This window comes from Schistocerca serialis, chromosome 7 (assembly GCF_023864345.2).
Source record: "Schistocerca serialis cubense isolate TAMUIC-IGC-003099 chromosome 7, iqSchSeri2.2, whole genome shotgun sequence".
NCBI lineage: Eukaryota > Metazoa > Arthropoda > Insecta > Orthoptera > Acrididae > Schistocerca > Schistocerca serialis.
The window spans coordinates 198,242,507-198,314,595 of NC_064644.1; positions in this window are offsets into that span (position 1 = coordinate 198,242,507).

The window sequence follows — 72,089 nt, forward strand, 5'->3', positions numbered from 1 at the left end:
AATCCGACCGGCGGATCAACGAGGAGGGCCGGTATTCTGGCCAGTCTGGATGAGGTTTTTAGGCGGTTTTCCACATCCCGCTACATGAATACCGGGTTGGTCCCCACGTGTCGGCTCAGTTACACGACTCGCCGACATTTGTAAAACGTTCGCACTATTCCACGGCCTATGCTAGACACAGACAGCTGGGGTACACCAATTCCGTCCCACGGGGTTCAGGGTGGCGATAGGATGGCATCCGGCCACCCTCTGACACTCACACAGCCAAATCTATAGGAACAAGACCAACCTCGCGTAGAAGCAGGACAAAGGCCCAAAGAAAATGATGGTTATTATGATAACTCCTTTCTCCTATTCAGTGTCAGAAAATTTAATGATATTACAAGCAAATCGGCGTGGCTGATCTCATAGGCATGTTTCGTGATTAATTTCTGTGGTTTGACTGCAAGGGAAGAATGCACACTACTCTCAACCGGAATGTCGCTTACCCAGTCAAATGATTACATCAGTTTCTGTTACGTCCGGGTCCACGGATCGCTTTGTCGAGAATACAGTACGTACTGCCGTCGGACAAAGCTCTACCTGACACGGACATTTTGGCAAGACGCCTCAGCAGTAGATAAATTTGCCCTACGATGCACTTCGAATAACAGTTCGTACATCTTCTTTTTCGTCCGGAAATGATCGTTTCGCAGTACGAGCGTCATATGTTTCAGTCGAAATTAAAATAAGATATTTTATGTATCACTGTGTAGTTAATAAATCAATAAAGATTATCTGAGGTCTCTATTTTATATTGTCATCGGCTTTAGCTACAAATTGACTACTGTATAAGCATTGTGGATCGGCGACGACATCTGTAGCGTTTTCCTTCCTACTGGCGGGATACGTTATATGGCGGAATAAGAGCCCTGTCACTGCTGTTGACAAGTTTTGATCCGCGAAGCGCGAAAAGCTGCGTGTATTACCAACACTACAGGACAGAAACAATCGTCTTCTGTAGAGCTGTAGCAACACTGATGCGTTGCCATAGAGATGTACACAAAATCGCCTTATGTGGTTGGCTGTGGTTGCCACGTGAAACAGCCACGCAATGCCTTCTTAGGCACCGCTCCCACTGAGGCGATAAGATAAGCGATACGCCACGTGCGACGCAACGGTTATCCGTGCGACACTCGTGTTCCTACTGGTGCGATACGACGAAACAACAAGAAAGCACGAAGGAATCGGTGACAGCATTCATCAGAATTTCTTACAACGTGAACAAGGGTACTGCTCCACCGTTCGTTTCGTGAGCAAACGACAATAGTGGCATCGTTTCTTTTGCATCACATGAATTAAGGTACATTATAGCCTTGGACAGTTACGTTATTGGAAATAGTGATGCTTACATCAATAAAAATAGAACAGTCAGCAAACCACGTTAATTAAACACTGCTCTAAAACAAAATGCATGATAGGGTGAGGAAGAGTTATCAGCAACAGATTAGTTTGTTTCCTTTTGTTTCAGAAGAATTTACAAAAATAACAATAGGGAGAACAATGAAATTTACAAATTTGTACATGTAAAGCAAAATGCATATGACTACTCATGTTCTGCTTTATGTGAGACCTCGGATTTTGCTGTCCTGCCAAGGCACTTTGGCAGCCTCACAAAATATTAGCTGTTACATCTCTGTTCCTTATTGTTGGCACATTTCTTCTTCTTTCTTCCATTTCTGAGGCAGATTCAAATCGTTTCGTAGTAAATGTCTTCAGATTGGCGGTATTTGGAACACAGTATATTATAGTTATATCAACATCAAAATCCCATTTCACATTCACTACTTGCTAAGATACACGCTATTTTTCGACAATGTATGAACAAAACCAGTTATTGAATGTTTCGTGAATGAAACTATTAATTACGATAAGAAAAAGTGATGCATATATTATATGGCTAACTCTGGCACTGGATTTGCGATTGTCTCTAGGTTTAAAGTGAAAGTAACAACTGATACAATGATGACTTAAAATGTAGCTGTAACTGACTTCATAAACTACAGAGTCCGGCAGAAAAATGTATACACACTTCAAGAAACGAAAAGTATTACTTCTGTGTTTATTTTACATTTAATAATTGATCACACCTGTTGTACAACCTTCAGTATAACACATGGTTACTTAAAATGTTCAAAATGTTCACTGTTGGCGGCTATACACGTCAGTCAATGTTACTGTGGAAATCGCCGCACATGTCGCTGTAATCTCCTGGCGAAGTTCCTCCAACGAGCGCGGTTTACGTCGATAGATGTTATCTTTCACAGTTCCCGTCAAATTAAAGTCAATAGGCGACCGTGGAGGGAACTAAATGGGCCCTTTTCGTCAAATCCAACGCCCGGAAAATTGTCATCCAGGAAAGCTAGTACGGCTAGGTGGTAGTGTGGTGGCGACCCGTCCTGTTGGTAGAAGACCTCATCACCAGTTCCATAAAGCGCACGTATACCTGGCAAAATTGACGTACGTAGCATTTCCAGGTACACGTCTCCAGTGACAGTAGCATCAAAGAAAAAGGGACCTACTAAGCCCCTAGATAATACTCCACACCTCACATGAACCCCTGCTAGATTGACCGCTTTATCCACATAAACATGCAGATTTTCCAGTGCCCAGTACACGCTGTTATGCCGATTCACGGTTCCATTAGGTTTAAATTGTGCCTCGTCATTCCATACCACCTTCATCGCAAATTGTTCGTCATCAGTTACCATTTGCTGATATCATTCCCAAAATTGCATTCAGCGATCAGGATCGTCATCATTAATCACGTGCAGTAATCGTGGAATGTTAGCTTTCCACTTTGCAGCTTTCAGAATTCTTCGTACACTTGTTCTGCTGACCACCACTTCACGTGGACATTGCGTAGCAGACTTCTGTCAAGAATTAACAAACGTTTCCAACACAAGAGCCGACGAAGCAGGAGTTGTAGCTGTACGCTGTCTTCCTGATCTTCCTTTGTGAATATCACAAATCGTTCTATGTAATTCAAACTTGTCAGTGATGACTTTAATTGTTAGGCGGGTTTGCGGTTCGGTTTTAAATTCCCGCCTCCACTGACGTTGTAGTTCAACGGCATTATCAAACTAGAAAAACCACTTTACAATACATTTTCGTTGCTCGAAACTCAAGGGAGCTCCAGCCACCTTGTGTTGTCAATACTGAAAAGAAAGTACTAACATCTGTTGAGTTAAAGACCGTACTACAACACACTCGTAACTCAAATCGAACGACAATATCGATATCTCGATACAGCCTGACAAAAAGTGTATACATATTTCTGGTGGCCTCTGTATATATGAAATAGAAACACTAGCCATAACTCCACATAGCGTGTGGAATTGCATCGAGTGTGGCCCGTCAAAGCTCTTATTGGAACATCCAATACCTTTCCAAAGTAATCCATTCTCCTCTAAACTAAAATGTCATTGTGATAAGTTATTACAGTTATAATCTCGATGCAACCGGAGCAATCTTTGTGGGTGGTGTGACTCAGTAATGTAGAATAGTTCAGTTGAGATCTGCTCGTTCTCCCAGAGATCTTGCCGAAAACTAGATTTACATTTCAGGTATAATCAGCATGTAAAGTGAAAAAAGAAACAGGTCCACCTAAATACTTCTCGCCATACATTTATTGCACCCAGTGACATGGATGTTGCGTCACAAAACCTCCAAAACCAACATTGAGCCGCCAGTGAGCTAGCATGCATTCTTTTATATAATTCTTAACAATGTTCTCTTTGTTGTGACTGTAGGTTTTCGATATTACATAAAATCCTGTTGATTAGACATACGTACAATATCCTTTTTAGACTTACAGTTCCACCAGTGTTACTTCAGGAATTCACTTCATACATCTAAATCAAACAAGGCTTTTAACAGTTTCGTTAATTACAAAATAAATAAGTTAGGTACAGCATTCCTGTCATGTTTTTGACGTTTAAATGAACACATTTATATCAGTACTAACAGAAGTACTGACATTTAAATAGAAAATAAGTTTTAGTCGTTTGCTTATAGTTTCTGACTAACGATAATCCAGAAAAATTTCACAACTATTCCGAAAATTAGTTAATATCGTTACATACACAGATCATACGGATGAACAATAGTTGTACATAAGATAGGATAAACTTTGAAATATTGTGGCTGATAACTGAAAATGAGCAACTCGTTAAAACACGATTCCATTATCTGCTAATTACAACAGAATGTGACAATTTCACATGTTCCTACCAATGAATCAATTCCAAAAGGTTTCCCTGCACTGCTGTTTCAAAATCATACATTACACTGTACAGGGTTCCAAAAAATACTTTACAACTTTAAAAATTCATATAAATTTATTGAAAGACGATATAGAGCTGGGTTTAGTGTTATTTTGTAGGGGAAGATATCATGTTTTTTTAACCTTGAACTAAAGATGCTAGATGCTGTACGCAGCTTCCGTCACTTATCCTGTACACATCTCATCGGAAGTCAGTTTTATCGCAAACTCGCTGTAGCATTGCAGGGGTAACTTGCTCAATGGCGGCGTAAATTCTTGCTCTAAGTTCAGGTAGAGAAGCCGTCACAGGAGGTACAAACACAATATCTTTGATGAATTCGCATTAAAAAATCGAATGGTGTCAGGTCGAGGAACATGGGGGGGGGGGGGGGGGGGGTTGGGGGGGGGGGGCATGCAACTGGCGCATCACAGCCAATCCATTGATCTGGAAAGCGGTCACTGAGCAAATCTCGGATGTGAGCCAGGTAGTGGGGTGGTGCACCATCTTGCATGAAATAAACATTTCTTTCTTGGTCATCCTCACCGATCTGTGGCATCAAAAATTGCTGTAACATATCCTGGTACACTATCCATTGATGGTTCTCTCCCTGGTACACTATCCATTGATGGTTCTCTCACAAAAAAAAAGAGGCCGTACACTTCGTTCTTGCTCAATGCACAAAAAAAGTTCAGTTTAGGGCTATCACTAACATGTTTGATGTGGATTTTCACTGCCCCAAATCCTACAGTTATGTGTGTTAACCTTGCCACTTACGTGAAAATTCGACTCGTCAGAAAAGATGATGTTGTCCAAGAAATGTGCATCCTCATGTAATCGCTTTAACATATCCGCATAGAAGTTCCTGCGAGCAATTTTATCAGTGTCTTTTACCGCTCGTCCGATCGCCAATCTGTACAGTTTCAAATGCAAACAATTTCTCAACTCACGATAAATAGTCATACGTGGGATTTGCAGTTCGTGAGATGCACGCCGGATCGATTTCGTAGGGCTGTTGACAAAATGTTGTCTCAACGACAGCGTCAGATGTACTTGGAGGACTTGATGGTTTTCCATATCTTACCAAGCACCCTGTTTCTGAAAAACATGTATGCCACTCATAAATTGTGGCCCTACTACACTCCTGGAAATTGAAATAAGAACACCGTGAATTCATTGTCCCAGGAAGGGGAAACTTTATTGACACATTCCTGGGGTCAGATACATCACATGATCACACTGACAGAACCACAGGCACATAGACACAGGCAACAGAGCATGCACAATGTCGGCACTAGTACAGTGTATATCCACCTTTCGCAGCAATGCAGGCTGCTATTCTCCCATGGAGACGATCGTAGAGATGCTGGATGTAGTCCTGTGGAGCGGCTTGCCGTGCCATTTCCACCTGGCGCCTCAGTTGGACCAGCGTTCGTGCTGGACGTGCAGACCGCGTGAGACGACGCTTCATCCAGTCCCAAACATGCTCAATGGGGGACAGATCCGGAGATCTTGCTGGCCAGGGTAGTTGACTTACACCTTCTAGAGCACGTTGGGTGGCACGGGATACATGCGGACGTGCATTGTCCTGTTGGAACAGCAAGTTCCCTTGCCGGTCTAGGAATGGTAGAACGATGGGTTCGATGACGGTTTGGATGTACCGTGCACTATTCAGTGTCCCCTCGACGATCACCAGTGGTGTACGGCCAGTGTAGGAGATCGCTCCCCACACCATGATGCCGGGTGTTGGCCCTGTGTGCCTCGGTCGTATGCAGTCCTGATTGTGGCGCTCACCTGCACGGCGCCAAACACGCATACGACCATCATTGGCACCAAGGCAGAAGCGACTCTCATCGCTGAAGACGACACGTCTCCATTCGTCCCTCCATTCACGCCTGTCGCGACACCACTGGAGGCGGGCTGCACGATGTTGCGGCGTGAGCGGAAGACGGCCTAACGGTGTGCGGGACCGTAGCCCAGCTTCATGGAGACGGTTGCGAATGGTCCTCGCCGATACCCCAGGAGTAACAGTGTCCCAAATTTGCTGGGAAGTGGCGGTGCGGTCCCCTACGGCACTGCGTAGGATCCTACGGTCTTGGCGTGCATCCGTGCGTCGCTGCGGTCCGGTCCCAGGTCGACGGGCACGTGCACCTTGAAACACGTATGTAACGCAGCAGCGATGGCGAGGCATTGTAGCATCTGTGACCAGAGAGTATGCGCTTGACCGCGCGAGTGTTGCGAGCGGTTCTCAGTCAGTAGTAGTCTTTGCGAGTTAGTTGTCGCTATGCAGAGTAGCAGTCAGTCAGTCGTTGCGAGTCTGTAGCTCTGTCTAGTTGAGAGCAGTACTCAGTCTGTAGTCGTCATGCAGAGCGGTCGGTCAGTAGTAGCAGCCCAGTGCGGTTGTGTGATGTAGGCGGTCGGCAACAATGGTCAAGATGAGGAATAAGGTATACTGTTAATTAATATAATCATTAGATAATGAAAAATTTTATTTATTGTAATTATTCTCCAACAAGTCTCCCAATAATAATTTTTTATTTCAAAAGCATTTTCTCAAAAGTTTAATTTTTTTGAACTAAAGATCTCGTTGCACTTCCCATTTCATTCCACTTCTTTTTGAAGAAAAATTTCACTAGAATTACAAAAAAAAAGGAGAATATTATTATTTGCAATGTAGTTCCTCCAAGTGGTGCGCAACAACAAGAGCAGATATGTGACATCCATTTATTCTGAGGTAAGACTTTAATTCTGATTGTTTTTACACAGGGCCAAAGACCGATATTTCGGTTTAATTGAATTTTCTTGTCACTGAATGGACTTTAATTTTTTGAAGGATTTATAATTGAGTCAGATTGCGAATTTCACATTTGTTGCCATTGTCAGTACATTTGATTGTGGGCAGGTTACGCATAGAGCCATGTCCATCAGCATTTCTAATTAGTATCGTTATTTTCTTTTAAAATTTTTGTGTGGAGGTTACACTTGGCCCCCATTTCTATTAAGTATTGCTATATTTTCTTTTAAAAAAATTGCGGTGGGGAGGTTACACTTGGCGACACCCAGTCCAGGATCGTATTTCGTTGAGAGTCTTTTGAGCGACAGTCAGATATCTGCTCTTATTTGCTTAGATAATTAGGATTTGGCGCAACGCTTTTAATAATATTGTGACTTTCTTTCTACAGGTCAACGGCAATTTGCTGCTTTGTTGTATTTGTGTGTTGCTTTTGCATTGTGCTTATTTGCTTTGTGAAAAATTTTGACTATTGTAAAAATGCCGCGAAAGACTGTGAATAGTGTATCGCGAAGTATTGTGAATGAAATTACCGACTTAAACAACGTGACCGATAGTAATTGTGATACGCAACGTAATGATGACAATCCTGCGTTCACTAACAATCAGTGCATTCCAACCACTAATGATGACTTTCACCTTAATGATGAACAAACGAACTCAATTGTCTCGTCTGTTAACTTGACGACAATTGATGACGCAGAACGCTCTATTGTAATGAGCGCTGCAGAGCTTAACACACCCGATTTGGAAAACCCAAGTGACGAACAGACAAATTTGTCTAATGAAAATGAACAGGATACACAAAGTACGACGGATTTATTTAATTCCGAAATAGTGAGTGACAGTGTAGGTCCGACTGATAAACCTTTTTGTAAATCTCAAAATGACCAAAGGGTTACAGAAAGTGAAACAATTCCAGATCCACTATTGAACAGCACAGAGAATAGAAATGCTGACCTTGAGTCGAATCCAATTATGGCTTTGTTGCGACAAATGAGCAAACAACTTAGTGAACAGGGCGAAAAATTGAATAAAATTAATGAAAAACTTGATAAGCAGAACAAACGACTGGAAGAAGAGAACAAACAATTTAGAGAACGGAACAAACAATTTTCTGAATGTATTAAACAGCCGAGGGAAAAACACGATAACCTTAATGAACAGAACAAACAAGCTAGCGAACAGATTACAGCTGTTACCATACAATGTCAGGACACTAAGGTACAATTACGTGTGAATACTATGACTTGTGCTAATAACAGTAATGAAAAAGTTGGCACTGTTGCACAAGAATTAAGTAGCACACGTGTAGGCACGACAGAATCACATAAAGACGAAGTTAATGTAGTCACTGAACAATGTTCAGCAAACGCAACACTGATACACGAAATTAATGCAGTCACTGAAGAATGCCCTAAAAACGAAGTACAGATTCGCGACGAAATTAATTTAGAGTCAGTGGAAGTTTCACACACTCCGAATACGGAAGATGAAGAGAAATTTGCACGACAGATCAACCAAATTGACGAAAGTGTTACAGTAACAGAGTTGAAAACTATTTCAGTCACCAATACGTCACAGAATCCGCCACTTTGCGAGCATTTGCCAGAGTCACGCAGCGCGTATCATGTGAGCAATTTACAGCAACTACGCGACTTAAAATCCGAAAAGCCACGCTACTTAAAATCTGAAAAGCTACGCAACTTGAAATCCGAAATGACACAGACAAACGGATTCACACACAAACCCGAACGTGTTTTCAAATTCAATGACGAGAACGTAGATTACGAGCAAATTTTATCCGCCAGAAAATGTAAAGAAAGTAATAATGACAGCGTACAGGCACACGCTTTGCACTGTATACGACAATTTATCTTTGTACATTCACCGCTATTGCCTGTAATGCAGAAGCTAGCTTTGAAACAGATGCGACAATTTATTTTTGTATTTACAACAGCATTGCCTATAATGAAGAAACTAGAATTAGCATGCAGACAGCAACTTATTTCTGAATTTGTACCGCCATTGCCTATAACACAAAAGCTAAAAATTATTTGCAGTGCGTAATTGACCTCAGGGGATTCATTACGCTTTAATGAATATGTGCCGTAGCGAGCATAGGGCCCCGAGCTGTAGTAGTGCTGTTTCATCTTTAGTTTTCTGCACTGCTGCCTTTTCTTCTACTATCCTTTATATCTATCCAAACTGCTCTTTAACTATTGCTCTACCTAGTATGAAGAAACGTATGTAATGAAAACCCGATGTGACTAACTTTTACCGAATGTGACAATTTTCAGTAGGCACTCCCGTAATGACAACTACCGCCGTAATTTTAATTACAGATAAAATCGTAATCATCAGTATGTGTAAAATTTTTGAGCACTCGGAACCACATTTTTGTAACAATAGATGTTTTTCACCACAGCAGCATGAAAGTAAGCCGCTTAGCATACCTAACCAACAATGCAGTCTACAAGGTCAACCAAACTTAAATGTTTCGCCGCGTGCACGTATAGTCCCAGCTCCAACAAATAGTAACGCATGGCAGCAAAGAAATAACTACGTACAGACAACACACTATTTCAACTCGCATCGCTATGCGCCGTATAGAAATTACTATCATGACAGACGTAAAAATGATGAGCACAATTTTCAGCGTACATTTAATAACAGTCGATCTTTTCAGCAGCAAGAACATTAGCAACAACACATTATCATGAATGAACAGACAATAGGTGTCATCCATAGCGTAACACGTCAGTAAGAAATAACAGAACAGTTCATATAGTGGATATGCCACAGCATCCTCCCGTAAATAACAGGACGAACGATAGAATTTAACCAGATACAGCACAGATTGCATACTACAGTAACGCAAACATTACTTTTGACACGCAGAATTTTGTTCACGAGAATGTTATTTGAAACATGCTTTATTGAATGCTCTACTTTTATCGCACCCAGATCTCACCAGAAAATTTTCCATTGCCACTGACAGCTCTAACACCGCTTTAGGTGTACATATTTTTCAGGAAATTGAAGAAGATGGTTCTACAGTAATTAAAAACATCGCATTTGCAAGTCGCATTTTGTCACCTGCTGAACGAAATTATTCCGTCACAGAACTTGAAACATTATGTGTTGTATGGGCTTTCACGAGATTTAGGCACTTTCTTTACGGCAGACATACCACCGTCTACACAGACCATAGAGCGATACAATTTTTACTTTCAGCTAAATTCACTCACGACAGGTTAAGCAGATGGAAACTATATTTACAGGAATTTAATTTTACAATAGTTCACATTCCCGGTACGCAAAATGTTATAGCAGACGCACTATCGCGTTCTCTCAGTAACAATCAGCAAGACGTAGCAACCAACTTCTGCAAAGCAAATTTCAGTGTCATGTACATTCAGCAGGTTGCATTTGAAAATTTTATTTCATCGTCATTACAGGACATAGCACAAGAACAAAATAAGGACAATGTGTGGAAAGAAATTAAACACCTTTGGCAAGATAGGAAAAATGTTACGATTAGGAACCACTACACTGTACGCAATGACATTCTGTTTCGCCGCTCTCATCCTGACAGCAACATTTGGTTATTATGCATTCCTGACGAACTGGTTAACAAACTAATTTGGTACACTCATTTAAGTTACGCACATTACGGAGCACGAAAATGTTTTCTTATACTGAGACAGAACTGTTATTTTACCAACATGGAAAAACGTATACGACGAATTTTAGCGTCTTGTAAAATTTGCCAGAAAGCTAAATCAGACACCACTTCACATATTCCTCCTTTATATCCCATTATACCTGTGAAATTAAGACACATGGCCGCAGTAGATATTTTTGGTCCGATTCCGAGAACTAACAGAGGTTTTTGCTACATTTTTGTCGCTGTTGAGCTCACTTCAAAATTTGTTACTTTCACTCCATTACGCAAAGCTACTGCTAAAACTGTTTCGAAAGCATTTGTAAAACATTTTCTATTTCATGTAGGGCATGTAATGAAAGTAATTTCTGATAATGGATCTCAATTTCGTAGTAGTGTATGGACACGCATGTTACGAGCTAGAAACATTTCTCCGATCTATATATCCAAGTACCACGCTTCTTCGAACCCTTGTGAAAGATTAATGAAGGAAATTGGTAAGCTGTGCAGAATATACTGCCACAAAAGACATATTGATTGGGATACACACATACTCTCATTCCAAGATGTAATTAATTCCATTCCAAATGAATCCACTATGCTATCTCCGACTGTTATACTGAAAAATGTTGAACCACCGAACAAAATTAAAGAATTAATAGAATTCCCCAAAAATCGTCGCCTACGACACCACGAAATAATTGACATTGCGCTGAACAACATCAAACGTGCCGCAGAGCGCCGGAGAAGACAGCAAAAACTGGTTTGTACACGCCGCGACTTTCACGTTGGACAGAAGATATTAGTACGTACACACTATTTATCCAGCAAATTAAAAGGTAAGTGCAGTAAATTTGAACTTCTATACGCAGGTCCGTATCGGATTCGCAGTATCCCTCACCCCAATGTTGTACACGTCGAAACTTTGAGAACCAGAAAATCGAAAGGCAATCACCATATCTCAAACATTAAACCGTTTATTGAGTGAAACCACTGTATGATTCAACACACTATGATGCCATTTACTAATGCAATTAATTCACCTGACTAATTATTGATGATTATCGTATTTTTTTTCTTGGCAAGTGCCCGGCAAGGTAAGGTTAGCAGGTCGCTTTTCTTGTCGTTACACATCAGACCGTGCACATTTTCCATTTTTTTGTGTATATGACTGTACTCCAGTTTTGTTTGTATGCACTATGAAATAGTTAAGATATAACACACACCAGTCGACTTTGACATTTTTTTTTTGCCTTATGACATCTCAACATCGTGACTGTTTCACATTTTTTTTGCTACTGCATTGTATTATTCTGTGTACATTTTTTTGCATCCGAACACTGTCAATGTCTTGGACATATTACGTTTTCTGTCATGTTATGCTGTATGGTTAATTGTGTCACCATAAACCAGTCATTATTTAGTGGGTATAGGATTTAAATGCAAGACATCAATCTTTGTTCATCAATTTCAGAAAGGAATGATGGTTCTAAGAAATAAATTTAACATAAATGGGAATTTCACCTACGGAATAAACGAAAGGAGATGCAATAACTTTATGAGGAAGAGTAAAGGGATCAGGATTAACAAGCATTAACAAGACTATACTATACTCATCGAAGAATAGCAGTCTTAACTAATTTTTTCTTTCAGAATACAAGGTGATTGATGCAGGCTGTCAGAGAGAACTACACATCTTAGTTTTAGTGATGAAATATGCTAGAGATAAGGAATAGTTAGGTAATGAGTAATGAAGTGATTTTTTGCAGATGATAGTGAATACTGATGAATAATGATGAAGGAAATGGTATTATGAATAATGAAGTTTTTCTCTACAGGTGATGATAATGGTGAAGTTATGATGATATGGATAATGAAGTTTTTTTTTTCTTTATGCCACGTAGTTATTTAAGTATTTGTTGCGGTTTGCTTTGACAGCAGGTGTTACATTGCATAGTAGGATGACGGAAAGTTTTGGAAAGGACAGCTATGGAACACATTTTATACACATTTCACTACTTGTTAATTCGAAGTTCACTACTTTTCAGCATAGTGTGCGTTTCTTCTTTCAGGTCAATAATCCGTTTTTGTATTTTTTCCAGGAGAAGTTTTTCATGACACTTACTAAACCTGTTACTTATTATACCTGTTCTAGTACTTGCATTTTTATATATTTTACCCATTTGTGTTTATCATTTATAAATGTGATCACATGTACTGCCTTGTTACATAATCTTGCTACAGCTGACTCATGACGAATGACGTTACCTATCCTCATTTGCAGCAATAGGTCAAAAGCGAAAAGTATTATGCCTCAGCAATTAATTATCGATCCCAACGCAATGCATTGCTACCAAAAAAATGTATTACCAGTCCCACATAATGTCACTAGTTTATGATAATTCTGAATAATACTGATCAACTCTGAATAGCATGTCACTCGAGTAATGACCTCTTAATGAGACTATATTCAAAATAATGCTTTGTCACTAGCTAATAACTGCCACTGTTTAGTGTAATGCCTGTGATTACTAATGATTTGACTGTAATTAACTGATTTTTAATAATGACTTTGTAATGATCTGAATAATACTGAATGATGAACTATGTTTTCTTCTATTCAATACTTGATGGCCACTGAGTGCCAATAATTAATGTCACTCCACGAATTGTTATTAATTATGCCATTGATTAGCTCTTGTTTCCAATGTTGATACTTTGTAATTTGAAATGAATGTGACGGTTTAATAATGCTTTGTAATTAATTAAGGCTAATAATTCTTAATATATTGAAATGACAAATGATCAATTAATTAACTGTAATTATACAAATGATTAATTAACTGTAATTAGACAAATGATTAATTAACGACAAATGATTAATTAACTGTAATTATACAAATGATTAATTAACTGTAATTAGACAAATGATTAATTAATGACAAATGATTAATTAACTGTAATTAGGAGAAGGTTAATGATTCTTAATTATACTCTGTAACTGAAAAGAATGCGATTACTTCATAACATTTTGTAACCAGGAAAAGAAGGCTACTGATTCTATGTAAAACAATTAATGAACATTTTTCTGTAATACTACATACTTGGTACAGAAATGTTCAATAACTGGGCTATGAATGCCACGAACTATCAATGAAGACTGTAATTGTCAATATTATGTGACTTGATGTCCTTCACCTCATAAGCTGACTACCCTGAATTACTGCAATGTCCATTTGTCCTGTTTATTCCAGTGATCATGGAGCACTATATTTGGTTTTGCACTAATTCTACGTTGGTGTGCCTTGTAAGAGTGTGGTGTTGACACGACATGCTGTCCACCACCATGAGCGATGAAGACATTATTATGGTCCCACTGTTTGGTGTACCTAATGTACTGCCAAAATGAAAACATGGAACATTACTACGACAGTTCAGTGTCTTGGCTACACTGATAAATTCTGATGGGAAAAGAACTTCAAGTTGTGTCACTTGGTGTTGTACTACTGTGGAAAGATATGGACTTTCAGAGCAGCTGTGTGCAATCTAAAGTGCTACAACCATGATGCAATCCTTCCCTTTCCTATCCTGATTCTTGTCACATAAAGAAAAAATTTTTTTTGGTAACATCATTTATGTTCATAGGTTATACATTTTTCGATTCGCTAAACTCCAGTGTGAGTACACTTATGTCACTGGTCGACATGATGTTTGCCATTATGTTTATTTGTTGTGAAAATACTAAAGACATTTTTCAGTGCATGTGCACTTTGGACATGAATTTTTTTTTGCCATTATGTTTATTTGTTGTGAAAATGCTAAAGACATTTTTCAGTGCATGTACACTTGTCAACATAATATTTTTTGCCAGTCTGTTTATTTGTTCTGAATATGCTAAAGAATTTTTTCAGTGCCTGTGCACTTTGTTATCTGTCAAATAATTTGTATATACTTTTCTGATTTGCTACTATGTTTTGTACTCACATTTTGTCTTTGTCTGATATATTTTGTACTTAGTGCGTGTGCACAACATTTAAATATTCTGTAAGTTGTAGGATTTTGTTAATTAAAGAAAAATTTTGCCGCGCTTGGCAAGTCCAAATGACTCACCATCGCTGCCAAATTTTTGCCCCCCGAGTGGAGGGTTATGAAACACGTATGTAACGCAGCAGCGATGGCGAGGCATTGTAGCATCTGTGACCAGAGAGTATGCGCTTGACCGCGCGAGTGTTGCGAGCGGTTCTCAGTCAGTAGTAGTCTTTGCGAGTTAGTTGTCGCTATGCAGAGTAGCAGTCAGTCAGTCGTTGCGAGTCTGTAGCTCTGTCTAGTTGAGAGCAGTACTCAGTCTGTAGTCGTCATGCAGAGCGGTCGGTCAGTAGTAGCAGCCCAGTGCGGTTGTGTGATGTAGGCGGTCGGCAACAATGGTCAAGATGAGGAATAAGGTATACTGTTAATTAATATAATCATTAGATAATGAAAAATTTTATTTATTGTAATTATTCTCCAACAAGTCTCCCAATAATAATTTTTTATTTCAAAAGCATTTTCTCAAAAGTTTAATTTTTTTGAACTAAAGATCTCGTTGCACTTCCCATTTCATTCCACTTCTTTTTGAAGAAAAATTTCACTAGAATTACAAAAAAAAAGGAGAATATTATTATTTGCAATGTAGTTCCTCCAAGTGGTGCGCAACAACAAGAGCAGATATGTGACATCCATTTATTCTGAGGTAAGACTTTAATTCTGATTGTTTTTACACAGGGCCAAAGACCGATATTTCGGTTTAATTGAATTTTCTTGTCACTGAATGGACTTTAATTTTTTGAAGGATTTATAATTGAGTCAGATTGCGAATTTCACATTTGTTGCCATTGTCAGTACATTTGATTGTGGGCAGGTTACGCATAGAGCCATGTCCATCAGCATTTCTAATTAGTATCGTTATTTCCTTTTAAAATTTTTGTGGGGAGGTTACAACCTTCCGCCGACCACTGGCGACAACATCGATGTACTGTGGAGACCTCACGCCCCACGTGTTGGGCAATTCGGCGGTACGTCCACCCGGCCTCCCACATGCCCACTATACGCCCTCGCTCAAAGTCCGTCAACTGCACATACGGTTCACGTCCACGCTGTCGCGGCATGCTACCAGTGTTAAAGACTGCGATGGAGCTCCGTATGCCACGGCAAACTGGCTGACACTGACGGCGGCGGTGCACAAATGCTGCGCAGCTAGCGCCATTCGACGGCCAACACCGCGGTTCCTGGTGTGTCCGCTGTGCCGTGCGTGTGATCATTGCTTGTACAGCCCTCTCGCAGTGTCCGGAGCAAGTATGGTGGGTCTGACACACCGGTGTCAGTGTGTTCATTTTTCCATTTCCAGGAGTGTAGACGGATCTTTAGCGTACTTGGTACGGAAATAACGCTGAACTGTTGTCGGCGACTTCGATTCTTCAAACCAAAACACACAGCTACCACGCTCGGGCCCAGTGAAGGCAGCCATCTTTAAGGCATCTGCCGCTAGCCCTCCTTGCGGTGCGATTCGGCACTAGTGAATTACGCGAGACAAAACTTAATGTATTTTCCTACAAACTGACAGTACAATCACCTCAATAGGTGCTATGAATTAATTTATATGAATTTTCAACTCTGTAAAGTCTTTTTTGAAACAGCCTGCATAACATACACAAGATAGGGATTACTGACATCAACATAGTATTTTGTAAGCAATTGCAAGAGTAGCGAACACCGGAAAGAATAAACAATGATGTTGATCAAGAAGACTAACTTGTTACATATTCTCGACATATTGCCAGTGAAACAGTGCAATAATGAAAAAATATTTCAGTCTAGAGTCCCAGTTTATTTATTTTGCCTGCTGTCTACCGGTTTCTGTACACAGTACCGCCAACAGATCATCGACTGGCTCGCAGCTTCACAAGTAGGTGTGTCGTGATGGTAACCGATAGCCAATAGCCAAAATAAATAAATTGCGACTATTGACTAAAATATATATTTTCTCAGGATTAACTTGTTTTATTGTGTCATGCTTCAGGATTGTTATCAGAAGTGCAGTTATAAGACAAAATGTGAATAAAATACTAATAGCCTTACCTGAGATTGTAGTTCACCATTTTTACTGATTTTGTAATAAAATCAACATGTGTTTTAAAGAATAATTTTCATTTATTATAACGAATTTCATTGCATTGCAAAAAAAGTCATGAGTCAGCATTTTCAAAATTTAGTTTTATATTGAGCTATAAATTTCAATACAAAAATACACAATGCTACACAGTCGATGAAGACTCAACAACCTTTGACATCGAAATAGAGATAAATATACGTATCGGTTATGCTGTAGGAGGTTTTCGCCTTCTCAGTAAAATTTTTCTTTTGTAACTTGTGATCTTTTTGAAATGATAGATTTAGTTTTTGTTCTGCTCCCTTTCTAGAATACAAAACAATTGCCATTAAGTTGTACTATTTTCATTGTTATTGTAGCTAACTGCAATGGCATTTCATCACTGCTGCAATGCTTCATTATTCATAACCTGTAACAGAAGAAAAGCAGTTTGTCAGTGCTGACGTGTTCCCAGATAACGTATATTATCAAACAGTGACGTGGATTGCAAGTGACAGTAGCAAAGATCTTGAGCAACAAGAAAGCTACGTATCGTTAAGTATCTCTCCAATAGTACGCGTCCAGAGAGGTAGGTAGCAGGAACGACATTCGCGTTGGTTGCAGGTGAATTGTTACCACTGTTCATTTACAGAATTACAGAACAAATACAGAAGACATTCACGCTATCGAACAGCTAGGAACGAACTGATCTCCGATGCAACATTGCGAAGATACCGCTAAACTCAAAGAATGTCTGACAAATTGCGCACTAAGTTGTACATATTAAGTGGTCACTAGGAAGCAAAGGATCCACAGCTACATCTTTTAAACATTCGGCGTTTCAGTCAATTACTTGATTTAAAAGAACAATTTTTGTTCTACTTCATTCTAGAAGACAAAAAATTGTCATTAAATTGCGTTATTTTCATTGTTATTTCACCTAACTGCAGTGACGTTTCATCTCTACTGCAATACTTTATTATTCATAGCCCTTGACAAAGAGAAAACAGTTAGTCACTGCTGACGTGTCGCACAGATAACGTAAATTATCATCCAGTGACGCAACTTCCAGGTGACTGCAGCAAAGATGTACTTGAGCAACCAGAAAGCAATCTATTGTTTTATATCACTATGACACTTTACTGTGTCGTTTAATATATCCGCATTCCGGATACATAAGCTGGCTTTTCTTTTTCTAAGAAGACAAAAAAATCTGCCATTAGTAATTTTTTTAAGCCGCAGCTTCGTTTGTTCATTACATTTAAGTGCCATCCGTGTACGTTATAGGGTGTTTCTTCTGCATGAATGAAGACAAAAATACGGGGTGAATTTTAAGTTATGCGTAGGACCACGGAGCATCTACTTTCAAAAGAACCGTCCGAATTTTCATGCTCATATAACCTCCGAGTACTTTTTGCAAATACAATTAGGACTTATGTTTCACTTACTGCTCAGAAATGTTCGATGCGCCCTCTACCGGACGCATAACAAAGCTGCAGGCGGTAGTCAAACTCGTCCTGTACTTCTGCGACATGTAAGGAGTTAATTACTATATCCTCTGCTGCTGCTTTGCTGCGTCTTAGTTCAGACAAGTTGTGGATGGGTAAGGCACACAGCAAGAGTCTTTCACAAACATCCCCAAAATAAAATCCCTCTCTTCACGTTTATTTAATAGTGCAATGCCGCGCGGGGTAGCCGCGCGGTATGAGGGGTCTTGTCGAGGTTTGCGCGGCTGCCCCCGTCGAAGGTTCGAGTTCCCTTCGGGCATGGGTGTGTGTGTTGTCCTTAGCGTAAGTTAGGTTAAGTTAGATTAAGTAGTGTGTAAGCTTACAGATCGATGACCTCAGCAGTTTGGTCTCAAGAGACCTCACCACAAATTTCCAATAGTGCAATGCAAATCACGAAAAGCAGCATCAAAGTGATCAAAACTAAAGGCAAATAAATTTATCGTATTCATTTGCTGATGACATTGTAGTGTTAGCCGATTCTGATAAAGGCATAAACTAAATGTTTAAGAAAATTTGGCCGATGTCTTGAACTACCACGATTTGAAAATAAGCACAAACAAGACTAAAATAATTCTAACAGTCAAGTAAGGGCTAAATTAAGATAGAAAATACAGTACTAACCCAAGTATAGGAATTTTACTACTTGGGGAGTACGAATAAAATTTGGCAGCACAAGTGTAATGGATATTAAAAAAGTTATGCAATGACCAAACAAGCCTTCAGGAATAAGTGTAATTTATGAAAAAGAACCGCCTTAATAATGTAACAAGAAAGAAATTCATCGAGACATTTATTTTTAACGCTTTAAACAATGGTTGTGAATGGTGCGCTCTGAGGAAGCAATAAGAGAAAACACTGTGAGACAAAAAACGACGCATCTCGAATTATCCGAATGCGACGGAAGTCCGCAGATACGATGTACATGTTCAGAAAAACAAATGATTACATAAGTTCAGAAAAATTGGGCGATTTATTCAAGAGAAAGAACTTCACAAATAGATCAAGTCAACCACTCGTCGCTCCACCTCTGGCCCTTATGCAAACAGTTATTCGGCTTGGCATTGATACGCAGAGTTGTTAGATGACCTGCTGAGGGGTATCGTGTCAAATTCTGTCCAACTGACGCGTCAGACCTTCTAAATCCCGAAATGGCTTCATACGTTCTCGGGGGAGAAATCCGGTGATCTTGCGGACCAAGGTAGGGTTTAGCAGGCGCGAAGACAAGCAGTAGCGACTCTCGCCATGTGCGGGCGGGCATTATCTTGCTGAAATATAACATTAAAAAGGGTCCTGCTATCAAAACAAATTGTATACCGGACCTTCACTGTGGTTGTCGGGTCGTATTGCTGGCAACAGTCAGGTTGGCATCCCACTGCTGTCCGGGTGTCTCTAGACACGTCTTGCGCCTGGAATCTCATTTTCTGGAGCAGAATAGTGATGAGCTCCACTTCTAAATGAGCCCCGATGATCAGCGAAGAGATGTTTGGAGACTCCAAGGAAAGCGATGGGATACCAACCTAACTGTCGGCTGCCATTCGGCCCGGAAACCAGGAGTGATGGTCTAGGGTACCATTTTTTCATGGTAGCATCCCTTTAGTTATCATACGCGGCACTCTTACAGCACTGCGGTGAGTCGACGATATTTTATCCCCCGTTCTGTTGCTCTTCATGGCAAGCCACCCTGGGTTTGCATTTCAGCAAGATAATCTCCTCCCACACACGGTGAAAGTTCTACTGGTAGCCTTCGCGCTTGTCAAACAATACCTTGGCCAGCAAGGTCGTCGAATCTCTCGCCAGTTGAGAACGTCTGGAGCATTATGGGCAGGACCCTCCAACGAGCTCGGGATTTTGACGATCTAACGCGCCAGTTGGATAGAATTTAGCATTTTATCGCTGAGGAGTACGTCCTACAGCTCTGTCAATCAATGTTAAGCCGAATAGCGGCTTGCATAAAAACCAGAGGTGGACCAACGAATACTGACTGTCTCAATTTGTGAAGCTCCTTCCCTTGAACAAGCCATCTAATTTTTCTGAAATTGTAATCAGTCGCTTGTCTGTACATGAGCATAACATCCACCTATTTCTGCCCCATTCGGGTAATTCCGTCGTGGGGTGTCTTTTTTCGTCTTTCAGTGTATTTGAATCAATAGAGATGTGTATATGGAGAAGAATTTCAAGAGAAAGGGACATAGGTTCACATCCTACAGAGAAGAGAAACTAAATTAACTGGGTACCTAATTCAATATAACAATTTTATTAAAAAAACATTGTCAAAACATTCGTATTCGAAAGTGGTATCAGTAGAACGAACAGCATCTACTACAAGCAAGAGCAAAGGTGGCGAGAGACAGAGATGGATGGCTCTATCAGCAATTCATTGCATTGTTATGTCTGATGATGACCGTGGCATCAGGTGATCTTGGAGGGAAATGTTGTAATCGATATCCTTCGCAATGGTGGTATTCTCGATGAAAAATCATGTCGCACAACTGTAAATGAATTGCACCTGTTGAAACGGAAAGCGCATTTTGTTACTTTCTTATCGGTATTTCACCTCACATTAGGAAATGAATGAGGAAGCGAGCGGTCTATCTGCCCCGGGGAGACCCCCTCACCGGTAACAACTTGAACCGGCAACTTTCATCTGGCGTCATGGTAAACTTTCAGTTTCGGAAAGTAAAGTAAAATTTGTTACAGGTTTCTGCCTTCATTCACTGTAGAAGATACAGCCTCGTCAAATCAGTTGACACTGTCAAACGCTTTTTATAGATCGATAAATCGTATAAAAGTGTCTTGATTTTTCTTTAGTCTTGCTTCCATTATGAATCGCAACGTCAGAATTTGCCTCTCTTGGGCCTTTACCTGTCCTAGAGCGGAAATGATTGTCATCTAACATAGCCTCAATTCTCTTTTCCATTCATCTGTATATTATTCTTGTCAGAAACCTGGATGCAAGAGCTGTTAAGCTGATTGTGCGATAATTTTCGCACTTGACAGCTCCTGCAGTCTTCGGAATTATTAGGACGATATTTTTCCGAAAGTTAGTTGGTAATGTCGCCACAGTGATACATTCTGCACACCAAAGTGAATAGTTGATTCTTTGACACGGCAATGGTTTTGGAAATTCTATTGGTATGTTATCTAACCCCTCTGCCTTATTTGATCTTAAGGTCTCCAAAGCTCTCTTAAATTCTGATTCTAATACTGAATCCCCTATATCTTCTAAATCGACACCTGTTTTTTCTTCTATCATATCAGACAAATCTTCCCACTCATAGAGAACTTCAGTGTACTCTTTCCACCTATCCGCTCTCTCCTCTGCATTTGACAGTGGAATCCCCGTTACTCTCTTAATGTTACCAATGCAGTTTGATCTCGCATGCTTTTCCATGTAGTTAAAAATACTTCTAGGCATTTCGATTCACGCAATTGTTTCAATACATTTAACTATATATACATCCTTTTGGATTTTACCACAGATGAGGAGCTCTGAGCGGAGATAATTGAAGGACTTGAGATGGAAGAGGAGGAGGGGGAGATGGAGGTAGATGTATATGTACAACTGATGATGCACTGGATACTTCCAATACTTCCAACTAGCGCCGTCGGAAGTGATCCCAGTCCGTACGCTCTTGACCACTTCGCAAGCTGCTTAGGGAGTGTTCTGCGATGGTGTACCGACTGCAGTTCATTACAAGCGCTAGTTCTCGAGTGCCTTGACGCAGCTAAAGGTAGGTTAATGCGTTAGGCGATCTTCGTCAAAAACTAACGAGCCAGTAATGCTGAAAACGAGAAGACCATTATCTTATTATTCTCTGTCCAATGTCATTATCAGCATACACAGCACGAAGAGTTACCCAGCTGCTGTCAGCTCTCTATTGATTCGATTTACAGGGTGATTATAATTCAAGTTTAACGTTCAACACGCTGTAGTAATAACACCACTGGTCAGAATGACGTCAAATTGCAACGGAATATTGTCGGAAAAAGGGGAAAACGTATGGCAGAAGAAAAAAATAGTGTGAAAATTGGTCAATAAACGGCGCTCTATATGTCAGACTAGATGAAATACCTGTAATACGTACGACCGATTGAAGTTGGTACAAACACGCTGGGTAGACAGCTCTTCCTCCTTTCGCGTCTGCGACGTTCGCCAGGACTGTCTCAATGCAGGATCGGGCTCTGCTTGTAAAGCTGTATTACAAGAATGATGATTGTGCACACGTCGCTCTGCAGAAGTTGCGGACACTGAAGGGTTTGAAAAAAGGTGTTGGTGAAAAAAGGCGTTGGTCCGATAAATGTAAATGTGCGACTAGGGCCTCCCATAGGGTAGACAGTTCGTCGGGTGCAGGTCTTTCGATTTGACGCCACTTGGGCGACTTGCGCGTCGATGGGGATGAAATTATGATGATTAGGACAGCACAACATTCAGTCCCTGAGCGGAGAAAATCTCCGACCCAGACGGGAATCAAACCCGGGTCCTTAGGATTGATATTCTGTCGCGCTGATCACTCAGCTACCGGGGGCGGACAGTTGGTCCGATGACTGCCGAGGGTCTGGAGAAAATGATTCGGAAATTTGAAGATATGTGTTCTTTTGGTGTGCAACCTGGTACAGGGAGGAACGAATTGATTCGACGTCAGTGGAAGCAGTGGCCACAGCAATGCAGGATGAGACGAGTGGTGGTGAGCAAACTTGTAGTGCACAGAGAATTGCCCGAACATTGGTGAGCACGGTGTGCAAAATCTTATGAACATCCTTCTTTGCTATCCATTCAAAATTACCCATGTGCACGAGTTGTTTCCTGTTGACCTGCCAGCAAGAGAGACCTCAAACGGTCACTGTGTGATGTGTGTTTATGGCATCATTTATCACAGGGCCATATTTTTTCGAAGAGACAAATGCTTCCGGTCCTGTTACCTGTACCGTCACTGGTAAGCGCTATGAGTGTCTTTTGCGCAACGACGCCATTCCAGCTCTCCAACAGCGTGGATGTGTGGATGGGATCATTTTTAAGCAAGATGGCGCACCTCCGCACATTGCAAATCCAGTTAAGCAGCTGATGAAGTCCCATTTCGGAAATGCTGAAATTATCAGCCGCCATTTCCCTATAGCCTGGCCGCCCGATCACCTGATCTTAATCCGTGTGACTTCTGGCTGTGGGGCTATCTGAAAGATGCTGTGCTCAGTGTTCCGACTGCAAATTTAGCTGCATTGAAGGCACAGACGGCGCAATAGAATCTTAACGTGACTCCGGAAACATATCGATGAGTCGTGGAACCTACTGTTTCTCGATTTCAACTTGTTGCAGAAAACGGTGGACAGCATACTGAACATGTTTTGCGCCAGTCACAAGGAAATTAATAATCCGAATTGATTTTGATTGATGCTTTTTATACGGTTTTTGCCCTTAGGACAATTAAAAACCGATTCTTCCCATCCGATGAGATATGACCTTGCCGTGGTGGATGGGCTTACGTAGCTAACAGTATCACACCTGTACACTCATTCACACTGAGTAGTACAGTTTGTTTCACGTTAAACATACGCCCTAGGCATTGTTGTATAATTAATTTGTCATTTGTAGTCGATCACAATTAAATTATGATGCTTACAGCCCTATCTACTGCTACATTTTGTAGCTAATTATTTTTCTCCTGCCATAGTTTTCCCCCTTCTCCGATAATATTCCGTTGCAATTTGACGTCATTCTGACCAGCGGTTTTATTTCTACAGCGGTTTGAAAGTTTACTTTAATTGTAATCACCTTGTATATCAGACTGTGTGACGAAAGGTCGAAAGAAATTTCGAGGATGAAACACCGGGCTTCATATATTTAATAGGGGCTACTATCGCATGTGGTCGAAATGATTTAATGGACCTGATCTCGACAAATTAACTTTCCCATATGACAGTGCAATGCTAAGTAACCGCAGACAAGAAATTATATGCATCAGAGATTCGGCGCTGTAAATTCATCAGACCGCAGTTGTAACCCTCGAAATATTTGAAATTACGTGAGGTGATCGCTTAAATTCATCTTTCATTACAACAGAATTGGTATTATCAACATTCGCATTATTCCTGTTACTTTATCTACACAAAAGTTGTGCATCTTTATGTCTTCGTCTTTCAGTCCAAGCCGTTAGTGTCCTTCTTCGAGGCATAAAACAAATGTAGTTTTTGTATAAGAAGGAAAGTCGTGGCTGTGCAAAGTAAAGGGACTGGAGATTGAGAACTTACTTCGTATTTTGTGGTAACGGAGGAAAATGAGCACATAGTTACTCCGTTAGTGTCCTTCTTCGAGGCATAACTTAAAACAAATGTAGTTTCTGTATAAGAAGGAAAGTCGTGGCTGTGCAACGTAAGGGAACTGGAGATTGAGAACTTACTTCATATTTTGTGGTAACGGAGGAAAATGAGCACATAGTTACTCCTACAGAAAAGTAAGTGAAAAAACGACGCTAATAATGGACGCGTTTGCTGCCCGGGACGCTCTCGTTACTGCGATGTATTGATTTCCAGTGCTGAAATTTCATCGACCTAACAGACGATGCACTGTTAACTGCCCGGTATGCACGTTGTAACCTCCCAGTAAAATACAAAAAATTAATAAATGTGGAAATTGAGCTAAGTGTAACCTCCCCACACAAATAAAAGTCAATGATAATAAAAATATGAGCCAAATGTTGACTCCCCACAAAATTGATAAATGAAAATTGGCCATAAACCAACAACAATATTAATTAGATAATGAACCGTGAACTGAATGTACCATCTGAACACGAATAATTAAACCTGATAAATTTTATAAGGGCAGCAGCGCTGACCTTCGGCCCTGTGAAATAATTAAACCTGATAAATTTTATAAGGACAGCAGCGCTGACCTTCGGCCCTGTATTCTGAATAAAAAAGCAAAAATTCTTACCTCAATAAAAAACTGCATCTATATCTGCTCTTATCTATCGACACAGCTTCGTGCAATGCTGGCGTAAATTTAATTTTGATTCTTGGAGGAAATGCATAGGAAATATTCTTTAAATTGAAATGAATGCTTTTTCTTCAAAAGAGTGGAAAAATTCTTTAAATTGAAATGAATACTTCTTTTTTTTTAAAAGAGTTACTTTATAGAAAATTATTATTCGGGCATTTTTTTGAACAAATTAATTACAATTAACATACATTATTAAATATGCGCAATGCTGCGTCTTTACCTTCTACAACAATACATATCGTCCCGAATCGTGACCAGAGTCGCGAGAAGAGCACGCCGCCAACGCATGCCGACTTCTGCTCAGTACAACCGTCCACTCGCTACTACTGTCGACTGACTACTACTGCAGACAGAGTACAACTGACTTCTACTACAGACAGAGTACAACTGAACTCTCGCGCGGTCAAGCGCAGAGTAGCAACGATAAATACCTCTCTAGTCAGAGATTCTGTCATGCCTCGCCATCGCTGGTAATGAATACATACGTCTTTCATAACCCTCCACTGGGGGGGGGGCAAAAATTTGGCAGCGATGGTGAGTCATTTGGACTTGCCATGAGCAACAAATTTTTTTTTAATTAATTAACTTTACAATCACAGAATATTTACAGATATATAAGTGCAGAACATGAAATAAAATATAGTGCACATGCACCGAGTACAGAACATATCAGGTAATGACAAAATATATATACAATGAGTACAAAACAAATTAACAAATGACATAAGTGCACATGCTCTGTAGTTCAGAACATATCAGCAAATCAAAAAATGTATAAGTCATGAATACAAATCATGTTAGCAAAAATGATTTTCACTATGTTACAAGAATTAGGATAGGAAAGGGAAGGATTGCATCATGGTTGTAGCACTGTAGGTTGCACGCAGCTGCACTGAAAGTCCATATCTTTCTACAGAAGCACAACACCAAGTGAGACAATCTGAAGTTCTTTTCCCAGAAGTATCAATCAGCGTAGCCAAGACACTGAAATGTCGTAGTAATATTCGATGTTATCTTTTTGGTGGTACATTAGGTACACCAAACAGTGGGACCATAATAGCATCTCCATCGCTCACGGTAGTCGTGTCAACACCACGTTCTTGTAAGGTACACCAACGTAGAATTAGTGCAAAAACCAAATATAGTGCTCCATGATCATGAAGATATACAGGACAAACCGATATTGCAGTAATTCCAGGTAATTAGGCCAGAAGGTGAAGGACATTAAGTCACATACTAGTCTTCATTGAGAATTACACTAATAGCAAGTGACACTCATTGCCCAGTTATTGAACATTTCTGTACCATGTATGTAGTATTAGAGAATAATGTTCATGTGTTGTTTTACAGAGAACATTGGCACTCATTGCCTAATTATAAACCATCATAAGTCGTCATTGAAAACAGGAGGTAATAAATGACGTAGTATTACAGAATAATGTTCATGAGTTGTTTTACAGAGAACACTGGCACTCATTGCCTAATTATAAACCATCAGAAGTCATCATTGAAAACAAGAGCTAATAAATGACATAGTATTACAGAATAATGTTCATGAGGCGTTTTACAGAGAACATTGGCACTCATTGCCTGATTATAAACCATCAGAGGTCATAATTGAAAACAGGAGGTAATAAATGACATAGTATTACAGAATAATGTACATAAATCGTTTTACAGAGAACATTGGCACTCATTGCCTAGTTACAAACCATCAGAGGTCATCATTGAAAACAAGAGCTAATAAATGACATAGTATTACAGAATAATGTTCATGAGTCGTTTTACAGAGAACATTGGCACTCATTGCCTAATTATAAACCATCAGAGGTCATCATTGAAAACAGGAGGTAATAAATGACATAGTATTACAGAATAATGTACATAAATCGTTTTACAGAGAACATTGGCACTCATTGCCTAATTACAAACCATCAGAGGTCATCATTGAAAACAAGAGCTAATAAATGACACAGTATTACAGAAAAATGTACATAAATCGTTTTACAGAGAACATTGGCACTCATTGCCTAATTACAAACCATCATAAGTCATCATTGAAAACAAGAGCTAATAAATGACTTAGTATTACAGAATAATGTTCATGAGTCGTTTTACAGAGAACATTGGCACTCATTGCCTAATTATAAACCATCAGAGGTCATCATTGAAAACAGGAGCTAATAAATGACATAGTATTACAGAATAATGTACATAAATCGTTTTACAGAGAACATTGGCACTCATTGCCTAATTAAAAACCATCAGAGGTCATCATTGAAAACAAGTACTAATAAATGACACAGTATTACAGAAAAATGTACATAAATCGTTTTACAGAGAACATTGGCACTCATTGCCTAATTACAAACCATCATAAGTCATCATTGAAAACAAGAGCTAATAAATGACTTAGTATTACAGAATAATGTTCATGAGTCGTTTTACAGAGAACATTGGCACTCATTGCCTAATTATAAACCATCAGAGGTCATCATTGAAAACAGGAGCTAATAAATGACATAGTATTACAGAATAATGTTCATGAGTCGTTTTACAGAGAACATTGGCACTCATTGCCTAATTATAAACCATCAGAAATCATCATTAAAAACAAGAGCTAATAAATGACATAGTATTACAGAGTAATGTACATAAATCGTTTTACAGTGGACATTGGCACTCAGTGCCTAATTATAAACCATCAGAAGTCATCATTGAAAACAAGAGCTAATAAATGACATAGTATTACAGAATAATGTTCATGAGTCGTTATACAGAGAACTTTGGCACTCATTGCCTAATTATAAACCATCATAAGTCATCATTGAAAACAGGAGCTAATAAATGACATAGTATTACAGAATAATGTTCATGAGTCGTTTTACAGAGAACATTGGCACTCATTGACTAATTACAAACCATCAGAGGCCATCATTGAAAACAAGAGCTAATAAATGACATAGTATTACAAAATAATGTACATAAATCGTTTTACAGAGAACATTGGCACTCATTGCCTAATTATAAACCATCATAAGTCATCATTGAAAACAGGAGCTAATAAATGACATAGTATTACAGAATAATGTTCATGAGTCGTTTTACAGAGAACATTGGCACTCATTGCCTAATTACAAACCATCAGAGGTCATCATTGAAAACAAGAGCTAATAAATGACATAGTATTACAGAATAATGTACATAAATCGTTTTACAGAGAACATTGGCACTCATTGCCTAATTACAAACCATCAGAGGTCATCATTGAAAACAAGAGCTAATAAATGACGTAGTGTTACAGAAAAATGTACATAAATCGTTTTACAGAGAACATTGGCACTCATTGCCTAATTATAAACCATCATAAGTCATCATTGAAGACAGGAGCTAATAAATGACATAGTATTGCAGAATAATGTTCATGAGTCGTTTTACAGAGAACATTGGCACTCATTGCCTAATTATAAACCATCATAAGTCATCATTGAAAACATGAGCTAATAAATGATATAGTATTACAGAATAATGTTCATGAGTCGTTTTACAGAGAACATTGGCACTCATTGCCTAATTACAAACCATCAGAGGTCATCATTGAAAACAGGAGCTAATAAATGACATAGTATTACAGAATAATGTTCATGAGTCGTTTTACAGAGAACATTGGCACTCATTGCCTAATTATAAACCATCAGAAGTCATCATTGAAAACAGGAGCTAATAAATGACATAGTATTACAGAATAATGTACATAATTCGTTTTACAGAGAACATTGGCACTCATTGCCTAATTACAAAGCATTATATATATATTTTTTTAAGCAATGCATTGCGTTGGGTAATTACTGAAGAATGAAAATATTTGCTTTTGAGTTGTTGCTGCAAATGAAGATGTGTAACATCATTCGTCATGAGTCAGCTGCAGCAAGGTTATGAACAACTGCTTATAGCACATTAATTTCATGAATAATTTCTCCTGCAAAATATACAAAAATGGAATATTAAACTTAAAGAAGAAACGCATTTTATGCTGAAAAGTAGTGAACTTCGAATTAACAGGTAGCGAAATGTGTATAAAAAAAAATGTGTTTCCTAGCTGTCCTTTCCAAAACCTTCAGTTATCATACTATGCAATATAACACATACTGTCAAAACGAACTGCAACAAATACTTAAATAACTACATAGCACAAATACATAACTTCAACATTATCCTCATCTGTAAAGAAAAAAACTTCATTATCCATCACTTCATTATCTATATTATCATAACTCCATTATTATCATCACCTGTAAAGAAAAACTTCATTATCCATAGTAGCATATTCTTCATCATTTTTCATCACCATTCATTATCATCTGCAAAAAAAAGTAACTTCATTACTCATTACACAACTATTCCTTATTTCTAGCATATTTCATCACTAAAACTAAAATGTGTAGTTCTGTCTGACAGCCTGCATCAATTGCCTTGTATTCTGAAAGAAAAAAGTAGTTAAGACTGCTATTCTACGATGTGTATAGTATATTCATGTTAATGCTTGTTAATTCTGATCCATTTACTCTTCATCACGAAGTATTGCATCCTCTTTCGTTCATTCCGAAGGTGAAATTCCCATTTCTGTTTAATTTATTTCGTTTATACGTTATTTCTTTCTGAAAATGATGAACAAAGATTAATGTCTTGCATTTAATTCATATACCCATTAGATAAAAACTGGTTTATAGTAGCATAATTGAGCAAGCAGCGTAGCATGACAGAAAACCTAATATGTCAAAAACATAGATAGTGTTCAGAGGCAAAAATGTACCCAGTATATCACAATGTAGCAGCAAAAAAAAGAAGTAAAGTAGTCATGATGTTGAGATATCATAAGGCAAAAATGTCAAAGTCAACTGGTGTTTGCTATATCTAAACTATTTCATAGTGCTTACAAACAAAATAGGAAAACAATCGTACATACAAAAAAAAAAAAGATGACGACTTTAATGGAGAGAGAATTTAATAAAATTAATACATCACTAGATAAAATTGCATAATTATTCATAAGATACATAAGTTTATTTGGAAAAATGTGCACGGTCTTATGTGTAACGACAAGAAGAGCGACCTGCTAACCTTACCTTGCCGGGCACTTGCCAAGAAAAAAATGCGATAATCGTCAGTAGGTGTTCATGTGAATATAATTGCATAAGCGGTCATAAAAATTAGCAAATGGCATTACAGTGTGATAAATCATAAAGTATCTTCATTCAATAAAAGGTTTGATATTCGATATGTGGTGGTTTCCTTTGGTTTTTCTGGTTCTCAAAGTTTCGACGTGTACAACATTGGGGTGAGGAATGCTGCGAATCCGATATGGACCTGCGTATAGAAATTCAAATTTACTGCACCTACCTTTGTTGGATAAATAGTGTGTACGTACTAATATCTTCTGTCCAATGTGAAAGTCACGGCGTATACAAACCTGTTTTTGCTGTCTTCTCCGGCGCTCTGCGGCACGTTTGATGTTGTTCAGCGCAATGTCAATTATTTCATGGTGCCGTAGTCGACGAGATGTAGGAAAGTTTACGAATTCTTTAATTTTGTTAGGTGGTTCAACATTTTTCAGTATAACAGACGGAGATAGCATAGTGGATTCATTTGGTATGGAGTTAATTACATCCTGGAATGAGAGTATGTGTGTGTCCCAATCAATATGTCTTTTATGGCAGTATATTCTACACAGTTTAACAATTTCTTTCATTAATCGTTCACAAGGGTTCGAAGAAGCATGGTACCTGGATATATAGATCGGAGAAATGTTTCTAGCTCGTAACATACGTGTCCATATAGCAGATCGAAACTGTGATCCATTGTCGGAAATTACTTTCAACACATGCCCTACATGAAATAGAAAATGTTTTACAAATGCTTTCGAAACAGTTTTAGCAGTAGCTTTGCGTAACGGAGTGAAGGTAACAAATTTTGAAGTGAATTCAACAGCGACAAAGATGTAGCAAAAACCTCTGGTCTGTGTAAACTGTAGTGTGTCTTCCATAAAGAAAATGCCGAAATCTCGGAAAGCCCAAACAACACATAATGTTTCAAGTTATGTAACGGAATAATTTCATTCAGCAGGTGCGAAAATGCGACTTGCAAATGCGATGTTTTTAATTACTGTAGAGCCATCTTCTTCAATTTCCTGAAAAATACGTATGCCTAAAGCGGTGTTAGAACTGTCGGTGGCAATAGAAAAATTTCTAGTAAGATCTGGGTGCGATAAAAGTGGTGCATTCAACAAAGCATGTTTCAAATAACATTCTCGTGAACAAGATTCTGCGTGTCAAAAGTATTGTTTGCGTTACTGGAATGTGCAACCTGTACTGTATTTAATCAAATTCTATCTGGCGTGTTATTATTTTCAGGAGGATGCTGTGGCATTTCTACTATTTGTACTGTCCTATTATTTCTTCCTGACGTATTACGTTCTGGATGATACCTATTGTCTGGTTCATTCATGATTATATGTTGTTGCTGATGTTCTTGCTGCTGATGAGATCGACTGTTATTATATATACGCTGAAAATTGTGCTCATTAATTTTACGCCTGTCATGATAGTCATTTCTATACAGTGCATTGCGCTAGGAATTGAAATACTGTGTTTTCTGTATGTAGTTATTTCCTTGCTGCTTTGCGTTACTATTTGTTGGAGCTGAGACTATACGTGCACGCGGCGAAACATTAAAGCCTGGTTGACCTTGTACACTCCATTGTTGGTTAGGTATGCTAACCGGCTGGTTTTGTTGCTATTGCAGTGAAAAACCTCTATTGTTACTAAAAATGTGGTTCCTATTGCTGATAATTTTACACATACTGATGATTATAATTTTCTCTGATATTAATGTTACGGCGGAAGTTGTCATTTCGGGAGTGTCTAAAGAGAACTGTCACTTTCGGTAAAATTTGTCATATCGGATTTTCTTTACACGTTTCTTAATCCTAGGTAGAGCAATAGTTGAAGATCTGTTTTGATAGATATAAAGGATAGTAGAAGAGAAGGCAGCAGTGCAGAAAACTAAAGATGAAACAGCGCTACTACGGCTCGGGGCCCTGTGCACGCTACGGCACATACTCATTAAAGCGTAATGAATCCCCTGAGGTCTATTACGCGCTGCAGATACATTTCAGCTTTTGCGTTACAGGCAATGGCGGTAAAAATTCAGAAGCAAATTGTTGTATCCATGCTAATTCAAGTTTCTGCATTACAGGCAATGCTATTGAAAATACAAAAATAAATCGACGTATCCAGTTCAATGCGTGTACCTGTGCTCTGTCATTTTTAAATACCTTAGATTTTTTTAGAGATACAAATTGCTTATAATCAATGTTCTCGTCACTGAATATGTGAACAGGTTCACGATTACATACGAATCTGTTTGTCTGTGTCTTTTCGCATTTTAAGTCACGTAGTTTCTGTAAATTACCTAAGTTACACCGTCTGTGCGAGTATAACAAATGCTCGGAATATGCCGCATGCTGTGACGTGTTAGTGACTGAAACATTTTTCATTTCTGTCACTTTAATACGTTCGTCAATTTGGTTGTTCTGCTGTTCACATTTATTATCGACTTCCGTATTCACAGTGTGTGAAAGTTATGGTGACATTAAATTAAACTCGTCGCGTAACTGTGTTGCGTTTTTAGGACATTGTTCAGCGACTGCACTAATTTCAACTCTAACTGATTCTGTTGTCGCTAAGGCATAAACATTTTTCATTTCTGTTACTTTAATACGTACGTCAGTGTGGCTGATCTGTTGTTCAAATTTCTTATCGACTTCCGTATTCAGAGTGTGTGAAACTTCTGGTAACTTTAAACTCGCTGCGTATCTGTGTTGCATTTTCTGAACATTGTTCAGTGACCGCACTAATTTCATCGCTATGTGATTCCGTTGTGGCTGTATGTGTATTGATTAATTCTTGTGCAACAGATCTATTTTCTTCACTACTTTCCCTAGCATGAGCCTTACTTTCTTCACATGATTATTCTTTCGTGTCATGACGTTGCACGGTAACAGCTGTAATCTGTTCACTAACTTCTTTGTTCTGTTCATTAAGGTTGTCGTGTTTTTCATTCAACAGATTGGAACTTTCATTAATTAGTTCATTAAGTTGTTTGTAATGGTTATCTAGCATTTCATTCCGCTGTTTGAAATGGTTGTCTATTTTTTCATCAAGTTGTTTTAAAAATGCCATAACTTGATCCAGCCCAATACTACCTACTCTATTCCATGTGCTGTTTGATGGCGAACCTGCAATTGTTACGTTTTGTGTGACCATTTGGTCATTCTGTGATTCTTGAAAATGTTTGCCAATCGGATGAGCATTGTTAGTCACTACACCGGAATTAAATAAATCTGTCGTATTCTGATTACTCTGTTCACTTTCATTAGAAAAATTTGTCTGTTTGTCACGTAAATCCTGCAAACCGGGTGTGTCAAGCTTGGCTGCGCTCATTGCAACAGAACGCCCCACGTCATCAATTGTCGTTAAATTAACAGAGGACACAATTGAATTCGTCTGTTCATCACTAGGATCAAAATCAACAATAGTGCTCGGTACGCACTGATCGTCTGCAAATGGAGGATTGTCATCATTATACTGCATGTTGCAAGTATTATCCGTCAAGTTATTTATATCGGCTATTTCACTCATTATACATCGCAATGTACTATTAACAGTTTTTGACGGCATTTTTACACAAATCACAATTATTCACAAATGATACAAAGACAATGCAAAATCCAACAAACACTATTACAACAAAGAGAAACAAATTGCCAATGATCTGTGGAAGAAAGATTGACAAATTAGAAAAAGCGTTGCGCCAAATGCTAATTATTTTTAAGTAAATAAGAGCAGATATATGACTACTTCTCAGAAGATTCACAAAGAAATACGATCCTGGCAGGGTCGCCAAGTGTAACCTCCCCTCAAAAATATATAACAATGATAATGAGGCAAGAGTAACCTCCCCGCACATTATTGTTGTTTAAATAAAAATGGAAATGGAACCAGATGTAAATTCCCCAACAAAATTGATAAATGAAAATTGGAGCCAAGCTGAAACTCCCCACAAAATTAAGGAATGAAAATTGACCATAAACCAACAACAATATTAATTAGATAATGAACCGTGAACTGAATGTACCATCTGAACACAAATAATTAAACCTGATAAATTTTATAAGGGCAGCAGCGCTGACCTTCAGCCCTGTGAAATAATTAAACCTGATAAATTTTATAAGGACAGCAGCGCTGACCTTCGGCACTGTATTCTGAATAAAAAAGCAAAAATTCTTACCTCAATAAGAAACTGCATCTATATCTGCTCTTATCTATCGACACAGCTTCATGCAATGCTGGCGTATATTTAATTTTGATTCTTGGAGGAAATGCATAGGAAATATTCTTTAAATTGAAATGAATGCTTTTTCTTCAAAAGAGTGGAAAAATTCTTTAAATTGAAATGAATACTTCTTTTTTTTAAAAAGAGTTACTTTATAGAAAATTATTATTCGGGCATTTTGTTTTTGAACAAATTAATTACAATTAACATACATTATTAAATATGCGCAATGCTGCGTCTTTACCTTCTACAACAGTACATATCGTCCCTAATCGTGACCAGAGTCGCGAGAAGAGCACGGCGGCGACGCATGCCGACTTTGCTCAGTGCAACCGTCCACTCGCTACTACTGTCGACTGACTTCTACTACAGACAGAGTACAACTGAACTCTCGCGCGGTCAAGCGCAGACTAGCAACGATAAATACCTCTCTGGTCAGAGATTCTGTCATGCCTCGCCATCGCTGATAATGAATACATACGTCTTTCAACGTGCCATTGCACATGAGTCAAGTAAATATGGACGTCCCTAGATTTCGATTCACAGACCGTTGTTACTTTCGTATGTCATTTCAAACATAGCACCTGATAGGTGCGGGTACCAATATTAGCAAAGTGAGAGAGAGGGGAATTTCTGATTTTTCATGTATTGGTGATTTTAATGCATCATACAGAAGATATGTTCAAATGTGTGTGAAATCTTATGGGACTTAACTGTTAAGGTCATCTTCCCTAAGCTTACACACTACTTAACCTAAATTATTCTGAGGACAAACACACACACCCATACCTGAGGGAGGACTCTAACCTCCTCCGGGACCACCACACAGTCCATGACTGCAACAGAAGATATAAAAAGAGCTGTGAATATGAATGCATTTTCTTCCATTTACGACTCTTAACAATTACATAAACACGTAATTTTTTGCTTTGTTGTTTGTAATTCTGGAAGTTCCGTGGCATCGTTGAATAATTGGTATTAAAAATCTATACTTCAATTTTCGGGTTCTTGTATTAATATTATGATAGCCATCTAATGGCTTACGAAGCATTGGTTCGATCTGTTAAAAGTGCTTGGATAGTTAAAGTGATTCGAACTTTCTTTTCCCTAAATAAAAAAATGAACTGCATCGATTCCCTACACGTCTTACCGATGGCAAATTTCAGTCAAGTTGTACATCATCATCGTTCACATTTATGTCGACAGTACGACATTCCTAAAGGAATCCAACGGTTACGTTAGTTCACTCGTGACTGGAGGCAATATTTTACATCTGAGAACAAAACCGCCCACAAAGAAAACGAGGAAAAAGAATTACATCGCTGCTCGATCTATTTCCTAAATCTTTTATGGATATCGATAACCTTACCCGCAATTTATGCTTACTTGTGACATACCCAATTTACTTGGGTTGAACATTCGATGTTACGCACCAAGTTCCTGCCTTAGTACTGTACTTAATGCCTAGCAGATATGTATAAGTCCCTTTTTCTCTGCTCGTTAAAGTCCATGCAGTGTTTCACCCGACTGATGTCTTCTGATTCTGCGTACCCCTTGTTCTATACCCTTATATGCAGTACTGATTAGTGCTTTTTACAGTTACGAGTACCGAGTTCCACGTGAGTTTCATTACAAAAGTGATATTGTTTGACAAGTTTGACGAGGTGTATGTGGCGGCGTTTCGCTAATACGCAGAAAATTAAAAAAAATGGCTCTGACCACTGTGGGACTTAACGGCTGAGGTCAGCAGTCCCCTAGAGCTTAGAACTACTTAAACCTAACTAACCTAAGGACATCACACACATCCATGCCCGAGGCAGGATTCGAACCAGACTGAAGCGCCTAGAACCGCTCACCCACACCGGTCGGCGCAGAAAATTCGTGGTGGATTTCAGTACATAGTTGATGCCTGGTGTGGGTATGTGAGTGTAAGTGAGAGAGAGTGTGTGTGTGTGTGTGTGTGTGTGTGTGTGTGTGTGTGTGTTTATGTGTCTGATGCACAGAGTTAATTCATTTTCGTTATTTTACAGCAGCATTACCAGATAGCGTGGCATCGCCATCGCCACCACCACCACAACCACCACAGGAGCCATTAACATGGTACTTAATGCCACTAGGAAGACTGGGAGGAGGAGAATAATGATGTACAGTTTTTATATGATATTGTAAAAATAGATTAAAAGAACGATTTTTTTAAATAGAAAACGCTGTTCTTTTCTTAGAACCTCTACCCTACAGGCCTAGCATCGTCTATAAGACCAGCTCCTCACACAAAAGTACACCACTGCGAACCATGTGTGTTTGATGACTTAGAAATACCTCATGTGATGCCTCTCAAGCTGTTACTCTCATCGTAGCAAGCACAGTGAGTAAATACTGCACTACTGCCACTACTACTACTACTACTACTGCTGCTGAAGACGAAAATGCAGACAGAATGCGTCGTACTTGGCCAGCAACTGCCTTCGATAATTATGTCAGTTTGCTGCATAGCTTCTCCCAATCTATCCGAATGATTCCCACCCGCGTACCTCAGTATACATTCCCAATTTGAACTATAACTTCGATGCCACTGACAGCAGCTATACCGACATTAACATGCACGCTCTGTATTTGGGGTATAATAAGGTTAACAATCTAAGTTCTACGGAATTCAGAATTAATATTAACAGGGAATTGTACTTTCAATAAAAGAAATTTCACTTTTCTTAGGCCTATGTTTTTGTATTACGCGTCCCCTAGAATCCAGAGACGCGATGCGCTGGTTGTTTCATTTACTTTCAACCATTTTTAAAAGAAGACGCTGATCTTTTTAATTAATTGCGAGAATATTTGGTATATTTTATTACAAATTACTATAATAGTTTTTTAGAAGATATTTTTCAGCGGTTTTACAAAGCGTTATCAAAATAACAATGGTTCACTTCACGGCAGTCACAATTAACCACACAAAAGAAACGAGAAATGGACCAGGCGACAAGCAGCGACGATTTAGTTGAAATCACGATCAAGCCACAGAACTACGAAAAAGGGAACTATGTCAAAACAATGTGTCAACTACAATCTGAGATGTGCTCAAGTGTACTAGACCTGCACGGATAAAAATTGCTGCATTTCGTTCCTTCTCTCCCTGCTGTCAGTCCTAGCAATGTATTGCTTGGTTCAAGAAAGGTTACTGAAATGCATTCTAGTATCCGCGGTGCGAAGCCTTGTACGTGATCTCTGTGTATCTGAGTCTGTTGTTAAAGCCATTTAGTATGATATTTCAACGTGAGCATCTTTTAAATGCGGCTGTACGAATTGTTCTAAGTGGTGTTCAAAAAGTCTCTCTGCAGTGCAATGTGATTGTTAGCAGCGCGTGCCGTATGATTGTTCGCTTGCCTGGGTTACTTCCCTTGAAGTGGACACTCCCAACATTCCACTGTTCCATTTATCTCAGCCAGCGTCAGTAGTAACGTTGGTGTGTGTCGTTAAGTGTTGACGTGAACGTTTAAGTTTAATTCCCTTGTTCATTTGTTTCGTTTTTGTTACTGTAAAAAAGCTAACCACTGAAGAACGTGTGGTTTTAGTCGAACAAGTGTTCAAAGTTTGCGGTAAATACACAGTTTCAGTTCGTCAAACATTTAATTCAGTTTTCCAGGAGACAACACTTTCACATCGCGATACTGTGCAAGATATGATTAACAAATTTCGAAGGACGGGTTTAGTGACAGATGCACCGAGAAGTGGTCGTCCTACCTTTTGTCTGAGGATAAACTACTCGGTATTTCCGATAAAATTTGAACTTTTCCCATACAAAGTGACAGTCGTGCAAGAACTGAAAAATACTGATCATGACAAGAGACAGCATTATCGTCAATGGTTCAAAAATTTCGTTCAACAAAATAGAAGGGATGTTCTTAATGAAACGTTTTTCACTGATGAGGTATGGTTTCATTTATATGGGTATATGAACTCACAAAATTCTCGTATGTGGAGTACTGCAAATGGATTGTGTATTCATGAGGAACCACTTCATTCTGTGAAAACAGGAGTTTGGATTGTAATTTCTAGACGTCGGATTGTGGGTCCCATATTTTTCAACGAAACGATAAACGCACAACGATACTGCAGTGGTATTCTGTACCCATTCATAGCAGAACTTGAGTTAAGTGAAATACTGAACGGTTATTTTGAACAAGATGGTGCAACCGCGCATACAGCTAGCGTTTCAATGTCACTGCTTGCCGATGTTTTTGGTGATCGCGTAATTTCACAGGGACTTTGGCCTCCAAGATCGCCTGACCTAACACCACCTGACTTTTTCTTCTGGGGTACAGTGAAAGCAGCTGTCTATAAAAACAGTCCAAAATCCATCGATGAATTGAAAACTGCAATATCCACTTTCATTACTTCTGTTACAGAAGAAATGTTACAGCTTGTGTTTGGAAACATGATTAGACGAATTGAATTATGTATTCTGCAACAGGGGGAAGGGGGCGTTTTCAACATTTAATGTGAAAATTTCTAAGTAAAAATGAATATTCAATAAATTAAAAACTTGTATTTCACTGAGTTTCGTTTTGGTATATTCATTGCGGCATACGGAACGCGCGGCTAACAATCATTCACACTGAGGAGAGACTTTCTGAACACTCCGTAGTTCAGTGTGATATTTTTACCGTAGCAGAACGTCGGCACGCAAACTAAGTTGTCAGTGTCTCTTCTTCACATTTTTCAACTATTGGAACCATCTAGATGAATATGGAATTAGAAGCAAAAATTTCAAACAGCCAAGATCGCTACAGTACAGCATTTATTTTGATTATCGCTTTCAGTAAACTATGGTGTTGAAAGATCCGAAGATGGCAACATAATTTGCTGAAACCGGTAATCAAAATAAAATGCTGTACTACAGCACTGTTTGAAATTTTTACTTCTAATTTCGTAAGTTGTCAGTACTGCACAAGATGCTACCCCCGCATTGACGTCCCCAGCCGGAAATTAGCGTGGTCCTTCCCTCTCCTCCCACACCCTTAAGAGGTAAACTGATGAATGCAGTAGGTCTTAGTGAGCATCGCCACCCTACTTCCGTTCCGCAGATGTCGGAAGAGTTCGGTAGACATTGGGTTGCTTCTCACCGCTACAAGTCTATGTCTATGCGTACTTGAAATGTTGAACAGGCTTAAACTGAATTCATATTCATTACCACAAGTAAGTACCACAACTGAACGTGAACGACTTTACAATGTTCTCTCACGAAACGTTGTCACTTCCGCGTGACCGGATGATCGCCACGAAACGTTTCTTGTCGGCCACGCTGCAAATTCTGGTAGCACCATTTACAGTGATTAAACTGAAGTCACTCCTGTGTCCTTGATCCCCAGAGCATGACTTTATCGCAACCCACAGTTGAAAAACAATGCTGTAGAGCTTCCCGTGGGATCCATCCCTCAGTGGGCTAAAGAAATGGAATCCAGCAGGTGTGGGACCCCGGCAGTAGAGCAGATGAGGAAGAATAGTCCATAGACGTTTCCGGTGTGCGGGCTTGTGTGTGGCCTTGCGTTATTGTCAAGAAGGAAGAGTTCATTCCCTTTTTTGTGGCCCGAACACGCTATATCGTTTCTTCACTTTTCTAAGAATCTCATAAGGTTCTTTGGAGTTGATTGTCTGGCCATGGGGAATTACATCGAACATAATAACCGCTTCACAGCCCCATATGACTGGAGCCATGACTTTACCAGCTAAGGGTACTGTATTGAATATCTTCCTGGAAGGAGATGATGCTGGGGGAATACTGACAGACCCCAGTGCTATATTAAGTAAATGGAGGGCGTAGTTTGAGCATCTATTAAATGCACACCAGGAAGCAGGAAATAAGCAGGCGTACGAAATACATACAGCAGAACCCCAGATACATGAGCCAACGTTAAAGGAAGTAAGAGATTTAACCAACAAAGTGAAAAACCATAAAGCACCAGGATCAGATTGCATAACTGCAGAATTAGTTAAAAATGTGGGACAGAAATTGGTGGAAGTAGTTCACTAAGTGATAACTAAAGTATGGAACTCAGAGATGATACCTGAAGAGTGGCAGGAGTCGATCCTGATCCCAATATTTAAGAAAGGTGACAAAATGGATTGTAGTAATTATAGAGGGATATCGCTATTACCAGTATGTTCCAAAATTTTCTCGAATATTCTGCTAAGCAGGCTTACACCATATGCAAATGAAATTGTGGGGGATTACCAAGCCGGCTTTCGGAGAAACAGATCAACTATAGACCAAATATTCACCCTGCGCCAAATTTTGGAAAAGAAATGCGAATACAATAAACCACTTCATAATCTTTTCATAGATTTTACAAAAGCATATGATTCAGTATTGCAGTCAAAATTGTACAGAATTCTTTTGGAACTTGGAATACCAAAGAAGTATGTTAGACTTATAGAAGCGAGTTTGAAAAACGCAAAAGGTAGAGTACGCGTGGGGAAATTGGAGTCAGAAGAATTTGTAATAAAGAGCGGACTTAAGTAGAGAGATGCCCTGTCTCCGCTACTTTTTAATTTAGTCCTAGAATATATTGTACGAATGGCACCAGATAATTCAGAGGGTGTGGAGTTAAATGGAAATATCAAGATATTAGGGTATGCAGATGATCTAAACATCATTAGCGATAGGAAAGAATCTGTAACAGCAAATGCGAATGCACTAATCAAGGCTAGTGAAGATGTAGGTATACGTGAAGACAAAACTAAATACCTGGTTACTACTAGAGTGCCAACAGCAGTAGATCAGGAAATGTTAAGAGTTGGAGACATGCAGTTTGAAAAAGTGAACATATGTAAGTATCTAGGCGTGGACATCACTTCGAGAAATGAGATTGAATCCGAACTGAAGAAGAGATTGCAGGCGGGAAATGCGAGCTACTTCTCACTGAATAGATTACTTTCATCACTGATATTGTCTAGGAATTTAAAGATTGGAATATACAAGACTATTATTCTACCAGTTATGCTGTATGGGTGTGAGACTTGGTCTCTCACTGCGCAAAATGAAAAGCCGTGTCGAGTATTTTAAAACAAAATTTTGATGAAAATTATCGGAGAAAAAAGGGATGACATTAGTGGAGAGTGGCGAAAACTGCATAACGAAGAGGTTCACGAACTCTATTCAAGCCCTGACATAATCAGTATTATTAAATCACGTAGGCTGCGATGGGCGGGTCACGTAGCTCGAATGGATGTTGGCAGGGGAGCGCGCAGAGTACTGGTAGGGCACTAAGAGGGAAAACGTCCTGTGTGGAGGCCGAGGCGTGGATGGGAGGACAACGTGAAGGCTGATTTGAGGAGCCTAGGTATTGAAGGTGAATGGAAGGAAATAGCCCAAGACAGGGACAGATGGCGAAAGTACGTTGCTGCGGTAATGGACTCTCGAGTCCGGTATGATCAGTGAGTATGAAAGTAAGGAAGGAGATGTTGTTTGGTGCGACTCTATGGGTTGTCGTTATGTTTCAAGCTCAAGCTGGTGAATCCATGTTTCATCACCTGTGTCAATGTTTGACAATAAGTGTCACCATAAGCCTCATAACTTGCAAGCAATTCACTACAGATGTTCCATACTCTTTAGGCTCTACAATTTGTCTTCGAGGAACGCAGTGGACACAGTCCTTTGATACGCTAACTAATTGATTAGTGTGTCAGAATTACCAACAAAGATGCCAAAATGAGCAATGCGTAGCTTGATTGTTATTTGTATGTCACCTCGAACAAGAGCTTTCAGGCTTCGAAACAATGAATGAGTCACAGCTGTGTGCGGCCAGTCTGTGCGTGGGAGGGCTTCGAGGAACCCAGGGGACACAAATCTTCGATACGCTAACTGATGGAGTAGTGTGTCAGAATTACCACCAGAGATGTCAAAATGAACGCTGAGTTGCTTGACTGTCATTTGTTTGTACCTCGAACGAGAGTGTCTAGTCCTCGAAACGATGAAGGCGTCACAGCTGTGTCGGGCCAGTCTGTGCGTGGGAGTTCAAACAGTTTTTCTTCTTGTTCTGTCGATGACGGAAGCTTCGCCGAGTGACTTGCCGTGCTCTAATCCACAGTTCCGTGTCCTAAGCATTCTGTAAACGCCTGTGAATTTTTATGATGATCTAGTTTTCCGCCAAAAGAAATTCAGTTGCACTTCTTTGTTTCGAACGCCCCTCATTTGCAGACGCCATTTTGAATACTATTTGTAACACTGCCATTACAAGGACACTGGATGTATATGAGATGAAGCGAGAATGTCGAAGGATGTTGCAAATAAAGTGAGCTTCTGTAAAGTTTGGAAGGTAGGAGACGATGTACTGGCAGAAGTAAAGTCGGGGGTGTGAGTCGCGCTTGGGTAGCTCAGTTGGTAGAGCACTTTCCCGCGAAAGGCAAAGGTCCTGAGTTCCAGTCTCGGTCCGGCACACAGTTTTAATGTGCCAGGAAGTTTCATATCAGCGCGCACTCCGCTGCAGAGTGAAATTCTCATTCTGGAAAATTATAACATTTTTTAAAAAAATGGCCGAGAAAAATATGGGTTTCATTACTTAGTGAACGCCTCTCGTGAAATGTTGTGAACGTCGGCGGGATATGTATCCAGGCCAGTCGGCAGCTGTTTACTGGATTCTAAGAGATAAGAGACGGCCGCACTTCGTCCTATTGGGACGTGGGCAGATGACATGTACAAAGCTTTTACCCAATGGAGAAATGTCAAGCGAATGGTTCTCTGTGGAACGTCGTAAATCCGACCTACCACATTGCGCAGTCTGTACTGACGCCACTGCAGAACTGCTCAGCCAGAAACATCGCACAGGAAGCTGCAGTTTCGATAAAGTACTTACTTGTATTGAACCCCACGCTAGCGTCGGTCTGACCTCGACACGACATACACTGATAGCTAAAACATAATGACTAATGCCCACCGCGATATTTTTTATGCTGCCTGGTGGCGTTGGAGGCACGTGACACGGTAACGGAAGTATAGAAGCAGATCAGACACGGACGTTGTGAACACCCCAGCGAAGACATGACCTGCAGTTTGGGATATCCATTGAGATAAGCAACTATGACAAAGGGCAAACTATTATTACACAGAGCCTGTGAATCTCGAAAACAGCGAAACTGATCGAATGTTCACGTACTACTGTCGTGAACATCTACGGAAAGAGGTAGAATGACAGTGAAATTAGCACTAAGTGGTAAATGGTTGGAAGTCAACGACCCTTCACAAACATGGGGCTCAGAGGCTTATATTTTCTGTAAAGCAGGATAGATAGTGATCTGTGTCATCTTTGCAGAAAGAGCACAGTGCTGGTGCACCCACAAGTGCTTTGGAGCACACTGTTTATCGTACATTGTTGAACAAGGAGCTCTGCAGCAGACCCCCGCTACGTGTTGACATGTTGACCCAACGACATCGTCAATTACGACTGCAGTTGTACGAGACCATCGGGATTCGCCCATCGATCAATGGAAACGGCTCTTCGGGTGAGTCATATTTTTGCTACAGTATGTCGATGGTGGTCTCCAGAAACGCCGTCATCCAGGTGAGCGGCGGCTCTAAACGTGCAGAGCACCACGGACGCAGGCTGATGGGAGCAGTATTATGCTATGCACTTGCATGGGACCTGTGGTAGAATCGAAGACACGCTGACAGCTGCGAACCATCTGCATCCGTTCGTACTTGATGCCTTCCCTGACGGCGGTGTCATCTTTCAGCAGTATTATCGTCCGTGCCTCTGAGCCAGAACCGTGTGGCAGTGGTTTGAGGAGTATTATATTGAATTCACGTTGATGTCTCGACGACCAAATTCACCTGAAGTAAATTCTGTGGAACCCATCTGGGTCGCTATTTGGCGCCATCCTCGCGTATGCAAATGATCTGTCCGTTATTTACACGAATTTCATGACCCATGCGTAGAAATCTAAAGCCATATACCTCTACAAACTTACCGACAAACTGTCGGATCCCTGATATGCAGAATCAGTGATGTATTTCGTTCTCAAAAGTCCCCTTTGAAGAATTAAGAATGACTGTGCTGGTAAACTTCTACGTTATTTAACACAGAAACAGTTGCGTAAAACTCAACGTACTCAGACAATGCTCTCTTTACTTATTCTGATCATCACTGAACTGACACACAATATTTCAGCGCAACGCAATCTGACTTTCAATAATCCCTACAAAAGAATGGCCCTGACTAGCAATAACTTATACCTTTCATGAAGCACTTACCTCACAAAAATCTTCGTGACTCGAACTACTGCAATACAGCGAGCGCCAATACTCCCAGTTAAATAAAAGTTTGTAACTACTGAAGGCACTAACTACTAATAAGGCACAGTTAGCAAATGAAAGATTTTGATAGAGAACAAACGATGTATTTAACTTTATTTTATATATATATATATATATATATATATATATATATATATATATATATATAAACTTAGGTTTGTGTTAAAAAACATACTTCCGGCATTTTTTTATGGTTTGTATTAACCAATTACACTAGCCCCTCTCCTCACGTTCGGTCTGTGGAATCGATTCGTCAGTATTTGATGTGGTTTACGAAATATATATATATATCGTCCGCTCATAGTAACCTCTCAAACCTCGGGCATCTCACTCCCCACATCCATCACTGCTACGAGCTGTTCACATCCAACTGCCCAAAACTACACTTGCGAGTAGTCCAACAATGAGTCCAACCAGCCACAGACTGCACACAACGCAGTCAGCGATTTTCATACAGAGCACTACGTGGCGTTACCAACATAAAAACCTAAATAGCCTACTGACAGTTCCAAAGGTAGACAAAGAAGCTATTAAACAATTCGTCATGATGTTTTGGCTCATCAGTGTTTATACTGGTCAGTTTCTTACTTGTTTTCCTTACACGTGTAGCAAGTGGTCTTGGTGGTGGTGGTAAATTCCTATGGAACCAAACTGCTGAGGTCATCGGCCCCTATGGTTACACACAACTTAATCTAACTTAAACTAACTTGCCCGAGGGAGAACTGGAACCTCTGACGGAGGGAGCCGCGCGAACCCTGGCAAGGCGCCCTAGACCACGGGGCTACTTCGCGCGTCGTGTAGCATGTGTGTACCCTCCGTCTTCAGGCCACGAATGGCCTACCGGGACCATCCGACAGCCGTGTCATCCTCAGTGGAGCGCGTGGATAGGAGGGGCTTGGGGTCAGCACACCGCTCTCCCGGTCGTTATGATGGTATTCTTGAACTAAACCGCTACTATACGGTCGAGTAGCTCCTCAATTGACATCACGAGGCTGAGTGCACCACGAAAAATGACAACAGCGCATGGCGGCCTGGATGGTCCCCCATTCAAGCGCCGACCACGCCTGACAGCGCTTAACTCTCTCACAGGAACCGGTGTATCCACTGCGGCAAGGCCGTTGCTATAGCATGTGTGTGCTGAAAATAACGTTGTTTTGCATATAGGTGATCGTTTGACACACATCTGTAGGGGGTTGGACGACAATATCGAAATACCACGAGAAATCCATGCTTGAACAAGAACGCAGATGCTAGCCAAGTCTGCAGATTGCGCTGCTCCAAAAAATGGTTCAAATGGCTCTGAGCACTATGGGACTCAACATCTGTGGTCATCAGTCCCCTAGAACTTAGAACTACTTAAACCTAACTAACCTAAGGACATCACACACATTCATGCCCGAGGCAGGATTCGAACCTGCGACCGTAGCGGTCACGCGGTTCCAGACTGACGCGCCTAGAACCGCACGGCCACACCGGCCGGCTGCGCTGCTCCATTTGACCACGAATGGCACCTGTGCTTTGTCCGAAATACGTTGCAATGCTCAGTCGTGGCCAGAGCAGTGTTCAGTGTAGTCGTGAGTGAATACGCTGTCTGTGGACTAGCGTGTCAGAATTACCAACAGAGATGTCACCATGGGCACAGAGTTCTTTATTGTTATTTGTCGGAGCTAAGTAAGTTCGAACGTTGGCAAATTGTTGGTTTGATTTTGGTGGGTGCTTCGGTAACCCAATGGAGCCGGAGACTTCATCGTTTCAAGATCCACCGTATCGAGGATTTATACCTCATATACGGAAAATGGAAAAAATATCATCCGATAAGTCACAACGCGGACGAAAGTTGTGTTGGGTGAGCGTGACAGGCGATAGCTGAAGAGGATTGTGATGAGAAATAAAAGAGCGACAGCTGCAAAATTCATTACAGAACTGAACGTCGCACTCGCCAACAATTTCAGTATCTAAAACTCGGAGGTAGCTCCGTAATAAGAGGATCATAGAACGAACTAGGATTCCAAAATTAATCATCAGTGATGTAAATTCCCTCAACAGTAAAACGTGGTGCCGAAGCCACAAAACCTGGACTACGGAGCAATAGCAGAATGTCGGATGAGTCATGTAGCACACTGTGCCCAACTGCTACAAGAGTTTAAATCCCAAGAGTGATGCCGCGGGAGTTCAATGATGATTTGGGTAATCATATCGCCGGCCAGTGTGGCCGTGCGGTTCTAGGCGCTTCAGTCTGGAACAGCGCGACCGCTACGGTCACAGGTTCGAATCCTGCCTCGGGCATGGATGTGTGTGATGTCCTTAGGTTAGTTAGGTTTAATTAGTTCTAAGTTCTAGTCGACTGATGACCTCAGAAGTTAAGTCGCATAGTGCTCAGAGCCATTTGAACCATTTTTGAACAGACCTGTAACAGACGGACAATAGTAATTAATTACTTTTGAATGCATTACGGGAACAGCAGTGATCAATGTCTTATAAATAATTACTATTAAAAACAGTCTTGATCACGATTTATTTAACAAGGTGACCGGTTTCGACCACTACTGTGGTCATCTTCAGACCATTGAGTAGGAACCTCTTTCTGTTGGAGAATCACTACTGATTCTCCAACGGAAAGAGGTTCCTACTCAATGGTCTGAAGATGACCACAGTAGTGGTCGAAACCGGTCACCTTGTTAAATAAATCGTGATCAAGACTGTTTTTAATAGTAATAGTAATTAATTCTGATATTTTATTAACGGAACACGGAAATACGAGACAGTCTCGTTACATAAAGTTCAAATTAGCCAACCGACAATTTTGGATTGACGGCGAACAGCGCGCTTCCCGTGGGCAAGCCAAATGTACACGAAAAGACATAAAGGCACATTGTAAATATTAATCACCTGTGCATGATATAGATAGAGAGAGTACTGATCAGAATAAGAGAGAAGAACCTTGAGAATTTTGATTCCAGAACAGAAGTAATGAGAGATGAGTAATCATGAGTTTCGAGCACGCAGACAGCGTCAACGCGACCAAGTTTACCGCTATAGCTTGGTAGATACCGTGCCAAGCTAATCCTCGAGGCGCAAACTGCGCATGTGCGGTTTAATTACGGACGAATGTGCTAAGAGCATTCTACCGCGAACGTCTTTGCTAAAGCTGAAGCACTGCACTTGGTTACTTCCAAGATGCTAGAAGCTAACACATATGTCGCCAAAGAAGGGGCAACTACCACACTAGCGCTAGTCAGGAAGTCATGCCTACCAAGAACAGCAACGAACTGATTCCGAGAGGACTTCTCTCGGCATTTCTGGTATCTCTGACGCTGTACAATTGTGTGCTTCCTCCGAGAGCAATCGGTTCTGTAGCCAACTTAACTAAGGGCGGATATGCGGATGGTCACTGCACTTTCTGCTGAGGAGAAGTTTGATCTACCCATGTGGAGGATGGTGGTCATGGGGTGGTGCGAACTCTGTGAACACGGGAAACGTTACGGTCCCTCAGTGCCGCCGTTGTCTTGGATTGAATTTGAAACTAACGGCCAGTGGAACTTACGCGCATTTACTCCATTTTGAGAATTTTATGGATTAAATGATTGTTAATATGTGATCTGAGGCTTTCCATGCGTATGTGGCGCTTTCAGAGTTCTCGGGTTTTACCGCCGGATCTGACCGTCGGAAGTTCAGCGTCAGTGCCACCTTATGATGGCAGAACGGTGGTCCGCCGAAATTTCGTGGACTTTTGACAGTCGAATCCGGCTGTATACAGGACAACCATGGGAGCTAAATAATTGGTAATCCCGAAAATTACTTCATCCCAGTCATTCGATAGTCCTGTACGTAAGACAAGCTATCTTTGATTTCAGTTAGTTTGGGAAAATTGCTTTTAATGTATAAGGGAGCAGATTAAATTCGTCCATTTTTAATTAATTGGCTACTGCTCTTGCCGCCTACCACACTTGCATATACAGGCCGAACCCGTGACTGTAAACGTGGTTATAATTTTATCTCGCTCCGTCTCTTTGTGATGGGACTGGAGTGGACAGCTGCTGAGACTACGCGACGCGCTCGTAACTTCTTAGTAAAGTCTCTGTGTTACACATTCTTAAGCAGACAACTGATGAGGGTGTTACACAGGATCTGTCTAATCTGGGTAGAGGATTCACTCTCATTGCTACTTGTCAGCAATTATAGAGAGCTACACTGCCCAGTCACATTCATCTGACCACCTGCCAAAAGCCTTAATAGCCAACATTAGCGGCACGGGAAGCTGTGAGGCGTGCAGGAAGAGAGTCAGTGAAGGTTGGTTGGGAGGCTGTTTTGAGGGAGGAGTCAGGACAGCGAGGTCATCGTTCTCATCGGATTAGCGAAGGACAGGGAAGGATGTCGGCCGTGCCCTTTCAAAGGAACCATCCCGGAATTTGCCTGGAACGATTTAGGGAAATCACGGAAAACCTAAATCAGGATGGCCGGACGCGGAACTGAACCGTCGTCCTCCCGAATGCGAGTCCAGTGTGCTAACCACTGCCCCAAATCGCTCGGTCGTGTCAGTGAAGTACTGGAAGTTGCCGACAGGGATTTGGAGCCATGCCGACTCCAGCGCCATGGCCAGCTGTGCTAGGTTTCTCGGTTGAGGAACCATGACGCGACCAGTCCGATTGAGGTGATCCCACTGATTCTCACTTGGGTTTTAATCCGGAGGACTTGGTGGCTAGACGAGTACGGTTAACTCATCCTAATCCTCTCCAAACCGCGCACGTATATTGCAAGCTGTGTGACATGTTGCATTGCCCTGCTGGTAGATGCCATCGTGCTGAGGAAAAACAAACTGCATGTACGTGGTCCCCAAGTATAGATGTGTACTTGTGTTGATCCATTGTGCCTCCCAGAATAACGTGATCATCCAGGTAATAACACGAAAATATCCCTCGAACGTTACGCGTCCTCCCTTCTGACGACTGTTGCAAGGTGTTAGCTTTCAAACCTTTCACAACGTACGCGCCAGTAGCTATCTATCCGACGGATCATAAAACGTGCATCTGCAAAGACCACGTGTCACCACGTGTCACCATTCAGCGGACGTCCAGTTGCGATAATGGCGCGTAAATTCCAGCCTTCGTTACAGATGACAGCAGCCAGCATGGGTGCATGTACCAGGCGCTTGCTGCAAAGGCCCATACGCAGGAACATTCGCTGAACGTTCGTTGATGTGACATTGCTGGTATCAACTGGGTTTAACCGAGCGGTCAGATGTTCAACAGTTGCATGTGTATTCGCCAGTACACATGTCCCCAGCCTTCGTTTACCCCTGCCATCTATGGCTCGTGCTGCACCATAGTGCCTCGGCCCTGGTTTTGAACAGCGCCATTTTGCCGTGCATGGTGTACTTTAACTACGGTGGCACGCGAACAATTTACAACCTTAGCCGTTTCAGGAATGCTTCCATCCTTGGGCCGAAAGAAGTTATCATGCCCGTTTCGACGTCAGATAAATGGCTCAGTTTTCGCTTTGAAGATGACGCCCTCGGCATGCTTTATATACATACCCACCTCTGCTAGTGCTGCTACCTGCCGTCTGTGAGTGGTTATTGCACGTTGACTACGGTCATAGACTGTCGTTACATAATGTGAGCCGGCCGCGGTGGCCGTGCGGTTCTGGCGCTGCAGTCCGGAACCGCGGGACTGCTACGGTCGCAGGTTCGAATCCTGCCTCGGGCATGGATGTGTGTGATGTCCTTAGGTTAGTTAGGTTTAAGTAGTTCTAAGTTCTAGGGGACTTATGACCTAAGATGTTGAGTCCCATAGTGCTCAGAGCCATTTAAACCATTTAAACCATAATGTGACTGGACCTTATATAAATCGGGACGACAAAATTCTGCGTAACGTGAGGCAGTGGCGGAGGGCGCGTGCGAGCTGCTCGCCATGTAAACAGCGGGCGAGGTTAAATGGTTACCGAGAGCATGTTGTGGAGACACTATCTACCTCTGTTGCTGTTAAAAAGAATTCCATATTTTGGAGACTGTAGTACGGACCAAACTAAGAAAATATGGACAGTAAACATGGGCTCTAAAATGCCAGCCTTCAGAACTATGAGCAATTGTACATTTTCGCTACTGTGAAACACATCTCTTCTACCGCAAGCTTTCTGCTGTTACGAACGACTTATAGAACGTAGTAAACAAATGAGAAGGCATATTCTGTTACTGTGAAACGGAAGGGCTTGTAATATTAACTGCTTGCTACTATATACGAACTTGTGAACCATCTCTAGAGCAGATGCTCAACATTGAGCTCATTCACAGTGAGGAATGTTTTTTACGACGCCTTAGGAATCACGCACTTTCCGAGAAACTCCAGGTTGGTCGCGAATGCTCTGGCCAACACTGAAGACGCTTTCCCGTATTGTTTGTATATCACCAATGGGGCTTGCACACATCAAAGATTTAAAATGTTGCCACAACCAGAAATCCAGGGGTTGAGATGAGGACATTTCGGTGAAAATGGGCTGAGGGCTGAGCCACACCTCAAGTTGTTCTTGGGATGTTGCCACCCCCCCCCCCCCCCCCGCCTCAGCAGGAGAACCAAATCGTTTGATAGAACTGAAGATACTTTCCACCTGTCAAACTTTCTGGTAGTATGCAAACTCCTGTTAGTCTATTGCCAATAGTTCCTGCCCACATATTAAATGAAATCGGCACTCATGCCTTGCTTCTTCAACTGGGTGTGGATCTGTATCAGCCCACGCATGTTGGTTGTGAAGATTGATAATCGCGTGAAATGTGCTTCATGTATAAATAGTATCTTTGTTGTGAAAACTGAATCTTCACCACACTTTTTCAAGTCATTGGCAGAACTAAATTCTGACAGGTTCATCTTTGCTGCGTCCAAGTACAATAGCAGAGGAATGTGTCTTCACTAGTGTGGTGCATTCTGTAGGTCGTTCGTAAATGGCAAATATCTTGCAGTAGAAGAGATGTGCATTATAGCAGTGAAGATCAACAAGCGTTCATAACTCTTAAGGCATGCATTTAAGAGTCGATGTTTACTGGACATAACACTCTGTATAATGACACGGACTTCAAGCCTTCGGCAGAAAGTGGAAGGAGAGAACATGACTATCGAAACGTCACGGACACACTACGGACTGAAGTGGCAAGACACCTGAGGAACTTGTGTCAAGGTTATTTACGTTTCCCCATGAAGAGAAGGGGTTAGCTTGTACTTTTCAATTACGATTACGCAGAGGAATAATGAGACGTTGCTTTTTGTGTTTACCTTCCTGACTTCTGAACGTTAAGATTTCATACGCAGACAAAGATACTTGAGAAACAAATCAGTCTCGACGAAGTACGTCATGTATATTTCAGTCTTTCTTGTAACAGAACTGACAGATCGCTTGTGATTCGCAGATTTTCTTCTCAGGCCAGTTCCATGAAAACTCTTCTTTTTTTTTTTAACACAATAATTAACCACTGCTCACTGAATAGTTCCGTACTCCCAGTTTTGTGACGAAGTCATGAGTTTTCCCTTTGAAAATAAAACTTCTAGGGTAATGTTATGATTTAGAATTCGTTTGATCCATTTCGTAAGATTATGTCTGAAAATTAAGAAAATTCAACTGCTTGGTGGGTTTTAATATTGCCACGTCCCTCGTTATGAAGTTTTTGTAATTTATCATCTTAGAAAAGGTGGCCTAGTAGAAGACATACTCACTTTTGCTCACTTAGGGTTTTGCCGCTATAAAAATGTTGTGTCCATCACTTAACGAAAGTATCGACACCGTGCAAAAAAAAAAAAAAATATAAAAAAAAAAAAAAAACCGTATGTGTTGGTTGTCTCCTTTGTTTTACAGCCTCTTTTTCGCAGTTTCTGTTACACAGGTTATATAGGTTAATACCGTCTTTTATGACTGTAATAAAAGTCTCTTATAAGACCAAATGCGTTTCGCTTTATGTTAAAGCATCTTCAGTGGTCAATGTAAATTATGGCTTTTCTTACAACACTGTTTGCAGGATCATGAACAGTACCTGCGCTGTCCCTACTATAAACAGTATTTAATTATTACAGTTGCTCACAGTTTTTTGTTTCTTACGCAGTTCATCACGTTTGTAGTACATTTTAGCACACAGCCCTTTCACTACCACTACATTCACACACACACACACACACACACACATACATACACACACACACACAACGCATCCCCCAATATCCAAAAAAAGTACACGATCTACGAGACATGGCGACATTGCACAGGAGTTTCACAACAATGAAACGTGAATGTATTTAAATGGTTCAAATGGCTCTGAGCGCTATGGGACTTAACATATGAGGTCATCAGTCCCCTAGAACTTAAAACTACTTAAACCTAACTAACCTAAGGACATCACACACATCCATGCCCGAAGCAGGATTCGAACCTGCGACCGTAGCGGTCGCGCGGTTCCAGACTGCAGCGCCTAGAACCGCTCGGCCACACCGGCCGGCGAATGTATTTAGTGGAAGTGAGAGTGCTGTATGATGAAGTCTACCACATACGTGTAGAGCAACACGATGAGTGACGTACAAGTAAGGAACAAAAATCCGTGAGTAACGATAAAAAATAAAGGGAAACGCGTCTCTCCGTAAGACTTCTATTACAGCCACTAAAGATCGCATTAACCTGTATAAATTGTAACAGCACGTGTTTTAGTCTGACCTATGAAAACGCGAAACATGCATTGTTATTGTACAAATGATCAAACATTCGAGTTACTCACAATCGTGTAAATTATCCAAATACGGTACGGTAGAGGAACAGATACACTTACGTGAATATTTAAAATTCTGAACAAAATAACAGTGTACGTTACTTCACAGCTTCTTCGCATTTCCTGGCCATTCCTCATGAAATTTGAATCATCAGTTTTCGCCTCCCATTGCGAAAACATTCTGTTGGCACCCACCTACAAAGGGAGAATTGAGCATCACGATAAAATAAGAGAAATCAGGGCTCGCACGGAAAAATTTAAGTGCTCGTTTTTCCCGCGTGTCGTTCGAGAGTGGAACGGTAGCGATACAGCATGAAGGTGGTTCATTGAACCCTCTGCCAGGCACTTTATTGTGAATAGCAGACTAATCACGTAGATGTAGATTATTCTCGCTTACAGATGTGGAATGTGGGTTCGAGTCAGTTATGGGTGTCCAAATAAGGAAAACGACTCTTATCTACGGAGACCTCCCAGGGTGACAAAATAACACAACCTTTTCTCATCTATTCATATCTTTAGTTCACAGCACAACTGTCCACTTTCCATAGTCATTGAAAATTTTCTACTTTCCACTTCGGGTTCCAACTCACATAGAAACTGTGTGAAGGCGACTGTTTTGTTGGAGAGACGTGAATTCTACCGTCTGTCAGCACCTAGTGCCTGTAACAGTCAAAGTATTTCCACTGAATATAGCGTCAAATGGTAGCACTATTGCTGGGAAATTTTGAATGTGAATATCATAAAATAACTAAATTACGAGATAAAAAGTTAACATCTACCGTGACAAGTTAAAATCTATCGTCGTTTTCAATTAATAAACGCAAAGAAGATTCATCTGATCAATGAAAGTGTGCGCTGTACAAAGAGCAAGTAGTTGATACGTTTACCGAAGGATGGCGTCTGTGTTGTCAAAACTGAATTGTAGATAACAGCTTAATATTACACCTTTCTATCGCTTCTGATTGGTGTTTACGAATTTACTTAACTCTGGTTTGTATGCTTTTCTGTTACGGACGTGAAATAGGTAATCCATCTGCCGAATAAGGTTAGCAAAATTTTCATTAGATGGAACAAAAGTAAAGTGGGTGCAGTAGTGGTTGCGAGTTATGTCAGACGTATTATCATACGTGTGATTTTCACTTTTTCAGGTTGGCAATTGTAGTGCGAAGGAACGTATTATAGTACGAAAATCTTGATTGCTAGGCTCGGTGAAATCTGTGCCAGGAACGAGTGGAGCCCGGGTCCACGCGAGAAGCCGTCTTCGCACCTGGGAGTATCCTGAGGCGATAACGGGAGATAACGCAGCTTTGTCTTGAGCGCACCAGTTGTTTGATGCTTAGCCGAGGCTGCGAATCGTAGAATGGTTCTGAGGACTGCCACAGCAAGGTAAGAGACCGTCTTTTATACAATTTCCTTGTCCGAGAATTTATTTACGAGGTCACAACTGGCAGCAAAAATCAATCTCACGTTGACACCGCATCTAGCGAAATGTGAGAGTAAAGAAACAGCGATTAAGGGGCCATATTATTTAATATTTACTGAAGAACTCCTTCTCGTACGACTGCATGGCTTCCGTTAAAATATTTTAGTCGGCGCTGAGGTTTCTGCTTTGTAAAACCCATAGTGAACTGCTGCGATATTCCGACCACGATCCAATATGTTTCGATTATATAAAAAGTTTTTATTTCGCTCTTCGATTCATTTACAACAGATTTTGTCAAACGTTGTTCTGCGCCGTTCCGCGGGAAGTGAATAAGTGCACTGTGGAAAACTATTAATCACGTGGCGTTTTTGGGCCATGTTGACGATATAATTTTTTGAAAATTTTATTATGATTTCCATGTTATTAGTTCTGATTTAAAACTGATATTTTTCACTGAATAAAACAAGGTTTTCTCATCTTTAAAACTTTGTTTAACCTTCAAAATAAACTAGGTGTTCCATGAAACTTCCAGCTTCAGAGTAGAAGTTGGGGAAACCGCTGATTAATAGTAAACAAATGTGTTTTTGCAGTATCTGACCTTGTGTTTGGTTGTTCCGAAGATGTATGTACAACACTATAACTGACCAGCACAGACTGGAAATTAAACGTGGACCTCATTTCTGACATTTTGTATTCGTTGCACGGTTGTATGACGCAACAACACTTACGTCTCTTGGATACCTTTCAGACGATATTGCTTGTAGTGAAGAGTTCGAGTGATTAAGACATTCATGTTATGTCCGAGAAATCCGTGACTCAAATTCTCGTAGTGTTATGTACTTTTTGTAGTTTCTCTGATTCACTTCAATGAATGCTGGGACGCTTTCTTAAAGAGGCCATTGCAACACCCTATATGTATCTTCGTTCAACTGAATCTCGTCATTCGCAAATAATGACGTCGATATCGAAATGATTCGTGACATTCCAAACTACCCACAGTGTAAAAATATCTCCAAAAGAATGGTGTGATGTCCAGTAAAAGGTGTGAAACCAAACGCTAAATTTTATTAGCTACATACGGCTAAATTTGCATTCAGTTAATATAAAAGACTGCAGTTTAACAGACAAAAAGCCCCCGTTTCGTCCGTACATTTCGTGAGAGATAAACCAGTATACCCAGTTATACTGGCCAAAAGGTTATACCTGGATTAGAATAAGAAAGTGATTGACAATTGAAGGGGGATGTTGACGGCTTGCCGTTATGTGCGAGCGCAATATGGCGCTGGTAGCAGCAGTTTTCCAATTCCGTAAGTGCCTTAATACGTCCCCAGTTAATGTGCAGTATTGTGTTCAATCATACTGCACTGAGAATCAAAATGTATTAGAAAACACCACAAAAATTATATAACAGGCCGCAGTTGTCCGTATCAGACCGGTAACCGGGAGCTGAGGTAGCAGAGCGATATGACAACTCTCATCAAGACAGAAGGTGTGAGCAAACTCGTGCTCTGATTGGTTGTTGCTGTGGTATCTGCCCTGTAAACAGCTAACTATCAAGTTACTCTGTTAGTCTGATCCAGGTACAGGGGTGACACATCCGGAAACGCAAGATCGAACGGCTACACGTATCATGTAGTGGGGGAGGGAAAAGTAGAGCACCTGTTAAGTACACAGTGATCGGCCAAAACATTATGACCACTGCCCACCGCGACATTTTGGATGCCGCCTGGTGGCGTTGTGGGCACGCGACATGGTATGAAAAGTGTGTAAGCGGAGTAGACACTGACGGGGGATCTCACCCTAGCGAAGATATGGACTGCAAATCGGGAAATCCATTGAGCTAAGCGACTTTGACGAATGTCAGATTTTTATTACGCATATGTCCACGACTCTTCACACAACGTGGGGTTCGGAGGCTTCTTTGCTCTGAAAGTAGAATAGATGATGATCTGTGGCATCTCTGCCGAAACAGCACAATGCTTGTGCACTCACAAGTGTTTCAGAGCATACCGTTCATCGTACATTGTTGAGCTCGTACATTGATGAGCTCCACAGCAGACTACCCATACGTTGACCCGACGTCATCAATTACGGCTGCAGTGGGCAGAGGACCTCCGGGATTCGACCATCTATCGATGTAAACGTGTCGGCTGTTGGGAGGAATCACAGTTTTGCTACACTATGTCGAGGGTCGTCTCCAGAAACGCCGTCATCGATGTGAACGGCGCCTTGAAACCTGCAGGTCGGCACGAACGCACGTTCGTGGGAGCAGTACGCTATGGAGACCTTCTCCTGCGCTTGCATGGGACCTGTGGTAGTAATCTAAAACGCGCTGGCAGCTGTGAACTACATCATTCTTGATGTCATCCCCGACGACGATGTCATCTTTCATCAGTCTAATTGGGGATGTCTCTGAGTCAGAACCTTCTTGCAATGGTTTGAGTAGCATTATAGTGAACTCCTGATGACGTCCCAGCAACAAAATTCGCCTCATGTAAATGCTACGGTACCAATACGGGTCGATGTCGGGTGCCATCACCGCGTACTCAAATCAGCGGCTGGTTATTTACGCGAATTACATGACCTGTGTATAGACATCCAATGCCACAAAAAATGGTTCAAATGGCTCTGAGCACTATGGGACTCAACTGCTGAGGTCATTAGTGCCCTAGAACTTAGAACTAGTTAAACCTAACTAACCTAAGGACATCACAAACATCCATGCCCGAGGCAGGATTCGAACCTGCGAACGTGGCGGTCTTGCGGTTCCAGACTGCAGCGCCTTTAACCGCACGGCCACTTCGGCCGGCTTCCAATGCCACATATCCTCCCAAACCTACCAACAAACTGTCGGGTTCCTGAAACACAGAGTCTGTCATGTGTTCCATTCTATCGACGGACAAACAAGCTATTAAGTGGGTCGTCGTAATGTTTTGGTTCAAATGGCTCTGAGCACTATGGGACTTAACTTCTGAGGTCATCAGTCCCCTAGAACATAGAACTACTTAAACCTAACTAACCTAAGGACATCACACACATCCACGCCCGAGGCAGGATTCGAACCTGCGACCGTAGCGCTCGCTTGGTTCCACACTGTAGCGCCTAGAACCGTTCGGTCACCCCGGCCGGCGTAATGTTTTAGCTCATCACTATATAGCTGATAGTACTCACTGTTTACCAGTGCAATGCTCAAACTTACGAAGTAGAATGACAGAAGTAGGTGATAAAGTTCAAGATACAGAGTGCAACTTGTGATCTGAACAATCAGCAGTAGAGTTTCATCGAGATGTTGCACAAACTTTGATGTGAGATGCTGCGTGTTTTACTCGGAGGACTTAAGTTTGAAGAGCCTAACCCTATACAGACTAGATAAGAACTTATTTTTGAAATGAAGAAAAAAGTTGGTTACATGCCAACTGTTATTAGGGATTAACCAGTAAACCCCCCCGATTCTTTAAACAATCAAATTTGCTTATGTATGAAACGACTTTAAATGTCTCATTATTTTACAAATGAATTAAAGTGGTAAATATTTGATTTTACGGATATGGGCGAGAAAACGTTTGAAATTATCTTTAAAATTTGTTGAAAGTCACGAAGTGTGCTAATTATATGAAACACTGGGTAAGTATAGTGTAGGTACTTTGCTTTCCGTTTTAAGGAAAAGCTAGTTTTTGACGCTTCTCAATGTTTATGACGTCATATCTCCTGGGTCGTAGAATTATACAATGTTCCATGTACACTCTTTGACATAAAACTCGACCGGCGGCCGGCCGCTTCAGAGGCTAAGTCCGCGCCGATCGCGACATGGGACAATAAAACTGGCCAACTCCCTAATTCTCTAAGTCCGGTTATCTGCACAATCTGGTAACACTGCAGACTGCGGCACTTCCTGGAGGAAAACTTGTCCCATGATATAGAAACACTAGGCTGATTACGCCTGTGGTCTAGCGGTAGCGTGCGTTGTTTCTGTTCGTAATGTTAGTGGATCGAGAGCAGCTGACATAAAATATTTTTATAGCCTCTTCTGTCTGAATGCTGAAGACGTGAGTGTAATGGTAGCGCAGATTCAATCTATTTCGCTTTCTGACACACCGATATCAAAATTTTATCTAGTAACGATTTTGCGGCAGATTTCCTGCAGACTGTCCTCCTCTGGACGCCGTATGCGGCAAAGCTCCGGGATCCATTTGCTGGCTACCGGCAGCGGTCGTGGCGACAGCAGCGGCGCTGCACTCCCCCATTCTTTATCGAAAGCGCCTGCTCCCGCTCATCGCCTTTGATGATTTAAAACGCTTTATTATTAAATGTTGCTCCACAGAAAATTTCTACGATTTCCATTCACGCTCAAAAGCAACGGAGACAGACGCCCTGATTAGTAGGCGGGTATTATATTACATTAATCGGCAAGAGCTGAGTATGGCCCGAAATTAATTTTATAGACTGGGACGAAATTAAACCACCTCGCTACATTCGATGAATTTATAAATGCTTCATACCTCGTTTCTTTTCCTTTCAAACTCAATTATTTGTGCAACTTTTGGTCAATGTTGGGATGTTTTCGTCAAGCCGGGGTGAGCGTCTGTGGTGTAAAGTGTATTACAGTTCTTGTTTCATTCCTTATGGCAACTCTATGCGATAAACTGTGTGAATACCTTGCAATGCATGCTCTGTAGCAGTGCAGGAACACTGCACATTTGGAGTTCCATGTATGGGTTCATGAAGTATTTAATGTTGATCGGAAGTGATAGTTAAGGTCATCAGATTTAGACCAGAAAAATTTGTCGTTTTGGAGGTTTCAGAGAACGGAAAGGAATTGCTAACGCCGGTGTTAGAAAACGTCTACAGTTAAATGCTATTGCAAAAATTTAGAAGAGGGGAACTATATTAATCAACATGTGCACTTCATAAACAACCTTCTGACATGTTAGACCTATATGACGAACAAAACTCAAATTTATATCGTTGACAGTCGCTTTGAATCTTTTCAGGATCTATTTTACAGTGAAGCACCTTGGCATTTGCAAAGCAGACATCCATGATATTAACTTAATTTACTAAGTCGAATCGGACGAAGATTGATGTTTAAAGACATTCTTCAGATATCGTATAAAGAATTTTTACCAGCCGTTTGCAACTCCATTAATTAAAATGGAAAATAAAAGGTTGTAGTCATCGGCTTCCACCGAGATTGGAACTGCTATGTCATACAGTACGACCATCGCAACGCACAAGGGAACCTCTTTTTTTTTAATTTTTCTTTTTTTCTTTTACTTTTTTTGACGATTACCCCTTTTTTTCTCTCTTATTTTAAAGCCACTTAGTTTCTTTTTTTATTGCCATTTTCCTAAGTGCCACCGCCACTTTTCATCCTACAACAAAACAAAAAAAAATCTGGTCCACTTCAGGCGTTGGCTCCTGACTAAACCTACCCCAAGAGCTGCCTATATACCAGGGGAAATATGGGAATTCAAGGTTAGGGCTCTCATTACAAAAAAAAAAAAAAAAAAAAAAAATCTTCCTTTTTCTAAATTTTATTTTTATTTTGACTTTTGTTTTGTTTATTTTTGTTGAGTAATTGATCAGACGCCTTCTGCGCCCCGCTGGTAATATGTTGAGTCACGTCTTCTCGAAATTGGTGTGTTCCGTTCAGTAGTTCAGAAATGTTCATTGGTTCAAACTGGAAACCTTATTCACTCTTGGCTTAACACATTCCAGCTGCGAGGCGGGTCGTGGAAAGCACTCCCACGGAAGTTCGAGAAAAATTGTCCGTATTTTGGGTGGCGGACAACGACATAATGACGGTCATTGAGGTCTGTCCAAAAATCGAGTACAGAGTCTACAGTTTGTCCAACTAGGTAGTGAATGGCATGTCCGCGAATCCAGTTCGCAGCACTGGTCTTTGTCCGAGGAAAATAGTCACGTCCCGGAACTAATAATGAAAGGGGAGTATTCCGATTCAGAATGTCCCGCGTTAGAAAAACCACAATATGACGAATAACCTCTGAGCTAACGACACACTGGCGACCACAGACGGACTATAGTCACTGCGATGTTGCCTGAGCCTCAAAACGCAACCTTAAAACACACAAACAGGTGTTACAAACAGGTGTTACTTATGTGAAGAACGCCGTTCTTGGAGTCCAGAAATTAATTATACTTTCTAAGTGTCTCATCTTACAGTGGACTCTATCGTACGAGTCTTCGATGTGGAAAACGAATGTCAAGTGAATTTAGCGAGGTAACGCCGGCCTACACCCGGAAGTAAATGCACTATCAGAGTGTTGACAAATACTTGCTACGACGCTGCCATTTCTCGGTTCTCTTACGAGGCAGCTCTTCAGCGAAATGCTTGCCGTGATTCTCCGATACGGTCCTTCAGAGTGGAGACGCGCGCGCACGTTTGGTTTTTATGCGGCGTTCTCCCCTGATGGTTTCTGACGTCGCCTTGTGGGCTATGTCTACATTTGAGACATTCAATTATCATTAATCCAGAATGATACAAGTTTCAGCTTCCGGCGTGGAGGAAGGCTGTTGACGCCGACATTATATCATTTCAACGTAGGGAAAGCAAAACGGGTCATTCAATGTTTCTCATTCAACATAAAGCATGTGAGATAATTTTCCGTAACGTTCATAATCATCTAAAAATACAAACGAAGTAAAAATACATCTGAAGCTTATTCGAATTGAATATAATGTAAGATACCAAACGCTTTGCACCTCGATGTCGGATTTGTCCACGTGCAATCTTTTGCAGCATACAAAAAGAATGTCATGATTACCACGAGAATGAAGAAATATGTTGGTACGGATGGAAGCAAGGAGAGACGCAGTCAACAAATATTCGATTCCTCATGGCATTCATTTCATTTGAAACGTAAGAAGAGTTAAAGCGGGATATTACTTTCGTTAACACGAAAGATATGCCGCACATATTGATAACGAGGAAGTCTGCGTCTTCATACGTTTCCTCCTTGAAATCTGTATGCTCTCTTATATACTAAGTAGCCTGATCATTGTTTCAGTAATGTTACCCTCTTGTTTGACCCCATAGCGATGAACAGATTCCAAATGCATGTCTCTGCATGAAAGTAGCTGTTCGAACCCTTCCTGGGTTGCTTTTTGTGTTTTATTGCTTGGAATTCCTGAAGCAGACCACTGTGCCTTCTCCCCTTGTGGGTTAGGTCTCAAAACTAAACCGCTTTTTATCCAATGGCATAATTTATTCAGACAGCATCAGCACAAGACTGTCAAACAAAGCCTTCCATTTACAGTTGCAACACTCTAACCAGCACTGACCGAAGTGTAATCCACGGTCATGGCCCGAAATTAGCAGCTGTCTGCTAAAGTGGCAAAGTCCGTACTACACTTTCGATTCCGCAGCACCATTTTATCTGGTAACACTGTGTAGTTGCAGAGTTGTGCCAGCATGTCTGTCCTCACACTGTCAACTTTATGTATCTCACTTCTCCTGCAGCGTTGATCACGAGGAGCAGAAGTAAATGAGTGTATTCTGCATGACGTAACATTCAGTATTCCCTTCTTTCATAGCCACTCTTCATGTGCATCGATACCAAATAGAAATGTGAAAACTCTTGCGAGTGAGAGAATGACAATAACAATCGTAACAAGAACAATCAAATAATGAATGATGTTTATTCCAACGCAGAACGAGAATGGCTTTAAATATAAAAATCTATATCTATATCCATATCTATTGATCTTTGAGTTGGCACAATGCAAATATATTCTTAGCATTTAGTTACTGAATTTAGTTCGGGATGTTTGCAGAGAAAAGGAAAAGTCGGTACTTCTCGCTAGTGTAATATAATGTGAACCAGCAACTACCCTTTCCTTAGAACACAACTCAAGCAGGTCCCCAAGTAGATACCAAGGCACTGCTGCATTCTGTTCCCTGACATTGCTCTGATGGCGGTTAATGCAGATAGTTCCGATTATGAAATTCAAAACGTATTGCAGGTTAGTTCCTAGGATAGTAACATTAAATTTGCGTTCTAGACGGCACATGAACGTGACGACTATCCATATTACTCATCAATATAAAAAGACAATATTATGGGAATTTAGCAGGATTACTCAACGTGAATTCTGAAATTGGTTGACTGACCGCACAGGTGCTAAACGTCGTCAAGAGTATACGATGTCCTAATCGCATTAGGAATATGAAGATCGTCTTCGACAGCTCGCAACTTCCACATTGCTATCTCCACCCTACTCCAGACTAAATTGCCGATGCAATGTAAGGCCTTCAAACCGACAACAGACCACGTATTGAAAAATACAAGCGAGTTCTCTTGCAGCGTAAGCTTATTGTAACTAATCTAAAAATTATTGGACAGGAACATTGTCCTATTCAAAAAAAGCTGTCCAGCAGGTCCTCTAATCGCTCCTTGGTACAGTCGTTTGACTATTGAAAATGGTTCCAACAAGTCACCACTAGGAAACACTGCTCTGTACCGCAATAACTCAAGATGTAAAGTATTACCACGATACTACAAATATCAGGGAACACCTTATCACAGATAAGACTGTCCTTAAGGCTTGTAAGCTCACATTTATTACAATAAATGACATACCTGAAATGTTACCACTCTCATTATTACGTCAGATTGGTAATGCACGTAGTAAGTTCGTCGTATTCATGATTTCCTCTTCAAAGTAACATACCGTACTTATTATTTAACACAAAATGACATTAAAAATTTAAGTTATTCACGAGCAGCTAGTTGAGAATATGTATGAACTTCAAATGACACGACGAACCGTCTTGTTCCGCATATGGATTCAAACCCAGCTCATGCAGACTAAGCAAAGATTTCGATACTGACGGAAACTAACAGTCATTCCTGATTAAGCATACAGAGAGTGATATACCTCGATTTTAGACAGTATCAGTTAGCAAATATCAACTTTAAATTGCATAACGCAAACATGTTTAACAGACGCGAATTCTTACCCATCATCTATTGTCCCTGTTAACGTCCTACGAGAGATGTTAAATATTGCTTCTTCACAAGTAACTTACTTGAAATGCCGTGAGGTAAAGCTTTGTGTTGGACACAGATTCGAACCCAGAACCTAATCGGATTGCTATCGAAGCACAGTTAAATGTGACATATCGGATTTTCGCGGCAGTAGCTAGATGTTTTAACTGAAATGACGAGACGAAACATTAATTTTTTCCTTCCCAGGACTCCTACCCGGCACCTATCGCTGTTATATTCTAGAGAAAACGAACGTTAAATATGGGTTTGTTGCGCCAGCAGTGATATGTGAGCATGTTTGAACTAGAAATAATATGAAGAAGAGTTCAGCGATCACTGGGAATAGAGCCCCATATATATCGTTGTTGACTACACACAAAGAGACGTCAGCTACCGAATTTTTCTCCACCAGCTGCTCAGAATAACATCTTGAACTTACAGTCATCTCGCAAATAGTTCTGTGTCTCACTGGGAGTTAAAAACGTCAGATATCATTAGTGTTGACAACGAATGAAAATACATTAAAAATCAAAATTCTTATCCACCAGCAGATAGGTGTTCTCATGCTAGAGCTTGATAATACATAATTAAATCTTTAGTGCCGGGCCAGGATTCGATCCCATTCACGCGTAATATGTGGAGATGTTAAGGAATCTGCAGTTTTGAACAAACAACAAATTGTAGCCGAGCTGTATTGTCACGAAGGGATCAAATTCCGCGTTAAGGGTGGTCTGAGTTGCATTCCCAGTTCAGAACCAATCTTATCGACATACAGAAGCTCAGATAAAAGATGGAATAAGTGTCCTGTGACCATACATAGCGTTTGTTTCGTCACTTGAAATAAGTAACTAGTATAAGAAAGGTTACTGGTGATAGAGTTTCTACATGTCGCCACTCCAGACTTTATTGTGGTTCAACCTACCGTCTACTTGGTAGAGAAGGAAAATCATCTTTAATGTGAATTTTCAGACCACACTGCCATTACATCTTCTTCACTTGGTGTAGCCAGGAGAGAATGGACTCTGTCTCTCCCTATCTAAAATCATTGACAGAAGTGGGAATCCAACCCAGACCATAGGTATAACAACCTACCATCCGTCCAACAGACCACGAAATCCTCTTCTCTCATTTTTCTATCGTAACGCCGTTGCGCCACACTGGATGAGAATTCTGACACACAGGCGTCCTGTAGTAATTTGCACCATGTTCAGTAAATTAATTTACTTGGTTGACCGAATCACCATGAACTAGCTGCCTCGGCTACCCAGTGCATACATTCCACTCTATATTTTGTAATCACCGAAATAAAATCACGTAACTGCCACCTACACAGAACTGCCAACAGTGTAGGATGCAGAAGTTTAAATAGGAAGTGTTCCTTTCCACTTGAGCTATTCTATTGCTCTATCTGTTTGTAGAAAACGTCGTTCAGTAAAAAAAAAAAAAAAAAAAAAAGAAAAGCTGTAACTGTTTGTCTCTCAGAAGTCAAGACCTGGCCATATGCATAATTTCACAGTGCTGTGGAATCAAAAAGTTCTGTCGATCTCTGGAGCTGTTGTAGCTACGTGTCAGCTAGTAGCGTAGATAAGATGTCGCGAGTTCGAATACATTCAGTGCTACATTTTTTAAAACGCAATTCTGCTGAAGTTGTCAATCTAATGGAACTTTGAACATACTTCCCTTCACTTCTCAACCCAAAGTAGTCGCATGTGGAAAAAGGGCTAACTACTGTGACATTTTGTTCTGTTCAGGTTTAATAGACAGCAGGCAGCAGATGCATCTCGAAGATGTGTAGGGAGAGCGCATCGTGCCATAATATGTCAGAAAAGTATTTTCTACATTAGCTGTCGTGTGGTAGTGAGATTTTATTCTTCTTCAAACTTTGTTTGACAGCTTTAACTCAGAACAAGTTTTCTACATGCATGTAATCAATAAACTGCACGTGCATTGTCATACTGTCACAGATAACATCAGAGAATTCGCATATATCGTTGATGATTAATTTCTCTCTCATGTTTACTATTGTTTTAACAACACTAAAGGAAACCTTACGAAAATTGTGCACTGTATTATAAGAAATGAAATAAAACTAACCACGATAACATTACGACGAAAGTATGTTTTAATAAAACCGAGTATCTGTACACAAATGTGCCTCTATCGACACGAATTAGTAAAATTCGACTCACTTAGATTTTGATTGGGTCTGTGTTTCATTGGTATGCTGTGTCGTACTCAAGAGGTATGCAAATGTGGCATTTCATAAATATAGTTACGTATTCCCAGAAACCCAAAATTCGCTTGTCAGCAGCGGAAAGAGGCGTTACCTGTTGTGCAGCATTGTAAGTTTTTCAACAATGGACTATGAGCCGAAAGTATTTTCTTGCGATTTCCTTATTGATGTTTGATCCGACTCCTTGTAGCTCTTTCACAGAAGGGATAAAAACGTTGCAGTCAGTGAGACTGGAACTGCAAACCATAACAGACGTTTTTCTACAGGTCAGCACGTTACCACAGAGCCGGCGAAGAGGTATGGGTCTGGGCGTCCTCTTACAACGGCAATAGTGCCTAGAACTCGTAAACCGCTATTTAAAGGTCGAGATTAGTTGCGATTTCCACCCGCAACGACTTTCCTGGGCTGAAAACCGTAAATTTACAATCTTTTGTTACCCTTCAAGCGATAATAACTCAGATCATTCAATGGAAATGACAGGTAAAACAAGTGAACTTTGAGGCTTAATTCCGTGCACACCAGGAAGTAACTCCTCGATCACAGAGTTGCCAAACATACGTTGCCTTGTTGCCAAATCTCAGTTACAGTACCAGCAGGAAGAAGACGAACCGATGTGATCCTACAGCGGGCTGGGAAGTGACCATAGCTGGTGTCTCCAAGTCGCGGCTGCTACGGCCTGGAATACGTAATGCGTCTGACTCGCTTACTGTAACTAGGTTTAGGGACTGGAGCGTAGTTACTAATAATACTCAGAACTGTCTGCAAACTAAGAATCATAAATCAGTAACTCTCATTGTTGTTTTTATATTTCTTTAGTAAGTGTACTCAAAACTAAGAAACTCATTCACAGGCGTTTTCGTGCCTCGCCAATAGTCGAGCACAACAAACAAATAAAAATAAAAAAGAATGTTTTATATATATATATATATATATATATATATATATATATATATATATGTGTGTGTGTGTGTGTGTGTGTGTGTGTGTGTGTGTGAGAGAGAGAGAGAGAGAGAGAGAGAGAGAGAGAGAGAGAGAGAGAGAGAGAGAGAGAGAGAGAGAGAGAGATAAAAGAATGAGAGCGTAAAAATTGTTGTAAAGAAATTGAATCATGGTATTTAAAGAAATCTTTCATTGTAATGACACGTTCCACATCATTACGAAATGTCGTATTCATGATCTATTTAACAAGAAGTAATCTAATGTAATGTAATCTAATCTAATCACATCATATTGATGACTAGCCATAAAGATTCATGAATTACCGAAATTTTTGCCAATACCAATAACCAAACCTAAACTTGAAAATAAAAGACGACAAGTTTTGTAATAAACCGTAACTCCTATCAAGACCCTTTCGTCCCTGTTATCTAACCACGAAAGATGTCTGATATACCTCCATTCTGAAGTAACAAAGTGTGCATGCATTTAAAGATGAAGTGCATGATGTGAAGTTCTGTGACGGAGATACAAACCCAACATGTAATCGGATTGTTAACTAAGAAAAATCAAATGTTACGTATCGGTTTTTCTTACGAGCCGCTAGGTGTCTGAATCTAAAATAAGGATACAAACTTTTGTGCCTAAGAGACAATCGAACTCCACACCTACCGTGCATCCACGAATGTAGCTTAAGTATCAGTTTCTTACTCACGAACAGTAAGATGTGTGCGTGTTTGACCAGAAATAACGACACGTGTTGCGATTGTTGGCAACACATGAACAGACATTAAAAATGCGCGTTAATTTTCACTAGCAGGTGGGTGTGCACTTGATAGAGCTGGAAATGAAATTATGAATATTTTTGTACTGGATCAGGATTCGGACCCACATATTTACCTTTGGAGGAGACCTAGAGAAGACTGCAGTCTTGGGAAAAGGAACGAAATGATTGAACTATACTGTTCAGAGAGATTCAGATCCTCGAAAGAGGAGATACGAATGCGAATCACAGTCCAGCACCAAATTTTTCACCGTCTCTAGTTCAATCAAGTACAAGTAAACTAAGAGCCCTGTCCCTTTAAATGGCTATCGGTTCATCAAATAAAATAAAATTTGCTAATGTAAGTAAGCTTACTGGCGTCTGTATGTCTGTTTACAATGACTTCCGCTATGTCATTTCCCAACGTAAACTGGCTCTGCCCAGTTGGTAATGAAGGAACGTGATGCTTAATGCTGATTCTGGATTATAACGTCTTTCTCTTGAGGTTACCAGAGGTAAAATAAATCTGTTTGTGCCTCTTAAAAGCAAATGCCTGAACCCACGCATTGCACCTGTGATAGTTCGTTCCACCAGACCATTGTGGCCACATTTCCCAGCCCCTGGAGTGTGCTGTGACGGATGATGTGCTTAGCTTACAAAATTAATCACGGTGGAAAAAATGCGAGTCTATTAAATGGTTAAGTAGAAGCAAGCTTCTGACGCAGAGATTATGCTATTCTCATGTCAGCAGGATGTAAAGACTCTTCTAGGCATCATAGGCAGGATGTGAAGCCATTTTGATTTTTCACAAATTCAGCAAATTTCTTAGTTCGAGAAAATCCACTATGAAGTGTGAAGTTGAAGGATAATTCGATTATTACTGTTATTATTACTATATTTATGAAATGCCACATTTGCATACCTCTTGAGTACGACACAGCATACCAATGAAACACAGACCCAATCAAAATCTAAGTGAGTAGTATTTTACTAATTCGTGTCGATAGAGGCACATTTGTGTACAGATACTCGGTTTTATTAAAACATACTTTCGTCGTAAGGTTATCGTGGTTAGTTTTATTTCATTTCTTATAATACAGTGCACAATTTTCGTAAGGTTTCCTTTAGTGTTGTTAAAACAATAGTAAACATGAGAGAGAAATTAATCATCAACGATATATGCGAATTCTCTGATGTTATCTGTGACAGTATGACAATGCACGTGCAGTTTATTGATTACATGCATGTAGAAAACTTGTTCTGAGTTAAAGCTGTCAAACAAAGTTTGAAGAAGAATAAAATCTCACTACCACACGACAGCTAATGTAGAAAATACTTTTCTGACATATTATGGCACGATGCGCTCTCCCTACACATCTTCGAGATGCGTCTGCTGCCTGCTGTCTATTAAACCTGAACAGAACAAAATGTCACAGTAGTTAGCCCTTTTTCCACATGCGACTACTTTGGGTTGAGAAGTGAAGGGAAGTATGTTCAAAGTTCCATTAGATTGACAACTTCAGCAGACAGCAGAATTGCGTTTTAAAAAATGTAGCACTGAATGTATTCGAACTCGCGACATCTTATCTACGCTACTAGCTGACACGTAGCTACAACAGCTCCAGAGATCGACAGAACTTTTTGATTCCACAGCACTGTGAAATTATGCATATGGCCAGGTCTTGACTTCTGAGAGACAAACAGTTACAGCTTTTCTTTTTTTTTTTTTTTACTGAACGACGTTTTCTACAAACAGATAGAGCAATAGAATAGCTCAAGTGGAAAGGAACACTTCCTATTTAAACTTCTGCATCCTACACTGTTGGCAGTTCTGTGTAGGTGGCAGTTACGTGATTTTATTTCGGTGATTACAAAATATAGAGTGGAATGTATGCACTGGGTAGCCGAGGCAGCTAGTTCATGCTGATTCGGTCAACCAAGTAAATTAATTTACTGAACATGGTGCAAATTACTACAGGACGCCTGTGTGTCAGAATTCTCATCCAGTGTGGCGCAACGGCGTTACGATAGAAAAATGAGAGAAGAGGATTTCGTGGTCTGTTGGACGGATGGTAGGTTGTTATACCTATGGTCTGGGTTGGATTCCCACTTCTGTCAATGATTTTAGATAGGGAGAGACAGAGTCCATTCTCTCCTGGCTACACCAAGTGAAGAAGATGTAATGGCAGTGTGGTCCGAAAATTCACATTAAAGATGATTTTCCTTCTCTACCAAGTAGACGGTAGGTTGAACCACAATAAAGTCTGGAGTGGCGACATGTAGAAACTCTATCACCAGTAACCTTTCTTATACTAGTTACTTATTTCAAGTGACGAAACAAACGCTATGTATGGTCACAGGACACTTATTCCATCTTTTATCTGAGCTTCTGTATGTCGATAAGATTGGTTCTGAACTGGGAATGCAACTCAGACCGCCCTTAACGCGGAATTTGATCCCTTCGTGACAATACAGCTCGGCTACAATTTGTTGTTTGTTCAAAACTGCAGATTCCTTAACATCTCCACATATTACGCGTGAATGGGATCGAATCCTGGCCCGGCACTAAAGATTTAATTATGTATTATCAAGCTCTAGCATGAGAACACCTATCTGCTGGTGGATAAGAATTTTGATTTTTAATGTATTTTCATTCGTTGTCAACACTAATGATATCTGACGTTTTTAACTCCCAGTGAGACACAGAACTATTTGCGAGATGACTGTAAGTTCAAGATGTTATTCTGAGCAGCTGGTGGAGAAAAATTCGGTAGCTGACGTCTCTTTGTGTGTAGTCAACAACGATATATATGGGGCTCTATTCCCAGTGATCGCTGAACTCTTCTTCATATTATTTCTAGTTCAAACATGCTCACATATCACTGCTGGCGCAACAAACCCATATTTAACGTTCGTTTTCTCTAGAATATAACAGCGATAGGTGCCGGGTAGGAGTCCTGGGAAGGAAAAAATTAATGTTTCGTCTCGTCATTTCAGTTAAAACATCTAGCTACTGCCGCGAAAATCCGATATGTCACATTTAACTGTGCTTCGATAGCAATCCGATTAGGTTCTGGGTTCGAATCTGTGTCCAACACAAAGCTTTACCTCACGGCATTTCAAGTAAGTTACTTGTGAAGAAGCAATATTTAACATCTCTCGTAGGACGTTAACAGGGACAATAGATGATGGGTAGGAATTCGCGTCTGTTAAACATGTTTGCGTTATGCAATTTAAAGTTGATATTTGCTAACTGATACTGTCTAAAATCGAGGTATATCACTCTCTGTATGCTTAATCAGGAATGACTGTTAGTTTCCGTCAGTATCGAAATCTTTGCTTAGTCTGCATGAGCTGGGTTTGAATCCATATGCGGAACAAGACGGTTCGTCGTGTCATTTGAAGTTCATACATATTCTCAACTAGCTGCTCGTGAATAACTTAAATTTTTAATGTCATTTTGTGTTAAATAATAAGTACGGTATGTTACTTTGAAGAGGAAATCATGAATACGACGAACTTACTACGTGCATTACCAATCTGACGTAATAATGAGAGTGGTAACATTTCAGGTATGTCATTTATTGTAATAAATGTGAGCTTACAAGCCTTAAGGACAGTCTTATCTGTGATAAAGTGTTCCCTGATATTTGTAGTATCGTGGTATTACTTTACATCTTGAGTTATTGCGGTACAGAGCAGTGTTTCCTAGTGGTGACTTGTTGGAACCATTTTCAATAGTCAAACGACTGTACCAAGGAGCGATTAGAGGACCTGCTGGACAGCTTTTTTTGAATAGGACAATGTTCCTGTCCAATAATTTTTAGATTAGTTACAATAAGCTTACGCTGCAAGAGAACTCGCTTGTATTTTTCAATATGTGGTCTGTTGTCGGTTTGAAGGCC